General features: G+C 38.6%; 2 protein-coding genes, 1 long non-coding RNA gene and 1 pseudogene across 6 annotated transcripts; 3 read left to right on the top strand and 1 right to left on the bottom strand.

Moving 5' to 3' along the window:
- The first annotated feature begins 11,626 nt into the window (after positions 1 to 11,626).
- Positions 11,627 to 21,461, top strand: LOC147544426 (uncharacterized). The gene is made up of 3 exons (XM_086637101.1): positions 11,627 to 12,786; positions 13,118 to 15,575; positions 21,331 to 21,461. Exon 2 carries the CDS (start codon positions 13,139 to 13,141, stop codon positions 14,516 to 14,518), a length of 1,380 nt encoding a protein of 459 aa, XP_086493227.1. The 5' UTR covers positions 11,627 to 12,786; positions 13,118 to 13,138; the 3' UTR covers positions 14,519 to 15,575; positions 21,331 to 21,461.
- A 15,150-nt stretch (positions 21,462 to 36,611) lies between these two features.
- On the top strand, positions 36,612 to 37,650 carry LOC147544425 (uncharacterized). The gene is made up of 2 exons (XR_015223488.1): positions 36,612 to 36,933; positions 37,094 to 37,650. It is a non-coding gene; the product is annotated as an uncharacterized LOC147544425 (long non-coding RNA).
- Positions 37,651 to 45,227: 7,577 nt separating this feature from the next.
- Positions 45,228 to 48,850, bottom strand: LOC147544424 (transthyretin-like protein). 3 transcript variants are annotated; one of them, XM_086633866.1, is made up of 6 exons: positions 48,504 to 48,850; positions 48,329 to 48,420; positions 48,112 to 48,169; positions 46,944 to 47,045; positions 46,513 to 46,672; positions 45,228 to 45,995 (listed from the first exon to the last, which is right to left on the bottom strand). In XM_086633866.1, the coding sequence occupies exons 1-6, from the start codon at positions 48,639 to 48,641 to the stop codon at positions 45,538 to 45,540; spliced, it is 1,008 nt and encodes a 335-aa protein (XP_086489992.1). In that variant the 5' UTR covers positions 48,642 to 48,850; the 3' UTR covers positions 45,228 to 45,537. The 3 variants fall into 3 exon arrangements, with proteins under 3 accessions (XP_086489992.1, XP_086489993.1, XP_086489994.1); XM_086633867.1 differs by having other exon boundaries at positions 45,228 to 45,992; positions 48,504 to 48,780; XM_086633868.1 differs by having other exon boundaries at positions 45,228 to 45,956; positions 48,504 to 48,771.
- Positions 48,851 to 50,257: 1,407 nt separating this feature from the next.
- Positions 50,258 to 50,900, top strand: LOC147544423 (ubiquinol oxidase 1a, mitochondrial-like; annotated as a pseudogene). The gene is made up of 2 exons (XR_015239795.1): positions 50,258 to 50,582; positions 50,724 to 50,900. The product of XR_015239795.1 is annotated as a ubiquinol oxidase 1a, mitochondrial-like (transcript).
- The last annotated feature ends 6,203 nt before the right edge of the window (positions 50,901 to 57,103 follow it).

Genomic DNA, 57,103 nt, shown 5'->3' with positions numbered 1-57,103 from the left:
AGAGGCTTTTAAGGGGTTTGATTAAGTTTTTGGTTCTAAATTCTAGAGAGAGAAAGTTTTATATACTTTGAATGGAAGGAGAATTTGTTAGTTTTGATGTTTATGCAGGCAATGTGTTTGATAAAATGCTTGAAAGAGATGTTGTTGCTTGGAATGCTTGGTTATACAAGACTTAGGTTGGTTGAAATAGCTATAAAGTTGTTAGATGAAATGCCTGTGAGAAATATTTTTTTCTTGGACAATCATGATTGGTATTTATGTTCAGATTGAGAATTTCATGAAAGCTTTGGAAGTTATTCGAAGAAATGTAAAATGATGGTGCTAGAGCTTATAAAATGACTATTATGAATTTGTAGGGGTTTTAGTTAGTTTTTCGATACAACATTCTATTAGACAATATATAATAATTTGTAAAAATTTCATGTTAAATCAATTCAAAAACTAATTTGCAAACCATTTGCATGGCATTGCAAGGTGTTTGCAAGACTCTGCAAGGTGTTTGCAGTAGGCTCTGTGTTTGCAAGGCTCTGCAAGGTATTTGCAAAGCTTTGCAAGGCTCTGCAAGGTATTTGCAAAGCTTTGCAAGGCTCTGCAAGGTGTTCGCAAGGTTGTGCAAGGTATTTGCAAAAGTCATGCAAGGTGTTCGCAAGGCTCTGCAAAGTTTTTGCAAGGCTCTGCAAGGTGTTCGCAAGGCTCTGCAATTTGTTTGCAAGGCTATCCAAGGTGTTTGCAAAAACCATGCAAGGTGTTTGCAAGGCTCTGCAAGGTGTTTGCAAGGCAGTGCAAAGTGTTTGCAAGGCAGTGCAAGGTGTTTGCAAGGTATTTTCTTAGACTAGGGTTAGGTTGGTCTTTTTACTGAAATTAAAAATTACATAATTGCCATCAGGGAGGTGAAGCCTAAAAAGCTTTGATGAATCCTTTTTAACCAAAGTCATAATTTCTTAGGGAGTTTTGGACAAATTCCCCGAATCACAAATCCACCTCCCCCTAGGTTTTCTATTACCCCTTCTTGAGGGAATCACATTCCCGGGCCCACGCCATTCCCACAAGCCAAACAATGATATGGAATGTGATTCTCGAGAATCACATTCCATTCCCATGCTATTTTCGCGCGTCAAACATGGCCTAATTTCTGTATAAATAAGGCCGCAGCTTCGGGGATGAAAAAATTTCGGAATAAAATTTTTCTACAAAATGAGTCAACTCAGATTGATTTTTTTTATTTCTATTTGTTGCTATAAGGCTTCTAAATTTGGAGTAAAAAAATTTAATTTTCAGAAGATCCCATAAAAGAATTTAGAAAGAACTTTTATAAATTTAAACAAAATCTTTCTATAGATCTAAACTCAAAACTCCTTCCAAGTTTTTCTTCTTTTCTTCATCTTCTTATCCAAAACGTTGTTTTCTTCTAATCACTAAACCCTAAAACACATGGATAACAAACCTAATATGTTTAGAAGTGGTGAAAAATATGTTTTAGGATTCAAAAGTAACGGATTTCTAGGGTTTAGGTAGTGTTTACCTCTCTTGGGGAGAATTAATAGATGAGGAAACTTGCTTTGGGCGTCCCATGGAAGATGTATTAAGAGCTTCAAGAAATTTTGTTTGAAGATTTCTAGGGTTTAGAATGTTTTTTTCCTCTTTATCTCTCTAACTTTGTTTCTGATTTCAGGGTAATAGGAGTTGGAGATTTGGGGAAGATAAATAAGAGAAGTGATGAAGAAGGATGAACAAAAAGTTTGGCTAGAAGTTATGGAGGAGATGAGATAGATGAGTTTTTCTCTAAAGAAGAAGAAAAAAGAGGGGAAAAGACTTCAAGTAAAAAAAAAAAGACTAATTTTTTTACCTAAAGTTAATTTTGTAAATTGTAACTTTTTTCTTTATTCCCCATAGAGATATATTCCCTAGAGATTTTACAAAGAAACATGGACTTCCTAGAAAATTTATTCCCCAGAGATTTTTCTTTATACCCCAAAGGCGCGACATTATAGGAATTAGATCATTGAGTTATGTCTGACCAATGTAATCAATCAAACCCACGAGTTGTGGTGATTAGTAATGAAACAATTATTTCTTCGTGGAAGTAGGTCGTGATTATCCGACCGACCCACGTTATATTATCATGTCAACTATTTCAATTTATTTCTCCCATTATCACGTAATCGTGAATTTAACATGGTAGCTGACCAGGTAGTTCAATCCTGATTTAAGGTTCCGCAATTTTCCGACGATTTTTTTAGTCGTTCTGACTAAGTAATCGATAGATCACTTTGTCGATATTTTTTTTTTCCTTTTTCCAAGTTAACCTTGTGATATCACGAGCATAAGGTTTTTCTTGAACTACTATTATTAAACATTATACGTTTGAATTCTCTTTTCTCGTTCTATCATTGATCATCCCACTTTAAGCTGTCAGCCTTGCTTCCCTTATTACTTTTCCAATTCCAATTAAACTCGACTAGGCCTTATTTATTTTTCAATTTTTCTTTCAAAGCTGATTAGGGTTGCTTTGTTTCTTTCATGACCATAACCAATTTCGGAATAGACCTAGCACATGCCTAAACCTTACTCAATTCTGATTTGTTCTGATTTGTTCAATCGAAAACCATAGAAGACTTAGCAAAAAGGTTTGGTTGGTCCTACAACCGAAACCAAACATAGACTGATTTCCGGTCTGTTTGAGTTTTTTTTCTGACAACCGTCTACGTAAAGTCGAAATTTTTGACCAGTTTACCAATGCTAAATTCGAAGACAACAACAACAGTGGGATATTTCAAACAAAGAATCGATCGACATCTTGAAAGGGCTTTCAAAAAAATAATCAAAGATATAAGAACAAGAGCAATCCCCATTATAGCAGCGAATATAATCTCCCTGGATGGGCAAATACCTAAGGCCATGTTTGGCGCGCGAGAATCGAATGTTAACGTGATTCCTGTGAATCAGATTACTGTAGTTTGATGTTTGGTTCGACCAGGAATGAGAATTTGATTCCTGACATATTACTAATTAGGTGTTTGGTTCGTATAGAAACAGGAATGTAAATATTTGTAAAAGTTCACTTTTACCCTTACTTAAACTACATAAAATACACATCAACTTTTTTTTTTTTAGCATAAAATATACACATCAACTTTGTAATATATTAAAATCAGTATTATTTTTTCAAATTCGTAGATATGAAATAATAACACGATACATCAAAGGGTTAGAATTTAAAGATAATAAATAAATATCTTAATAAAAATTTATCTAAAATAAAATTTTGTTCGTAAACCTAAAATAGAAATTTACCTAAAATTAAATTTTGTTCATAAACATAAATAGTACTTATTAATACCAAATCCTACAAAAAAATAAAATTGGTAATTCAATATTCTGTTAAGGATATATTTGTCAATACATATTAATATATGTGATTCCGGGGGAATGAGAATCACAAACCCACCTCCCCCTGGGTTTGTTATTACTCCTTTTTGAGGGAATCACATTCCCGGGTCCACACCTTTCCCGCAAGTAAAACAATGATCTGAAATGAGATTCCCGGGAATCACTTTCCATTCCCACGCCATTCCCGCGCGCCAAACATGGCCTAACTGTCATAACTTTACTAGAAGCTCTTTCATACTTTTCCAGGTGTCAATGAACTAATCTGGGGAACGAAAATAGCAATATGACCTCCACCCTCACCATTATCAACCATATTGTTAAACCCTAACTCCGAAAAATCACTTTTCTGGAGGAGTCTTTGCCTACTCTTCTCGGCAAAATTATATTTGATCTGAAACTTTCAAACATTTCAAGGGGAAATCGATTAATTAATATAGAGAAGAAGATCATTGGGGGATTACGGTCAATAGAAAATGAAAGAGAAGTAGATAGTTGAAGTGAAAAAAGAAAAGGAATAATGAAGGGGGAGAAGTAAGTTTAGTTTTGATTGAGGAAGGAAGTAGATTTGATGAAACCTGATGAGTGAAGGGGGAAATAGATTTTAGTTTCCTAAATCTGAATAACAAGTTTTGTAGTTAGATACAGTGAGTGAAGATGAAGATTAAGAGTTAAAATCCAATCCAGTAAAGTTTTGGACTAAAATATAAATATGACCCTTAAATCAACATTAATCGACTAAGTCTTTATTCCCTAGAGAATTTTCTTTATGTCCCAAAGCCGCGGCCTTTATGTATTTAGATTATCTTTTATTTAGAAGTCCTATATTTGTAGGAAACCTCTGGTTTAATTTAAGGTGATTTTTCTCTATAATTCTCGACGAGTTAAGTAAGTTTAATTTAGTTATCTTACCATTTTTTGTAGTTCGCAATTTTTCTCTATAGTTTTTATAAAGTTTCAGTTTCCTCAATATTACGAGAGAATATTTTTCATCATATATATAAACTCCCGTTATGTCTCCATAATATCTATAATAAAAAAATGTGTCTAGCATTCCCTCACCCACCCTGCTACATCCCAGATAGTGGGTATTATCTATCTAACTAGGGTTCTCTAACTTCCCTCCATCCGTTACTAACTTGGCCTCACTCCTAGGTCCAATGGAGTTCCCACATGAAGTTCTTGGTTCGGGCATGAATGAATCTAAAATTAAGGTCATGTTTGACGTGCGGGAATGTCGTGGGAATAGAATGTGATTCCCGAAAATCACATTCCATATCATCGTTTGGCTTGCGAGGAAAGTGGTGAAATGTTGTAACTATATCCCAAAGATTAAGTAATTTGGACTTTGGTTCTGAATCTATTACCAGACATCATCCAAGCACATGTACTCTCATGCACATTTCACCCAACTGGATATTTCATCACTCTGTTTAAATCCTGGAATTCCGGTTGCCTACAAAGTTACCACCACCCCACATGTTCTAATTAACTCTTAACCAACCCAACCATCACTCACCCCTTTATGTCTCACCTTTTTCTTCACCCTAAATTTAGTAATTACTCTCATTTCCTAGAAACACCCAAATCCTTCCTCAATTCATGCCACTTCTGTCTCGCTATAAATAGTATGTGAAAGTGTTGCTTAGAAAACGGGTTGACCTGGAATATGGGTCGAGCCCAGCCAGCCCGGCTTCAAAATAGTTCCGGGCCTGGTTGACCTGGAATAATGTAAACCTTGGTTCCACTTGGGACCGGCCAGCTAAACATAAGGTTGGCTAGACCAGGTCGTCCACGGGTACTAGACTCAAATTTGGAAAAAAGAGTTAGAAACATAAAAGGTAATCGTTTAGCTTACTGGAAATTAATATGATGATGTAAGTTGGAAATTTTCCCAAACCAAAGACTAATATGATAACGGAACCAACATAATTTTGACAAATTAGCAAACGGATCATTTAAATTTTTTCTTAACTTTGTGTTTGGTACATGTCAAGGTGGATATCAACATTTTTATACAGTTTTGGTTATAAGTTTAATTTAGAGATTTAAAATATAAAATATTATACTTTTTCTTCAATTCTACTTTCGAATAACTGAAAAAAAAATTGAGACGGTTCAGGTGTTAGGAAAAAATAACCTAAATTAACTTGTTCAGGAATATGAAAATAAACGATGTGAAAGTAAAAGCAGATACACCAAGATTATTTAACGTGGCAAAAATCCTCCAGGATAGAAGGTAAAAAAACCAAGGGACCTAGTCCAGAAATCTTTCACTATAATGATAATAATGGGTTACACAATTCTTCCCTAAAGCAATAGGGGATTAATTAATTCTTCAAGATGTGTAGAAACACTCTTGGATAACAACTCTTCACCAAAACTATGGTGGATAAACTGAACAAAGAGACAAAAAAATAGAAATCTCTTACTCCCCCTCCCGACTTATGAAGAGGCCTACCACCCCCAAACCTGCAACACTGCTAAATAGCTCATGCTTGCCTTTGGGTAATGATTTTGTCATCATATCTGAACCATTGTCGTCAGTATGGATTTTCTCGATCTGCAACACCTTTTCCTCAAGAACATCTTGGATCCATTGGTATCTCACATTTATATGCTTAGACTTGGATTGGAAACTAGAATTCTTACAGAGGTGGATGACACTTTTGAAGGAGTTGAAGGAGATGTCCTTCGACCAAGGTGACAATGCGAACAATTTGTCGGATAGGATAATTGATGTGGAAGATCATCAAGTCCGATTGATTTAGGGATCGTAGAGTTGTAGCTAGAGACCAACTACGATCGTCGAATTACGAAGTAATTCGCGGCTAACTTCGATCGGATCCTACAACGGGTTACACATAAGAGTGACAAATTGATCTAGGATATGACTAGTGGGAGTGAGATATAATCATGGGAGTGTCCCATAAACATATCTCATAGGCCTAAAAAGGAATTAGGCAAAGATAGTACAAAAAGGCCAAAAACAGGGTTTTTGGGCCTAGACCGGTTCGGGTACTTCTAAGACTCGGATTGGGCTGAATTTTGGAGGGTTAGTTTCTGATATAATAAACATTATATCTGCCAATTTTCGTGGTGTTTGGGCACCTCCTCCTTAGGGAATTGAGAAAATACCAATAGTTGCTATTTTCGACTATTTCCCTAAATCTTATTCTAAAGGGTGTTTTAGGAAACCTAAAAGGAGGTGGATTCTTATTAGGGTTCTATATAAACACTCTTAGGGCAGAGAATAAGGTGTGGAATTTCTCTCTAAGCTTTCTTACTCTACCACATCAAGTAGAGAGGAGAAAGTGAGCTAATTCCCATTACTATCTATCTAGTCAAGAAGAAAGGAGTTCTTCTTCCAACCACCATTGGTGTGCTAGCTATACAACAAGGTGGGAGATCAAATTGATCGCTCGTGTCCCAAGTAGAGGAGCTACACTTGAAGCTCTTGGTCTTCTTCAATCAATTCAACTAGTTCGAGGGAAAAGCGATTAAGGTAATCTACTATCTCCATTAGATTAATTACTAGTTTTGCATGTGATCCTGGGAATACTAGTGTAGACATTAGATGTCATATTTCCGCTATAAACACTAGTAGAAGGGTGTAAATCCCTACAACTTTGACTGTCGCAATGAATAACATAATTATCCTGTTTCATACCAAGTTCTTTTAACAGCCTCTTCATCCGTAACATCTCCTTGTAACATTCTGTAATGGCAATATATTCTGCCTCTGTAGTAGATAAAGCTGAAGGATATATCCGTTCGGTCTAAAGGAGATGTCCTTCGAAGGAGTGTCCTTCGACGAAGGTGGCAATGCGATCAATTTGTCAGTTAGGATATAGATGACCATATGTGAAGATCATCCAGTCCGGTCCAATTAGGGGTCGTAATGCTTTGCTAGAAGCCAACTACGATCGTCGGATCAAGGAGTTGATTCGCGGCTAACATAGACCGGATCCTACAACGGGTTACACATAAGAGTGGTAACTTGATCAGAGAGACTTGACTAGACGGGAACAGGCTAAAGATGGATGGGATCCAACTGGAAAGGCCGAAAGGGTTCGAATGGAGATTCGAAACAAGATAGAAATAACCGGGCCTTAAAAGGGGTGCCTGGAGGAAGGCTCATTAGGCCGGCCATGTGATGGCCGACCAGAGTAAGTGGGCCGGCAATAGAAAGCCCATGGTGGGCTGTTCTGGCCGGCCACACTTAAGGGATTTGTCAAAATACCCCAAAAGCGTATTTTGGTAATTATCTTTTATGTGATCCAAAATAGAAAGACCTAATCTGAATGAGATTCTAATTAGGGTTTCTCTATATATAGGGTCAGTAGAGAACAGAAAAGGTGTGGATTTTTCTCTAGAAGAAAAATATACAACTCTCTATCTCTCTCAATATACAGCTAGTGGAGAGAGAGGAATATAGAGAAAAAGCTCCCGTTCTATCAATCTAGTCAAGAAGAAGAGTTCTTCTCAACCTTCTAGTAAGTCTTAGCAGTCTGAAAGGAAGGGAGATCAAGTCTATTCACTCAGTGTCCCAAGTAGAGGACCTACACTTGGAGCTCTCGATCTTCACACGCGATTGGAATGGTTCGAGGGAAAAACGCGTTAAGGTATTTATCCCTCTTCTAGTTCATTGATTAGTTTATGCATATGATCCTGGGCAATCTAGTGTTAACATATGATGTTTGAGATTCCTCTTAGAACACTAGATAGTGTATAGGATACACACAAAACCCTTCAGTGACATCACGAGCCGGTTGCATAAACTATCTCTGACTAGTCGAATTAGATTCGAACTTGATTGATTAGATGATTTTATGTTCAAATAGGGATTTAGACATGAAATTGATTAGTTTAAATTAGATTTAGACGTAATCGGATAGAAACTGAAAGTGTTTCAATGGGAGAACTTTAAAATTTCGAATTTTTGAAAAGAGTTTTCAAATGGAAGTTTTAAAGTAGATGGTTTTTTGAAAAGAGTTTTCAAAACCTGCTGTTTTTTGGATGAATTTCATCAAAAACAGCAGCTAAAGTTGGAAGAAATCGAAAAATTGGAAGGGAGAAGGTGTTGTCCAGGCGCCGGACTGACCAGGACGCGTCTGGCCAGTCGCAGATGCCCCGGACGCGTCCCAGTCCTTCCCGGACTGGGAATCCGAGACCGTCTAGGACAGACGCGTCCGAGCTCCTCTCGGACTGGGATCCCGAGAGATCCGCGTCTAGCACGCTGGGCCGCGTCACTTGGACGCGACCAGAGTAGTCCGGACGCATCTCGGATTGAGAATCCGGACGCGACTAGGACTGTCCCATCCAGACGCGTCTAGGACGCGTCTGGAGAAGCCAGAAGCCATCTCAGACTGAGAGTCCGAGATGCATATACTTGGACAGAGCGTCTAGGACGCGTCTGTGGGCTTGGGAAGCGTCTGGCCTAGGGCCAGGACGTGTCCACCCGAGGGACTTGGCACGTTCTGGTACGTGCCAATCCAGGTCTGACCTTGGCTCGGACCTTGACCGTGACTTGACTTGGTCTAGTCAAAGGGTTCCTTGACCAAGTTTGACTTAAGTCTTTAGAGTTTGACTCGGGTCTTCTGGGCCTTGACTTAAGTGGGAGGTTTCGATTTTTCTTCTTCCGACTTTGACTATAATTTTTTCCGAAAGCGACCCGGGCCAACCAAAAGCCTAAAATGGAGTCTTTCCAAAACGATTTCAAAATCTTTGAGGATAAAACCGAGACGAGCCATTAGTCAGAATTTTGAGAAAATTAGACTTATGGTACGTTAGACATAGAGATGTTGGTAGTATCTCCCGAATAGCTATCTAGAACATAGCAAACCTAGATTCGACCTAAGGAAGCGAATCTCATACATACTTGGGTGTTTTATGAGTGTAATATTATTATGTATGTATGAATGTGAATGCGGGTTCTAGTATGGCCATAGAATTGTTCTATTTTTATTTTTAAGCACGGATGGGTGCCCGATGTAATTAATTTAATTTCAAGTTTTATACGATCTGCGAGTCGTTGAGTCTTGTAATTAGAGTTAAGGGTCCAATAGAGTCCATTGAAGAGCCAAAGGATGAGATCGTGGTTCGAGTGGGAGAATTCAATGGATGTTCGAGGATGGAGATCCAGGCGAACAGAGGCAAAACAAGCAAAAACCTAAGAAGATTAGATCTTTTAGGTTAGGGGCCATACTAGGATCATGTCTGCTTGATTTATTTTCTCGCGTGCATTTACTTATTTACGTTTTATGTGGTGTATGATTATGTTAGAGTTCACAGTAATGCATGCAAACAAAAACGTAAAAGTCCCCTAAAAGAATTTTGAGTAATGCCTACCCAGATTAAGACACCTGTTGAGCCCTTGTTCATCGATGGTGGGTCATGCCAAAGCAGGGTGCCATCTTTTACCTCGGGACAATACGTGTAGACCTATGAAGAGGTCTACATGTCTAAATGGTTATTCTCAACGAGTCAGCAAAAGGGTTTTGGATTTCGAGACAAAAGGATGAATTGAACACATAAGTGTTATTCATCAACCAAGAGTCATAGGAGTACGATCAGTAAGGAGTTACTCACCCAAGAGGGTGGAGTTAAGGGCAGTGCCAAAGTACGCTTAACTCCACAGGAATGGGATCTTGGAATCATATTATTCAAAGGGGGACGGTTTTCACTGAATAATATGGCAAAAACTGTTTTTGCGCAAACATTGAATGTAGTACTTAGCAAAATCCTTAATTTTGTTTATGTAGAGTAGAGATGGCATATAGTATTAGTTCACGTTTAGATAGAGATTTATACGACTTTCTAGATTGGGAGGAAGATCAGAGAAGAGTTCTCGATGCTTCGAATAAAGAAAGCGTAATAGAGATACCTGAAAGGGAAGTGGAAGTCGGTGCCTATGTTATAGAGGTCAATTTGGCAGATATGGCTGACTCTCCTTCATGGGTATTTGATACCGGATGTGGAGCACATATAATTTCAGAATTAGATGAGCTCAAGGAGGTCAGGTATCTGACAAAAAGCGAGATGGTTCTACGAGTCGCAAATAAGGCAAGAGTTGCTACTGTGGCTGTAGGAACCTATGAGCTTAGTCTAGAGACTGGATTGATAGTAGTGCTGCATAATTGCTATTATGTACCCACTATTTCAAGGAACATCATCTCTGTGTCGGTACTAGACAAAGAGGGATATCATGCTATAATAAAGGACAAGTGTTATTCTTTATACAAAGATGAGATGTTCTATACCAGTGCTAAACTACGCAATGGTCTTTATGTTGTGAACATAGAAGGCGAAATCCTGATCATAGACACTGATAGGACATGAAAATGTCCCATCTAAGTCGTTTAATTTAGTCGAGTTAGTTCGTTTCGGGTCTTTATTATAATAAAATGCTTGATTTTCTTGATTAGGTGTGTTTTGTGGAGTTAGCTGTGAAAAACGGTTAAAAACGAGGAAAAGATGCATAAAGGGTATTTTGGTCATTTGAGGTCAATGACATTCTGGTAATTTGGTTAAGGTCAGTGCGTGGTTGAAAAGTAGAGGTCGAGACGAGTCCGTAGGAGAAAACGGAAGTTAAATCGGAGTCCGGATGAGCGAACTAGGCAAAGTCAAAGATGGAGTCAAATCAGGTTGACTAGCGGGACAATGTCGGGCACAAATTTGGCGCGCGGTACACCCACAGACACTTGGCGAAGGAAGGAAGCCGGTGTATCCAAATCCCGTGTTCTCGCTCAACATCGAAGTGAACTCTATAGGAGTGATCCGGTATAACACGTTGCAGCTAAGTTTAGTGGTCCCGTTCCCACGTTCTAATCTAGACCGTTCCCTTCCGCATTTACAAAATCTAACGGCTGCTGTGTGTCCCGTCTTTTTCTTGTCCTGTGTTTTCCGTAGCATTTTAATTGGGAAGTCCCCACACGCGTGGCGCCACATAAACCATCCAGATCCTTGCATGTGAAGATCCAACGGTGGTTGTTTCGTCCCAACTTCTTATCTTATAACCGGTTGCACATTAGCTTCCGTATTAACACCCAACCGGACAGGCGACGCGTGGCTCTGTCTTTTCTACTTTAATACCCCCGAAATTACCTAATAGCCACCTGGTTGTCCTTTTAACCCATTAAATCCCAAAAGTAACCCTTCCTTTTAATTCTTTTTACCATTTAACCCAACCAAAACCCTACCCCATCTATAAATAGCACCTTTCTCCTCCATTAAAACCGAGACTTCAACAACCCTCTCAAATGGCTTCCTTATCTAATTTCTAAGCCACTTCTCTTTCTATCTTCTAACCCTAATCCCCCATCCTTTCTTCTACTTCCTCTTACCTAATCTTTCTTCTCTACTCCTAAATCCATTTCTTTTCCATTCTTTTTCCATCTTCTTCTCTACTACTATTCTTTCTACCATTAATAGTCATCTCCTTCTTCCTTCCATATTCTTCTATCATCTTTACCCTCTTCATCTCTTCTTTCCAACTTTCTAGATCTAATTTCTTCCTTCTTTTCCTTCTTTTTCTTATTTGGGTGGCAATAAAATAGCTATTACTTGGATTTCTTGGAGTAACATTCTTGAGCATAAATGGAGCAAATCTTGGACAAATTGGAGATACATGGGGATATGGAATTTGAGCATTCTTGGTGATTTCTTTCCATTAATTTCTTAGTATTTTCATTTATTTTACAATGTCAATGAATGTTATTCTAGATTCCATGTATAGTTAATTTAGCAATCTAAGGTTGTGAATGAAACCCATTTTGGATCTTTATAATACTTGTTCTTGATTAATTAAATCCTTTGATGTGCTTCAATGCCTATTGATTGTCATTTCATGTTGATTCTATAACCTTATTATCATTCATGTATTATAATTAGATATTTCATGCTTTTATTGATTTATTAGATGAGATATGCCTTTTAGATCTTGAATGATAGTGTAGGAAATTAGTTTTATATGGTAGTCAATCATACATTCTTAATTATAAAATTGTTTTATCTAGAATATCATCCGGAATCCAAATAGTTCATTATATTGGATCCCGAGTAAATACAAAAGAGATTTAAGTAATTAAGTGCTTGTTTTATAAAGTGAAATTATGTGGTGGATTTTATAACCTTAGATATCTTCTTACCTCTCTCTTAGTTAGTTTATTTAGTTTTATTTGTTTCTTTATTTTACAAATCAATCATCAAATTTTATGAAATGGGGTGTGTGAGTGTGTTAGTCTAAGTTAGCTATTGACATTTTAATTATTGGGCTAAACTCGTCGTCAATATCTAAAGTTACCTACCTATCTCTTGGGACGATACTCGATCTTATTTTCAATACTATAACTTGACCCCGTATACTTGCGGGAATAGACCTATTTTTAGGCCCATCAAGTTTTTGGCGCCGCTGCCGGGGATAGGTTTAGTAGTTAGGATATTGTTTGCTTGTTTATTTCTTTAGTTTAGTGTTATTTGTTAACTTAGACGTTTTTCTTTCTTTATTTTCGTAGTTTTTTATCTTTTCTTTTATTTTAGGTACCACTTTAAGAGAAAAGCCAAAAAACGGGAACATAGGAGCGAAGGGGAACAAAAGAATCAGAAAGGAATCGGAAGGAATAACGAAACGAGAGGAGCATCCGCTAGTATCGTATTCTATCTCTTTCTTTCTTACTTGTGTGTGATTGGTTGGATGAGTTTTGATTTGCATTGATAGCTTGTTTGTTAGTTCCTTGAGCATTGTGAGATCATGGCCCGTTCTTATAATGGTTGGCCATTTGATGATGATGATGAGCTTATTTCGAGGATTCCCCGCACTAACCGACCTGATATGACCTTAGGTGAATACCAAAGGATGTGTAGGGATGCTTCGATTAGTGAGGGGAATAGACCATTTGAGCCTGACCGATCTCGTATGACCCTAGGAGAATACCGATGGATGTGTAGAGATGGTCAAATTAGTGATGGATATGGTCCGACACTAAATATGTATGAGAGACCTTACAGTCCACACTATTCTGAGACCAATGATTTTAGAGGCAGGTATGATCCTAGTATGTACGGTGGGAGTTATTATCAAGAGTCTTCATTTAATTACACTTGTGAGCCTTATCATGAAGAGACTCTTGAAGATAGATCTCAATTAGAGTTTGCGAGTCGTCTGACTGAAATGATGTTACAACATGAAGAGACACAGATTCAAATGCAACAAGAGTTACAACAGAGGTTTGAGTCTCTAAATCATCAGTTTGAGTCTCTAAATCATCAAGTACAGATGATTACATCACAGTTATTAGCCGGCGAGGAAGGGGTTTTACCACCCCAAACTCAAGAGGGTACTAGGTCCGATGGCGAGGGTAATACGTCATACCCTAGTACTAAGTTAAATGTCGACGAATCAACTGAGAGGACCCAAGAGCTTGAACAAACTGATAACCTTGTTGTCTCGTTTCCTCAACATGTGTCATCTCATCATGATAGGACTACATTAGACGTTGATGTTCATGGTTGCTCTACGAACAATTTTGAGAATGACACGATTCCGAACTATCCAATTTTTGACACTTGTAAGGAGTCAGTCTTAGATGCAATGCTAGGAAGGCCTGATATTATAACTGACTACGAGGCCCCAGATGTCTTTGAGGATATTGATGACGTAGTAGTTAGAGACATGTTGGATAGTTTGTCAGACTATTTACCTAAGGAAACCATGGACCTTGACTTGGTCCCCGAGCATACTGCCTTACCCTTAGAGTCTAGTTCGACTTTCCACATGATCTCAAACTCGGTTGTTGATCCCTTTTGGGACATTTCAGACGTCTTTCCAAAGACGTCTATGGACATAGTGGATATTCTGTCCACTAAGCTTCCAGATGATTTTTTGCCTTCGACTGATATTTTGACTCTTCACATGTATGTCGATCCTTTTGATGATTTCTTTGTTGTCGTTCCTTCTATTTATACCTACTTAGTGGACTGTGCACCCACTAAGTTTGGGGATGGCTTGTTTTCTTTTATCGTCTCATGTGCACTTCGTATTCTTTATCTTTTTTTGAGACGATTAGCACCTGTATATAGCTTTCTTTGGGTTGACCCCCAAATTTTTCGTCTTTTGCTTTATGATCGTTAGGCCGATTAATGGGTCTTGATGTTTGTGGGTATCATCTCTGGAAACCCTCCACGAGACATAACTCGTGTTCTTGTGTGAAATCAAGAGAACTAAAGGCTAATTGCATAGCTCAATGCAATCGTGTATACCCGCGTTAGTGGTAGGTTTTATATGGTCATATGTTTTATGTGCTTCATTCTCATGATATTTGTTGATATTTTAGGAGCATTTCTTATATGTTTTACTTCCGAGGCGTGGTTTGTTCCAAGTTTGGGGATGGCGCGAGCTTGGCATCAACTTGGAACCTCTTTATACATGAGCCTTGGTAGTATCATCTTTTATCTCCTTCGGTTATGGTAATATCTCTTCACTCTCTCTTTAGATTGATGTGTCTCTTTATCTTTTGGTAAGTATATGCTTAGAACATTCAGGACAATGTTAGTTTTAAGTTTGGGGATGTGGGGATTTGACCAAAACCATTGCATGACCATGGGTTTCAAAGACAAAAGGGTTCAAATTAGCCAAAATTTGAAAATTTTGAAAATTTTGAGTAGATTTGCATGTGATTCTAGTGATAGTTTTAAGAATTTTGATGCATATGTGTCGAGTTGACGAGTTTTGTGATTGCTAATGGCCTTTGCATGAAAGTCGAGTCTTTTAGTGTTTGTGTCGTGCCATGTGAGTTACATCTTAGTGAAGAAGAAACATTTCTAAGAGACCTAAAGTAGTCATTAGTGGAGACTTAACCCATGTGAGAGCTCAAAGCCTAAATTGCCATTCGAGTGTACTCTTCTGCGCTAACTCCGAGTAGAATGAAGAGCTACTCAACCTCGTAACTTATAAAAGAGCTCATTTGATCTCGTGTGCTCAATTGCCTTAGCCACTAGGAGTGACATTAGGATAGCGAATTAACCTTGCCCTTGTAGTCCATGAAACCCAATGAGAATGTCAACTAGAGGAAAGCGGATACTCCATCACCATCCATCATCTTATATCCCGAGAATGAAGACATGAGATAAAAGAATGAAGAATATCAAAAGCAAGTATGAAATGAAAAGTTGATTGCAAGAATAGAGTTGTGTGTGTTGTATTTTGTTTTAGTTGTTTGTATTTGTGTTATGAAAAGAAAAGAAGAAAAAACAATGAAAAAAAAAAAATGAAAAATGAAAAATGAAAAAAAAGTGATATAAAAAGAAAGAAAAAAAAAAGAGTGAATAAAGTGATTTTTGTGCATGTTTGAGCATGTGTTAGCTCTTTTGTGTGAGTGATGTGATTGTATATATGTGTTGGTGTTTTTGTTCATGAATAAGTATTCGAAGCAAGAAACAAATGTGGAAATGTTTAAGAGGTTCTATCATGAGGAGGTCGACATTCTCGAGAATCCACCACCATCACATCATCTATTGTATCCGCTAACCTTTAGAAGACATTTTTAGAAGGTAGAATGGGTGAGAAGGGCGAGTGAGCTTCCCCACTCTATTAGTGGCTAATTCCTTTTCGAAGATCATTCGTTCCAAAATGTTGTCCTCACCCCTTTTTATGTGTTGAGTCCTATTTAAGTGATCACACTCACACATACGAGCGAACCATTCTTGAGTGATTTTATTTTTGGAGTGTATGTCCGTGAGGCCGAAGTTGAGGCGAAATGTACTAACTTGGGAATCAATGTTTTGTGACTTCGGAACATAGATGTGCTCATTATGGTATGACACTTGCATTATTAGGGTAAGATCATTAGTGAAGGGGCCTTTAGCTTTTACAAGAGCTTATTTACTTGATTCATTATGTGTTGACATGCTTAAACCCTTTACTATATCAATCATGCTTATCTACGATTTGGATTTTGGACCCTTGTGTATTTGAAACCATGATGTTTGTGGGTGTCATCTATGGAAACCCTCACGAGACCACACTCGTCCACAAGGGCAACCTAGGGGTTTAACGGCTTGTTGCATATGCTAAATGCAACCGGGATTCCTCCGAAAGTGAGTTAGGTTTTTCTTTTATTTTGTTTTGCTCGAGGACTAGCAAAATCTAAGTTTGGGGATGTTTGATGGGTCATGAAAATGTCCCATTGGAGTCGTTTAATTTAGTCGAGTTAGTTCGTTTCGGGTCTTTATTATAATAAAATGGTTGATTTTCTTGATTAGGTGTGTTTTGTGGAGTTAGATGTGAAAAACGGTTAAAAACGAGGAAAAGACGCATGAAGGGTATTTTGGTCATTTGGAGGCAAGGACATTCTGGTAATTTGGCCAAGGTCAGTGCGTGGTTGAAAAGTAGAGGTCGAGACGAGTCCGTAGGAGAAAACGGAAGTCAAATCGGAGTCCGGATGGAGGAATAAATCAAGGTCAAAGTTGGGTCAAACACTGTTGACCAGGTGGGATATATTCGGGCAAGTTTCTGGCCCGCGGTATGCTTAGGGACACGTGTCGTAGTTCGGAGGCCGGAGCATCTAAATCGCGTTTCGCGCTAAGCAGCGAAGTGGGACCATTGTGAATCATCCAGTGTAGCGCGTCTCAGCGAGCTTCGGTAGTCCCGCGCCAATGTTTTAATCGCAGCCGTTCCCTGCCGCGTCATCAAGATCCAACGGTTACTGAGATTCTGCTCCATTTCTTATGATCCCGTGCAACCGAAGTCACTTAGTTCCCATGATCCCGAGCCCACGTTTTAATCGTGACCGTTGCCTTCCGTGTTTTGTAGATCGCACGGCTGCTGTGAGTCCCAGCCTTTATTGCTATTCCCGTGTCACCCGAAGCGGTTTATTAAGGTGCTCCCGGCCACGCGTCCCTTCCCGAACAGTCTAGATCCGCGCCTCCTCAGATCTAACGGTCACTGATTGCTGCCGCACCTAAATTGCTCGCCCGAGAAGCACATTAACTTCCGGATTTCAAAACCCTAACCATAGCCGCCAGCCTATTTGAATTATTTTAGGGTTTTTTGCACTTTAACCCATTAATTCCCAAAATGACCCTCCTTTTACCTTCTTTTTACCATTTAACCCAACTAAAACCAAAACCCACCTATAAATAAATCCCTTTCTCCTTCATTAAACCCTAGACTTGCAAACCCTCTCATACTCCTTCTTCTTATCTACCTCTTCTACCATTAATAAACCTCTTCTTACTCAATCCCTCTTCTATGAAATCCATCTTTTTCTATCTTCTTCTCTACCACTATTCTTTCTTCCATTAATAGTCTTCTTCTTCTCCCTTCCATATTCTTCTATCATCTTTACCCTCTTCATCTCTTCTTTTCAACTTTCTAGATCTAATTTCTTCTTTCCCTTTCTTTTTCTTATTTGGGTTGCAATAAAATAGCTATTACTTGGATTTCTTGGAGTAACATTCTTGAGCATAAATGGAGCAAATCTTGGACAAATTGGAGATACATGGGGATATGGAATTTGAGCATTCTTGGTGATTTCTTTCCATTAATTTCTTAGTATTTTCATTTATTTTACAATGTCAATGAATGGTATTCTAGATTCCATGTATAGTTAATTTAGCAATCTAAGGTTGTGAATGAAACCCATATTTGGGCTATTTTGAGACATGTTATAAATCAATGAATCCTTGTATTGAGCTTCAATGCCTATTGATTGTCATTTCATGTTGATGCTATAACCTTATTGTCATTCATGTATTATAATTAGATATTTCATGCTTTTATTGATTTATTAGATGAGATATGCCTTTTAGATCTTGAATGATAGTGTAGGAAATTAGTCTTATATGATAGTCAATCATACATTCTTGATTTTGAATCGTGTTATTAAAGAATATATTCCGAAATCTAAATAGTTTATTATGTTAGATTTTGAGTTATACATGAGAAAAGGGATTTGTTAATTAATGCATGTTTTAAGTAGTCCATTTATGTGTCATTTTGGATCTTTATAATACTTGTTCTCGATTAATTAAATCCTTTGATGTGCTTTAATGTCTATTAATTGTTTATCTATATGGATTGGATTCTCTTTCTATTACTCATGCCTCATAATTAGATATTTCATACTTTCGTTAAGTTGTTAGATGGAGTATGCTTTTTAGATGATGAATAATAGTTAAGTGATCCGAATCTCTATAAGGAAGACAATTAGAATTAGTAATTATAAATCGTTTTATCTAGAATATCATCCGGAATCCAAATAGTTCATTATATTGGATCCCGAGTAAATACAAAAGAGATTTAAGTAATTAAGTGTTTGTTTTATAAAGTGAAATTATGTGGTGGATTTTATAACCTTAGATATCTTCTCCCTCTCTTAGATAGTTTAGTTACTTTTATTTATTTTTTTTATTTCTTTACAAATCAATCATCAAATTTATGTGTGTGTGTGTGTGTGTTAGTCTAAGTTAGCTTTTGACATTTGGATTATTGGGCTAGACTCGCCGTTAATATCTGAAGTTACCTACCTATCCCTTGGGACGATACTCGATCTTATTAGAAATACTATAACTTGACCCCGTATACTTGCGGGAATAGACCTAGTTTTAGGCCCATCAAGTTTTTGGCCCTAGGAGAATACCGACGGATGTGTAGAGATGGTCGAATTAGTGATGGATATGGTCCGACAGTAAATATGTATGAGAGACCTTATAGTCCACACTATTCTGAGACCAATGATTTTAGAGGCAGGTATGATCCTAGTATGTACAGTGGGAGTTATTATCAAGAGTCTTCATCTCGTTACACTTGTGAGCCTTATCATGAAGAGACTCTTGAAGATAGTTCTCAATTAGAGTTTATGAGTCGTCTGACTGAAATGATGTTACAACTTAAAGAGACACAAGACCGATTTGAACATATGCAAACTCAAATGCAGCAAGAGTTACAACAAACGCAGACTCAACTGCAACAAGAGTTACATCAGAGGTTTGAGTCTCTAAATCATCAATTAGAATCTCTAAATCATCCATTAGAGATGATGATGTCACAGTTGTTAGCCGACGAGGAAGGGGTTTTACCACCCCAAACTCAAGAGGGTACTAGGTCCGATGGCGAGGGTAATACGTCATACCCTAGTACTAAGTTAAATGTTGACGAATCAACTGAGAGGACCCAAGAGCTTGAACAAACTGATAACCTTGTTGTCTCGTTTCCTCAACATGTGTCATCTCATCATGATAGGACTACATTAGACGTTGATGTTCATGGTTGCTCTACGAACAATTTTGAGAATGACACGATTCCGAACTATCAAATTTTTGACACTTGTAAGGAGTCAGTCTTAGATGCAATGCTAGGAAGGCCTGATATTATAACTGACTGCGAGGCCCCAGATGTCTTTGAGGATATTGATGACGTAGTAGTTAGTGACATGTTGGATAGTTTGTTAGACTATTTACCTAAGGAAACTATGGACCTTGACTTGGTCCCTGAGCATACTGCCTTACCCTTAGAGTCTAGTTCGACTTTCCACATGATCTCAAACTCGGTTGTTGATCCCTTTTGGGACATTTCAGACCTCTTTCCTAGAGTGTCTATGGAGATAGTGGATATTCTGTCCACTAAGCTTCCAGATAATTTTTTGCCTTCGACTGATATTTTGACTCTTCACATGTATGTCGATCCTTTTGATGATTTCTTTGTTGTCGTTCCTTCTATTTATACCTACTTAGTGGATTGTGCACCCACTAAGTTTGGGGATGGCTTATTTTCTTCAATCGTCTTACTTGCACTTTATGGTTTTTACATAGTTGTGAGACGATTACCATTTGTGTATAGCTTTCTTTGGGTTGACCCCCAAATTTTTCGTCTTTTGCTTTATGATCGTTAGGCCGATTAATGGGTCTTGATGTTTGTGGGTATCATCTCTGGAAACCCTCCACGAGACATAACTCGTGTTCTTGTGTGAAATCAAGAGAACTAAAGGCTAATTGCATAGCTCAATGCAATCGTGTATACCCACGTTAGTGGTAGATTTGTATGTGGTCATGTCTTTTATGTGATTCATTCTTATGATATTTGTTGATATTTTAGGAGCAATTCTTATATGTTTTACTTCTAAGGCGTGGTTTGTTCCAAGTTTGGGGATGGCGCGAGCTTGGCATCAACTTGGAACCTCTTTATACATGAGCCTTGGTAGTATCATCTTTTATCTCCTTCGGTTATGGTAATATCTCTCCACTCTTCTCTTTAGATTGACGTGCCTCTTTATCTTTTGGTGAGTGTATGCTTAGAACATTGAGGACAATGCTAGTTTTAAGTTTGGGGATGCGGGATATGACCATAACCAATGCATGACCATGGGTTCAAAGACAAAAGGGTTCAAATTAGCCAAAATTTGAAAATTTTGAACATTTTGAGTAGATTTGCATGTGATTCTAGTGATAGTTTTAAGAATTTTGATGCATATGTGTCGAGTTGATGAGTTTTGTGATTGCTAATGGCCTTTGCATGAAAGTCGAGTCTTTTAGTGTTTGTGTTGTGCCATGTGAGTTACATCTTAGTGAAGAAGAAACATTTCTAAGAGACCTAAAGTAGTCATTAGTGGAGACTTAACCCATGTGAGAGCTCAAAGCCTAACTTGCCATTCGAGTGTACTCTTCCGCGCTAACTCCGAGTAGAATGAAGAGCTACTCAACCTCGTAAGTTGTAAAAGAGCTCATTTGATCTCGTGTGCTCAATTTCCTTAGCCACTAGGAGTGACATTAGGATAGCGAATTAACCTTGCCCTTGTAGTCCCTGAAACCCAATGGGAATGCCAACTAGAGGAAAGCGGATACTCCATCACCATCCATCATCTTATATCCCGAGAATGAAGACATGAGATAAAAGAATGAAGAATGTCAAAAGCAAGTATTGAAATGAAAAGTTGATTGCAAGAATAGAGTTGTGTGTGTTGTATTTTGTTTTAGTTGATTGTATTTGTGTTATGAGAAAAAAAAAAAAAAAAAAAAAAAAGTGATATGAAGAAAAAAAAAGGAAGAAAGAAAAATAGTGAAATAAAGTGATTTTTGTGCATGTTAGAGCATGTGTTAGCTCTTTTATGTGAGTGATGTGATTGTATATATGTGTTGGTGTTTTTGTTCATGAATAAGTATTCGAAGCAAGAAACAAATGTTGAGATGCTTAAGAGGTTCTACCATAATGAAGAGGTCGAAATTCTCGGGAATCCACTACCATCACATCATCTATTGTATCCGCTAACCTTTAGAAGACATTTTTAAAAGGTAGAATGGGTGAGAAGGGCGAGTGAGCTTCCCCACTCTATATAGTGGCTAATTCCTTTTCGAAGATCATTCGTTCCATAATGTTGTCGTCACCCCTTTTTATGTGTTGAGTCTATAGTCGTGATCACACTCACACATACGAGCGAACCATTCTTGAGTGATTTCATTTTTGGAGTGTATGTCCGTGAGGCCGAAGTCGAGGCGAAATGTACAAACTTGGGAATCAAGGTTTTGTGACTTCGAAACATAGATGTGCTTATTATGGTATGACACTTGCATTTTAGGGTAAGATCATTAGTGAAGGGGTCTTTAGCTTTCACATGAACTTGTTTACTTGATTCATTATGCTTTGACATGCTTAAACCCTTTACTATATCAATCATGCTTATCTACGATTTGGATTTTGGACCCTTGTGTATTTGAAACCATGATGTTTGTGGGTGTCATCTATGGAAACCCTCACGAGACCACACTCGTCCACTAGGGTAACCTAGGGGTTTAACGGCTTGTTGCATACGCTAAATGCAACCGGGATGCCTCCGAAAGTGAGTTAGGTTTTCTTTTATTTTGTTTTGCTCGAGGACTAGCAAAATCTTAGTTTGGGGATGTTTGATAGGTCATGAAAATGTCCCATCTAAGTCGTTTAATTTAGTCGAGTTAGTTCGTTTCGGGTCTTTATTATAATAAAATGCTTGATTTTCTTGATTAGGTGTGTTTTGTGGAGTTAGCTGTGAAAAACGGTTAAAAACGAGGAAAAGATGCATAAAGGGTATTTTGGTCATTTGAGGTCAATGACATTCTGGTAATTTGGTTAAGGTCAGTGCGTGGTTGAAAAGTAGAGGTCGAGACGAGTCCGTAGGAGAAAACGGAAGTTAAATCGGAGTCCGGATGAGCGAACTAGGCAAAGTCAAAAATGGAGTCAAATCAGGTTGACTAGCGGGACAATGTCGGGCACAAATTTGGCGCGCGGTACACCCACAGACACGTGGCGAAGGAAGGAAGCCGGTGTATCCAAATCCCGTGTTCTCGCTCAACATCGAAGTGAACTCTATAGGAGTGATCCGGTATAACACGTTGCAGCTAAGTTCAGTGGTCCCGTTCCCACATTCTAATCTAGACCGTTCCCTTCCGCATTTACAAAATCTAACGGCTGCTGTGTGTCCCGTCTTTTTCTTGTCCTGTGTTTTCCGTAGCATTTTAATTGGGTAGTCCCCACACGCGTGGCGCCACATAAACCATCCAGATCCTTGCATGTGAAGATCCAACGGTGGCTGTTTCGTCCCAACTTCTTATCTTATAACCGGTTGCACATTAGCTTCCGTATTAACACCCAACCGGACAGGCGACGCGTGGCTCTGTCTTTTCTACTTTAATACCCCCGAAATTACCTAATAGCCACCTGGTTGTCCTTTTAACCCATTAAATCCCAAAAGTAACCCTTCCTTTTAATTCTTTTTACCATTTAACCCAACCAAAACCCTAACCCATCTATAAATAGCACCTTTCTCCTCCATTAAAACCGAGACTTCAACAACCCTCTCAAATGGCTTCCTTATCTAATTTCTAAGCCACTTCTCTTTCTATCTTCTAACCATAATCCCCCATCCTTTCTTCTACTTCCTCTTACCTAATCTTTCTTCTCTACTCCTAAATCCATTTCTTTTCCATTCTTTTTCCATCTTCTTCTCTACTACTATTCTTTCTACCATTAATAGTCATCTCCTTCTTCCTTCCATATTCTTCTATCATCTTTACCCTCTTCATCTCTTCTTTCCAACTTTCTAGATCTAATTTCTTCCTTCTTTTCCTTCTTTTTCTTATTTGGGTGGCAATAAAATAGCTATTACTTGGATTTCTTGGAGTAACATTCTTGAGCATAAATGGAGCAAATCTTGGACAAATTGGAGATACATGGGGATATGGAATTTTTGCATTCTTGGTGATTTCTTTCCATTAATTTCTTAGTATTTTCATTTATTTTACAATGTCAATGAATGTTATTCTAGATTCCATGTATAGTTAATTTAGCAATCTAAGGTTGTGAATGAAACCCATTTTGGATCTTTATAATACTTGTTCTTGATTAATTAAATCCTTTGATGTGCTTCAATGCCTATTGATTGTCATTTCATGTTGATTCTATAACCTTATTATCATTCATGTATTATAATTTGATATTTCATGCGTTTATTGATTTATTAGATGAGATATGCCTTTTAGATCTTGAATGATAGTGTAGGAAATTAGTTTTATATGGTAGTCAATCATACATTCTTAATTATAAAATTGTTTTATCTAGAATATCATCCGGAATCCAAATAGTTCATTATATTGGATCCCGAGTAAATACAAAAGAGATTTAAGTAATTAAGTGCTTGTTTTATAAAGTGAAATTATGTGGTGGATTTTATAACCTTAGATATCTTCTTACCTCTCTCTTAGTTAGTTTATTTAGTTTTATTTGTTTCTTTATTTTACAAATCAATCATCAAATTTTATGAAATGGGGTGTGTGAGTTAGTCTAAGTTAGCTATTGACATTTTAATTATTGGGCTAAACTCGTCGTCAATATCTAAAGTTACCTACCTATCTCTTGGGACGATACTCGATCTTATTTTCAATACTATAACTTGACCCCGTATACTTGCGGGGATAGACCTATTTTTAGGCCCATCAGACACGAAACGGCTTCGTACTCACGATTCTAACCAAGGCTATCTCTGGCATTATCGTTTGGGTCACATTAACATGAAATGCATGCAGAAGCTTCATACAGATGGACTTCTGGGATCGTGTGATTTAGAATCATACGATACATGTGAGCCATGCTTAGTGGCAAAATGACACGATTGTCCTTCAAGGGGAAAGGTGATCGGGTGAGTGAACCATTAGGACTGGTACATACAGATGTATGCGGACCTATGAGTACACTTGCGAGAGGTAACTAGGGCTACTTCATAACGTTCACAGATGACTTCACTAGATATGGTTACATATATCTTATGAAGCATAAGTCAGAATCGTTTGAAATGTTCAAACAATTCCAGAACGAAGTAGAGAATCAACTTGGCAAGAAAATAAAAGCCATTCGATCGGATCGAGGTGGTGAGTATTTGAGTCAAGAGTTTGAGGATCATCTTAGGAATTGCGGAATAGTATCCCAACTCACTCCTCCAAGAACACCTCAGATGAACGGTGTGTCCGAAAGGAGAAATCGAACATTGATGGACATGGTTCGATCGATGATGAACTTAGCCGATCTTCCTAACACTTTCTGGGGGTATGCTCTAGAAACGGCCGCTTTCACACTAAACCGAGCTCCGTCAAAAGCTGTAGAAAAGACGCCATATGAGTTATGGACTGGAAAGGTTCCAAAGTTGTCTTTTCTCAAAGTCTGGGGTTGAGATGTTTATGTAAAACGTTTGCAAGGAGATAAACTAGCACCAAGATCAGACAAGTGTCTCTTTGTTGGTTATCCAAAAGAGACAAATGGGTATTACTTCTACAACCCATCAGAGAACAAAGTGTTTGTTGCTCGTGATGGTGTCTTCCTTCAAAAGGAGTTTCTTTCCAAGAAGACAAGTGGGAGAAATATAGAGATCGAAGAGGTTCGATCTGAGCAACAAACTGACACCGTTGTACCGATGTCAGAACTCGCGATTCCTAACTATCCTGAGCTGATAGAAAAGGGAACAGAGGAAGAGATGGTAGATCTCAGAGATCCTCCCGCGCAGAGCGAATGTGATTCGCAGGAGAACCCTCAAGGAGTTGGGAGTGTCTCACCTGTTGTTCAAGCCTCGCGTAGGTCCACAAGGCTGATTGAGTTATCTCAACGACAAGAGATCTTGTTGATAGAAGATAATGAACCCAACACCTACAAAGAAGCTATGACGAGCCCAGACTCCGAAAAATGGCTGGGAGCCATGAAATCCGAAATGGAATCCATGTCTGAGAATCAAGTTTGGAACTTGGTTGATTTGCCCGATGAAGTAGAACCCATCGGATGCAAATGGATTTTCAAGATGAAAACAGACAGGGATGGAAACGTGAGCGTTTTCAAAGCTAGACTCGTGGCAAAAGGTTACAGATAAGTCCAAGGGATAGACTACGAAGAAACCTTTTCCCCTGTCGCGATGCTTAAGTCCATTAGGATTATTCTAGCAATTGCAACTCATTACGATTATGAGATATGGCAAATGGATGTCAAAACCGCCTTCCTGAACGGTAAACTAGAAGAGGATGTGTACATGACACAACCTGAGGGTTTTGAGGATTCCAAGAATGCTGGAAAAGTTTGCAAGCTTCAAAGGTCCATCTACGGGTTGAAGCAAGCAAGTCGGAGCTAGAATCTTCGATTCGACGAGAAAATCAAAGAGTTTGGTTTTTTGAAGAACGAAGAAGAATCTTGTGTATACAAGAAGGTTAGTGGGAGCAACTTAGTTTTCTTCGTCCTGTATGTTGATGACATACTGATCGTTGGAAACAACATTCCTATGCTTAACTCCGTGAAAGAGTGGCTTAGGAAGTGTTTTTCAATGAAAGACCTAGGAGATGCAGAATATATATTGGGCATCAAGATCTATATAGATAGATCAAGGAAGATGATTGGACTCAATCAAGAGACTTATATCGATAAGGTTCTTGGGAGATTCAAGATGGAAGACTCTAAAAGAGGATTCCTACCCATGACACATAGCACGACGCGAAGCAAGACTCAGTGTCCCCGAGATCCTGATGAGCTAGCATACATGAAGAAGGTGCCTTATGCTTCGGCAATAGGATCAATCATGTACGCCATGGTCTGCACTCGCCCAGACGTCTCATATGCTCTGAGCATGTGTAGTCGTTACCAATCTAATCCAGGTGAGAAACACTGGACCGCAGCCAAAAAGATCCTGAAGTAGTTGAGAATGACAAAGGATCACTTCTTGGTTTATGGCGGGAAAGATGAACTAATCGTGGAAGGCCATGTGGATGTGAGCTTCCAAACGGACAGAGATGATTTCCTATCGCAGTCGGGTTACGTCTTTTGTCTAAATGGAGGAGCAGTAAGCTGGAAAAGCTCAAAGCAGACTACTGTAGCAGACTCTACCACAGAAGCAGAATACCTTGCCGCTTCGGAAGCAGCCAAGGAAGGAGTTTGGATAAAGAAGTTTATCTCCGAACTTGGTGTCGTTCCTAGCATAGAAAATGGGGTTACTATATATTGTGACAACAATGGAGCTATTGCCCAGGCTAAGGAACCAAGAGCACACCAGAAATCCAAACATATCCTAAGGAAGTACCACGTGATTAGGGAAATCACTGAGCGAAAAGATGTGGTCATTTGCAAAGTCGATACGGACGACAATGTTGTCGATCCGTTAACTAAACCACTGCCTCAGCCCAAGTATGAGAGTCATAGAAGGGGCATAGGTATAAAGCGCATCAATGAATGGCTTTAGGTTGTAATTGGATTAATGAAAGGAGTTTCATGTAAACAATAGCTACATTCAATAAAAGAAATAAATATGTTCTTTCTGTCATTAAATAATGATTTAGTGTTTAATTGACAGTCCAAAAATAATGAGGCATTCCAAGTAGGTTTATCAGATACGTGATCTGGTAAATGGAACCCTACTAAGTGAACATGGAATAGATTCATTATTAAGTCCCTAGTCCAGGGCATTGCATGGACAACAATGACTCATGAAGACTAGCATGGGAATTGACTGATAGCGAAGTTCCATGGGCTATAGGAATATGGTATTTAAGTAAATTACATGGGTGTATGATTGAGGAATATACAATGGATAACCCAAACATGAGAGTTCTTCAAGGAGTTGAAAAACGTCACGAACACTCATAGGCAAGATTGGAGAGATTCCTTAAACATGAGTACTCCACTCATCTTATGTAAGGAATGTCGAACTTTGGTACCGTCAAACGCCGCGCCGTAAAAGGAGGTTATAAAGGCAGAGTACTGGGGGAGACAGGATAGACATGAAGTTAAGTGGGAGTACAAGGCTGGATGATGTCCTCCTATTAAGTTAGGATAAGTATCTCCGGGCCACTTGAGGAGAAGCAACTGGAAAATGTGTGGCCACACTCAAATGGATTAATGGTTAATCATTTGTATTGACAGTTGTTCTCCAGATTAAGAAAGTCTGAAGGGTATGACGTATCAGATGAGATTCGAAGAGACATGAGAATCGAGCATTGCACTTGTTCTAAGTATAAGTGGGAGACTGAAGGATATATCCGTTCGGTCTGAAGGAGATGTCCTTCCGAAGGAGTGTCATTCGATCAAGGTGGCAATGCGATCAATTTGTCAGTTAGGATAACGATGGCCATACGTGAAAATCATCCAGTCTGGTCCAATTAGGGGTCGTGATGCTTTGCTAGAAGCCAACTACGATCGTCGGATCAAGGGGTTGATTCGCGGCTAACATAGACCGGATCCTACAACGGGTTACACATAAGAGTGGTAACTTGATCGGAGAGACTTGACTAGACGGGAACAGGCTAAAGATGGATGGGATCCAACTGGAAAGGCCGAAAGGGTTCGAATGAAGATTCGGAACAAGATAGAAAGAACCGGGCCTTAAAAGGGGTGCCTGGAGGAAGGCTCATTAGGCCGGCCATGTGATGGCCGACCAGAGTAAGTGGGCCGGCCATAGAAAGCCCATGGTGGGTTGTTCTGGTCGGCCACACTTAAGGGATTTGTCAAAATACCCCAAAAGGGTATTTTGGTAATTATCTTTTCTGTGATCCAAAATAGAAAGACCTAATCTAAATGAGATTCTAATTAGGGTTTCTCTATATATAGGGTCAGTAGAGAACAGAAAAGGTGTGGATTTTTCTCTAGAAGAAAAATATACAGCTCTCTCTCTCTCTCTCAATGTACAACTAGTGGAGAGAGAGGAGTATAGAGAAAAAGCTCTCGTTCTATCAATTTAGTCAAGAAGAAGTGTTCTTCTCAACCTTCTAGTAAGTCCTAGCAGTCTGAAAGAAAGGGAAATCAAGTCTATTCACTCGGTGTCTCAAGTAGAGGAGCTACACTTGGAGCTCTCGATCTTCACACGCGATTGGAATGGTTCGAGGGAAAAATGCGTTAAGGTATTTATCCTTCTTCTAGTTCATTGATTAGTTTATGCATATGATCCTGGGCAATCTAGTGTTAACATATGATGTTTGAGATTCCGCTTAGAACACTAGATAGTGTATAGGATACACACAAAACCCTTCAAAAGCTACACACTTTTGTAGTTTAGATTGCCATGACACTGCTCCCCCTGAAAATGTAAATAGGTAGCCTGATGTGGACCTTTTGGAGTCTACATCTGCTGCCATGTCTGCATCTATGTAACCGACTAATACTGACTTATCATTACCAAAACATATACGAGCTTTAGACGTACCTCTAAGATACTTCAGAATCCACTTCACTGCTAACCGGATTGGCAAGAAATCTGCTTACTACTCCAGCTGCATATGCAATGTCCGGTCTTGTACACACCATTACATACATCATGCTTCCTACAGCTGAAGCATAAGGAATTTTCTCCATTTCTTCTTTCTCACATCTAGTTGATGGACACTGATCATGAGTCAACTTGAAGTGACTATCTAATGGACAACTTACTGGTTTTGTCTTGTCGATATTGAACATTTCTAGAACCTTCTCAATGTATCTTTCTTGTGATAACCAAAGTTTTCCAACTTTTTCATTACAAGAGATATGCATGCCAATCATTTGTTTTGCTGGACCTAAGTCTTTCATATCGAAATACTTGTTTAATTCTTTCTTTAACCTGCTGATTTTGTTAGCATCCTGACCAACAATTAACATATCATCAACATAAAACAGAAGTATAATCAAATCTCCATCAGGAAATTTATGAACGAAAACACAATGATCTGAAGTCGTCATGTCATACCCTTGATCCTTCTTGAACGATTCGAACTATTTGTACCACTGTCTTGGTGCTTGTTTCAGCACACATAAACTTTTCTCTAACTTACAGACCAAATGTTCCTTACCTTTAACTTCAAACTATGTTGGTTGTTCCAAATACACATCTTCCTCCAAGTCACATGAAGGAAAACGGTCTTGACATCTAGTTGCTCAATTTCTAGGTTCATACTTGCAGCTAATCCCAATAATAACCGTATAGAGGACATCTTCACCACCGGAGAGAAAATCTCATCAAAATCAATACCCTTCTTTTGCCCAAATCCTTTCACCACTAGACGTGCCTTGTACCATGGTTGTGAATTTCTTTCTTCGGTGTCGATTTTGAACACCCATTTATTTTTGTTATGCCAAATAGGGTTAATATTATCAATACGAGTAATCCAAGACAAGCAATAGGAATAGTAAAGAACAATCAAGAACAAAACACAGAGATTTACGTGGTTCGATTGGTGAGACCTACTCCACGACGATAACGACGCGATGATTCCCACTATGATAAGCAAACAAGTTTACAAAAGAGATTTGTGATATTGGGCTACTGATATCTCCTTAGGGTTTAGTTTATATAGCCACTAAACCCTAATCCCGCCGCCTCATCAACTCTCTACAACCGACATTATACACGGATAATACTAATCACCGACATAAGCCTAGCTTCCGCATCCCACCTCTGTCTCGGAGTCCAGCTCTGCCTCACAGTCATGCTTCGCCTTCCAACCCTGTCTCAGTAATCAGCTCCGCTAAGGGGTCCAAAATTCGGCGCCTTGTAAACGGGTTGGGAGCCAATCCATATTCGAGTCACTTCTAACAATTCTCCACCTTGACTTTAATATGCTCTTCTTGACTTAGATCTGCTACCATTATAGCTCAGTGCCTCTGAGCCATCGTCGCTCCAACCCTAGTAAGGCTAACATCTGGAGATCCCAATCAAATCTAAGCAATGCTTAAACTTGAAAGTTGTAATTGCCTTGGTCAGCATATCCGCTGGATTTTCTACCGTAGAAACCTTCTTCATTGTGATCTTCCCTTGTTCAACCACGTCCTTGATAAAGTGATACCTGACGTCTATGTGTTTAGTTCTCTCGTGATACATTTGATTTTTGGTCAAATGAATAGCACTCTGGTTGTCGCAGTAGACCTCTGTCACCTCCTGCTTCAGGCCCAAATCCCGAACTAAACCACTCAGCCATATTGCCTCCTTCACCGCCTCTGTTGCTGCCATGTACTCTGCTTCCGCTGTAGACAGAGCTAATACCGACTGTAGCACTGCTCTCCAACTAATAGCACTCCCGCAGAGTGTGAACGTGTAGCCCGTTAACGACCTCTTCCTATCAAGATCCCCCGAAAAAACTGAATCTACAAATCCAACTACCGAACCGGAATTGTCAGCCCTTCTGTCTTAAACCAGACCAAGCTCCGCAGTTCCTCCCAGATACCGCAGTATCCATTTCACAGCCTGCCAATGACCTCTCCCTAGTCTGCCCATGTATCTGCTTACTACACTAACAACATGTGAAATATCAGGCCTTGTGCACACCATAGCATACATAATGCTACCTACTGCATTTGCATAAGGCACGCGAGACATGTACTCCGTCTCGTCATCAGTTGTCGGTGACAGTTCACCCGAAAGCTTGAAGTGTGCTGCCAATGGAGTACCGACAGGTTTTGCCTCAGTCATACCAAAACGTTCCAACACCTTCTCGATATACGTTTTCTGAGACAAGAACAGTTTCCTAGCAGATTTGTCTCTCCGTATCTCCATACCCAATATCTTCCTTGAGGCACCCAAGTCTTTTATCTCAAACTCACCCTTTAACTGATCCTTTAACATGTGGATTTCCGACATATCCTTGGAAGCTATCAGCATGTCATCCACATACAGGAGTAGATACACAGAAGAACCATCCGATAGTTTCATGTGGTACACACAACTATCATACCTGCTTCTGTCATAGCCGTTTTTTACCATAAACGTGTCAAAACACTTATACCACTGCCTAGGAGACTGTTTCAGTCCATACAAAGACTTCTTCAGCAAACAGACCTGGTCTTCTCTCCCGAGAATCTCAAACCCCTCTGGCTGACGCATATAGATTTGTTCCTCCAGCTCTCCATGTAAGAACGCAGTCTTAGCATCAAGCTGCTCCAATTCCATATCATACAAAGCAACCATAGCAAGTATCACTCTAATAGAGCTATGTTTAATAACAGGAGAAAATACCTCATTGAAGTCTATCCCTTCTCGTTGTGTAAACCCCTTAGCTACTAACCGTGCTTTGTAACGTGCGTCTTCCACCCCTGGGATTCCTTTCTTCTTCTTGAAAACCCATTTGCTACCAACAATCTTCTACCCTTAGGCTGTTCGGCTAATTCCCAAACCTGGTTCTTCCGAAGAGACTCAATCTCATCATTCATGGCAAGAGACCACTGCCTTGATTCATCACTCCTCATAGCTTCTTCGTAGGTGCATGGTTCACCTCCATCTATGCTTTCCCCCACACTAAGTGCAAATGCAACCATATCTACCATCCCATACCTTTCCGGTGCCCAGATGTCTCTCCTTCCCCTATTCCACGCAACACTGTAATGAACCAGCTCTGGTTCATCTTCCTCAGCTTGCTCATCTACCGGAGGTCGAACCTCTTCCGGAGTGTCTATCTCAAACTCCACTTACTCCTATGATCTTCCTGCTCCACCTGTTTACCAACACCCTCCCGAGTATCTACAGACGTTACCTTCTGAGTTACCATGGCTAACTCATCAAAAGTAACATCTCTACTTATGAGAAACTTCTTCGATTTTCCATCCGGATTCCACAACCGATAACCCTTAACTCTAGGCTCATACCCAAGAAATACACATTTCTTAGCCCTCGGGTCAAGTTTACCTTCTTTAACATGTGCATAAGTCGGACAACTAAATATCCTCAAGTTCTCATAATTACCAAGATAACCAGTCCATACCTCATTAGGAGTTTTACACTTAATAGATGTACAGGGTGAAATATTTACCAGATACGCTGTCGTGTTCAATGCTTCAGCCAAGAACACCTTCGGCAACCCTTCATTCGAAAGCATACAACGAGGTCGTTCCAATAGAGTTCTGTTCATATGTTCCGCCACCCCATTCTGCTGTGGGGTCTTTCTGACGGCATGGTGTCTTATTACCCCTTCGTCTACACAGAACTTATTAAACTCGTTTCCTCAAAATTCCATGTCATTGTCAGTCTTCAAGCGTTTGATCGATTTTCCAGTCTGCTTCTCGATCAAGGTCTTCCACTGCTTGAACTTGACGAATGCTTCATCTTTGCGTTTCAGTATGTAGACTTATACTTTCCTAGAAAAATCATCAAGGTTAACATGTATCTACCCTCACTATGTGAGCTGACCCCGAGAGGGACCCCAAAGATCTGAATGGATGTAATCCATAGTTCCTTTGGTATTATGAACCGTTGTACTGAACTTTACCCGACACTGCTTCCCAAAGACGTAATGTTCACAGAATTCTAGTTTTCCAACCTTCTGCCCACATAGTAAACCCTGTTTGCTCAGTATAGCCATCACTCTTTCACTCATATGCCCTAACCGCATATGCCATAGCTTGGTAGTCTCAACTTCCTTCTCTGATGATGATACCGCTTCAGATCCGGTAACAGTGTTACCCTGTAGCACATATAGACTATTCTTTTTCAACCTCTTCATAACTGTAAGACTCCCGTTAGAATTCCGAAGAACACCACCTTCACCTATATATTTGCAACCATTATTATCCAGAGTTCCCAAAGAGATTAGATTCCTCTTCAAATCTGGAACATGTCTGATGTTTGTTATAGTGCTCACAACACCATCGTGCATCTTGATCTAATTCCAACCACCTTAGAAGGAGCATCGTTTCCCATTAACACCTTATCGCTATTAATGACTGTGTAAGTGGAAAACCATTCCTTATGAGGACATACATGGAATGTACAACCAGTATCCAAAATCCACCTATCATCAGCGAAGCAGGAATTGATCACCAGAACCATAACTTCATCACATTCTTCAATGATTTCCAAGGCACTACCATCATCTTCTTCGATGACTGCTGCCTCACCTGGCTTCTTCCTAAGCTCAGGACAATTCTTCTTGAAGTGTCCCTCCTTCTTACAATTAAAGCATCTGTACTTCTTAGGTTTCGAATTAGACCGTGAACGGCTCTTCCCATCGACCACATGCTGCGACCTTCCCCTTACAACCAAACCATCTCCTGAGTTTTTTTCTTCCATTGACCAACTCCTTCGAGTTCAATGCTGCTTTAACATCCTCAAAGGTTGTAGTTGTTTTACCAGACATAAAAGAATCAACAAAGCTTTCATATGATGGTGGCAGGGATGCAAGCAATAGTACTGCCTTATCTTCTTCTTCGAACTTGACATCTATATTTGCCAAATCTAAGAATACTCGGTTGAGTTCATCCATATGGTCTTTCAACGATTCCCGTTCTAACATCTGTAAATTAAATAATTTCTTCTTTAGATACAAACGATTAGTTAGCAATTTCGTCATATACCTCGTCTAGAGCTTACTCCATAGCCCATCGGCTGTAGTTTCCGTCGCTACTTCCCGCAAGACCTCATTGCTCAAATAGAGTAAAATCTGACCATGAGCTCTCTTTATGAGATCGTCCTTCTCTGCTTCTGAAAGTGATTCAGCGAGTGCAGCCTTCCCATTCAACGTCTTCAGCAGACCCTGTTGAACTAATACTGCTCGCATCTTAATTTTCTAGAGATTAAAATTGTTACTTCCATCGAACTTCTCAATCTCGTATTTCGCCATCACAGAAACCTCAAAACCTGGCTCTGCTACCAGTTTGTTATGAAACTGGGGTTTAATGTGATCAATACAAGTAATAAAAAAAAAAACAATAAGAAATAAAGAACAATCAAGAACATAACACATAGATTTATGTGGTTCGGTTGATGAGACCTACTCCACGGCGACAATGACGCGATGATTTCCACTATGATAAGCAAACAAGTTACACAAGAGATTCGTGAGATTGTGCTGCTGATATCTCCTAGGATTTTAGTTTATATAGACACTAAAACCCTAATCCCACTGCCTCACCGACTCTATCTTTCTAAATCCGAAATACACATGGATACACTAACACTAATAACCGACTTAAGCACTGCTCAACATTCTTAGTAATCAACTCCGTTAACGGGTCCGAAATTCGGCGACGAAACCGAAGGTTTCGACAGGCAATTACTATTACCTTGTAAACGGGTTGGCGGGTCGTAAACCGGGTTCGATATCAAAACCCATATTCCAGTCACTTTCAACACTACCCATGTATCGAAGTAATGGGGTTTTCAATAGAAAATTTGTCAAACATTTTATATATTTTTTTAAAAAGTTCAACAACTTGAGTTATGGTATGGTTACAACGAAATTTACAATAATATAAAACATTAAGGGTTAATTCCGTTTTGGCCCCCGATTTGTGACCAACTGGCCGTTTTGGCCCCCAATTGTGTCCGGCAGTTCGTTTTGGCCCCAATTTCCTGTTTGGCCCCAACATATTTTTGTAAGCTTCTCCATTCTACCCTTATGGCAATTTTGTAAATTAAATGTATTTTCTTTCTCTTTGTCCACCTCACTAAGCAATTGCCACGTCATATTCGTCCACATAAGGTCGCCGGAAAATGTCGTCGGAAAATGTCGCCGGCGACATCATTTCCGGCGACCACCATTTTTTTTTTTTTAACTTCTTCTTCTCCAACCATCTCCTTCCTTCTTCTTCTCTCTCTCTCCTTCCTCTTCTCTCTCTCTCCTTCTTCTTCTCTCTCTCTTCCCCTCTTCTCTCTCTCTCCCCCTCTTCTTTCTCTGTTAGGTTTCCGGCGAAGGGAAACCCTTCGCCGGAAACCGTCTGGATCTGGGGAAAACCCCAGATCCAGACACCTCTTCGTCTGGAAATTTCCAGACGGTTTCCGGCGAAGGGTTTCCCTTCGCCGGAAACCTAACAGAGAGAGAAGAGGGGGAGAGAGAGAGAAGAGGGGAAGAGAGAGAGAAGAAGAAGGAGAGAGAGAAGAAGAAGGAGAGAGGGAAGAAGAAGGAGAGAGAGAGAGAAGAGGAAGGAGAGAGAGAGAGAAGAAGAAGGAAGGAGATGGTTGGAGAAGAAGAAGTTAAAAAAAAAAAAAAAATGGTGGTCGCCGGAAATGATGTCGCCAGCGACATTTTCCGACGACCTTATGTGGACGAATATGACGTGGCAATTACTTAGTGAGGTGGACAAAGAGAAAGAAAATACATTTAATTTACAAAATTGCCATAAGGGTAGAATGGAGAAGCTTACAAAAATATGTTGGGGCCAAACAGGAAATTGGGGCCAAAACGAACTGCCGGACACAATTGGGGGCCAAAACGACCAGTTGGTCATAAATCGGGGGCCAAAACGGAATTAACCCAAACATTAATTAATATGTCTATAAGGCTTAAATCAAGTATTAAAGAAGACCTGCGGCCTAAGTCATTTCGCAAAAAATAAATAAATAAAACAAAGCATCATTTTTAAAATAAAGTATGAGATCATGAGAATGTACATCTAGTTTAGTTACATTTTTTCTAATCTGAATATAACCTATTAGGCTATTATTGGTAGGAAGGCAATGTAGAACAATATTACTACCTTCTATAAATATGTTAATATTTTATTTTTAAAATCAATATTACGATGTCGACAAATGAATGTTGACTTGTGAATCGTTTTTTAATAGTATGTATTTTAGTCTTTTTTATATAGAAGAAAACTATGGTGTCCATAATATGAACAGAATAAAATCGTAAACAATTTCAACATTGTCATGCAGGGACACTAAAATACTTTATTTTTCTAACTCACACGTAATTACAACATGCATTAATTGAATGTGCACATATAGAAACGTATTATTTTTGAAGTGTATATATATATCATGTACCACACATAATAAGGAATACGCACCGAAGATGAGTTGACCCAATAATGGAAGGTAAACCCTTTCTTATAAATAGTTCAAGAACCAAAGAGAATAAACTACTACAAACAAGCTTCTGAGAAAGATTTACTCAATAAGTTCAATATTGCAAAGAAAATGAGGTACGAGTTTGTAAACGAGCTAGAAGTTGAGTCTGCTTCTGCAGACGATGTCTGGGCAATCTATAGCTCTCTCATACTAGCTAAGCTTTACGTCGAACAAGTTCCTAGTGTGGAGAGTAAAGTTGTGTTGGAAGGTGATGGTGGCGTTGGTACTGTGTTTCATGTTCACTTTCATTCTGGTACGTACTGATAATATATTTTCAAAATTGTAAGGCACTTTTGCGGTAATATTTTCATTAACACTATAAAGAAAAAAGTACCACTAGATATAACAAAATTTTCATCAAACTTGAATTCAATCATTCCACTTTGTTAATTTCATATATTTACATGTAATAGGATTTGGACTCCCTCGAACTTACAAGGAGAAAGTCGTCACAAACGACAACTATAAACGTTTGAAGGAAGTATTGCAAATGGAAGGAGGGCACATGGATATGGGCTTCACATTTTACATGAAAAGCTTCCAAATTATAGAGAAAACATGCAACTCATGCATCATTCGGACAATCACCAAATATGAAATCAAGGATGAATATGCAAACAATGTTTCGACTTCAACTATGTTAGCTAGTTTTGATTCATTGGTTACTTTGGCCAGAGTTGTCTCAGCATATGTCCTAAAACACAAAAACTAGAAGCAGTCTAGCTAATGTGATAGGTAATAATAAGCTGGTTTGACTGTAAGTTTATGCTTGGAAATAATAACTTTGAACCACAGCTTGGTTTGAGAAGTTGATGTGGATAAGTGGATTTGCATAATATGTAGGATTGTCAACTTTTTTTTTGTTGTTGAAAGATTGATTGTCAACTTGATAGTTAATAACCTCAACAAAAAAAAAACTTGTTAGTTAATAAAATAAATAATCATTTATTAATAAAAGGATCATACTACATAATGGTAGGACGAGCACCTATGTTTCTTCTTGTTGAATCAACTTCTAAATTAGCTCCTTAACAAAAAAAAAAAAAGAAAAGAAAAATTAGCGCTTCATACGAGTTATTTTTATTTTGGTCCTCTAAAGAAGGCCAATTCTCTAAAATGTCCTTCTAAAGATGATCAATTTCTTAATTAGGGCTTTAGAGTCTATTTGTGTCATATTTTGTGATGATGTGAATTTCGGATTACGAATTTGCAGTTTCTTATCTTTTTTTGTTAGATGTTGTATTTTGTCAAGAGAAAAATGTTCCAGGGACTTCCTCTTCATTTCTTTCTTCTTCCCCCACCATAGGCCTGTAAATTGTGGTCCGAAAATCCGAATCCGATCCGCATTCGTACTCAAATAATGCGACGATTCAGATATGGAATTCGGATATCGCATATTTTTTCGGATATAATTCAATAATCATCAATCACATAGCCTTGGGTGGGCATATGAGAAGATGCAGAAACCACCAATAATATGATTAATGGATGAGGGAGAGAGAGAGAGGGAGAGAAGGTCTGTAGAGGCATTTTTTGATCGATAAAATAAAGAAGCTAATAGTATAATATGTAAGCTGATTTCAAACCAAACAAACAACTAACAATCTGAAACACTAAATAAGGACTTCTCCGCTGGTAGGACCTTGAAAACCCTAGTTAGATTTTTCTTCAACCACTATGGTTGGGGCATGAGCAGGAGGTTGCGCCACTACTTGAAGTGGGGCTATGCCCAATGAAACAGGAGATGGTGCGGGCGATGATGATGATGAAGCAGCATCACAATAACCACGTAAAATGTCACCCTCTTCAGCAGAAAAACCAAGTGAAGTAAGCATAGTAGGCCAACATTCCCTTGTTATAATACGTATGGCTCTGCAACAAGGAAACCCTAGATATGCTTCTCCATCAACCAAAAACAATATTATCTGGTTCGTACACGATCTTAACTCAATAAGCGAATTCCAACATTCACTTAGTAGTACTCCATCACCACCACCACTCTTGCCGTTGAGGCGGGTTTCAAGGTCTTGGCCTGATTGAGTAACTGTAATACTAGTACTAGTGGAAACTAAATCTCTTGCCACTACTACTTTTGTAGTACCAGCTACCATGAGAGCTGAAACTACAAAAGAAAAAGAAGCATTTTGTTGTTGTTGAGTGCCATTGACTTTTGCTTTTAGATAGAAACTAAGTTGAGAAGGAAATGTAGGAGGTTGGAAATATATAGAGTGGGGAATTGTATTACTATTATACTGTGAATTATGAAATTGATTGTCAAATTAAATTACAAACTTTAACGTCCCAGATACAAATCGATTCTGTGGCTGCCGTTGTGAAGTTGTATGGTCTTATGAGAGAGAGAGAGAGAGAGAGAGAGAGAGAGAGAGAGTATGTGGTGGCTTTGTAAAAGATATTGGTGACCTTAGAAGTTAGAACTTCTTATATGCCAGTCCTTATTAACAACAATTGGAACTTGGTAATTCTGTTATATTTGTGAGGTGGCCATTTGTTTGGTACAAGCAAAAAAGGGTGATTTTCCAATAGCCTCTCTAATGTTATTGACGCCCCTTCTTTTACAATCTAACTCTAAAAGTAGTCCTGAGAGGGGCGTTAATAACACTTCGATTGGGAGCCTTTTTTTTTTGGTTGAAATTCGATGCTATATATAAATTATAATAAGATATCTTTACAGTACTTTTTAATAAGAAAATAAAGCACTTGCTTTCATATCTTTTCTCTTTTCTTCCTTCTCGCCCACTTCGCCAGTAAATCTGCCTGAGAGTTCAGCGTCCTTTTAATATATTGGAAGAAAATACCGTCAAAACTTCCCATCATATCACGAATTTTATGGACATGTATCTTTGATTGTCATTTGATCGTATGCTTTCGATCTTTGATGTGCTTTATGAGATTATAGTTGTCACTTTCGATGATAATGTGCTTGTAAACTCTAAATTTTGCCCATTCCATGCCCTTGCAAATAGCGATCGCTTCACTTTCTTCACTATTTCGAGCCCTGGTGTAAGCAGTCGCAGCTTCGATGAACTTTGCTTTGTTATTGTGTACTATTAAACCCGTGCCTATAAAGGCATCAATCGTCGTAAAAGAGGCGTCGACATTTATTTTGAGGTACGGTTCTTTTGGGGGGACCATTGTTCAGTATCCGTCTTATTTTCCGTGATATTTTCATTCATATTGTCCGGGAAGTTTTGTATAGAGTTGATAATGATATGTGTCTCGGCTTTGGTTCCCTGAAAACAGCTGTTGCATCTTGTTTTTCAGATAATCCATAGAATAGTAGCAAAGTGTGTTTTGTTATGTGTATTGCATCTATGAGGAGAGTTTTTTCAAGAGAAAATCCAATCTTTAATAGATTCTATATTTTCTGATATGATATTAAAATGGAACCAGATATTTTTGGCAACCGGACAATGAAGAAGTGCGTGCTCAATAGTCTCTATATCAGTGCATATGTGACAGTTCATGTTATTTCCTATGTATTTTCCTATTCTGCCTTTTACCGGGAGCGCCTTGTTGCATATTTTCCATAGAAATAGTTTGATTCTGGGAATAACGGGAAGATCCCAAGGGAATTTCCAGAGAAGTTGATCGGGATTCGGGTCTAGGTTTTCCCTTTTCAAGTGATTGTATAACGATTTGACCGTGAAATTTCCGGATTCCGTTAAAGCCCATTTCAGTTCGTCGTTACCTTCCTGTCTGATTGGAATCGCCTTTATCAAGTTTCGGGTATTTTCATCAAAGATGTCAAGGAAAACATTTTCATTTCATTCGTTATTGTCAATAAGTTGTGATACTTTCGTAAGGTTTGAGTTTTGTTGGTTTCTAATTGGGAGGTCTGTATTCGGGATCCATATATCATTCCATATATTGATATTCTCACCATTTTGTACTTCCCATATGCTCAAATTGTTTATTTGATTCAGTGCTTTGCACATATTCTTCCAAATCCACGAGTGGTGTTGCTTTACTGGTCCTGGATTCTCTGAATTAAGGTAGTATTTTACTTTCAGGAATTTTACCCAAGCTGCTTTCGGATTGGTCTTTATTCTCCAAGCTTGTTTACTTAACAGAGCCTTGTTATCAATGTCGGGGCTGTGTATGCCCAGACCTCCCATATCTTTTGGAAGGCAGATCGACTTCCAGGATTTGGTGCATATTCCTTTTAACTTACCCCACCAGAAAGACTTTTGAAGAGTCATAATGCGTTTGGTAATGCCCTTTGGGATGGCGAAGCATTGGGGGAGGAACGCATTGTTCCATCTCGAAAGTTTTTGATTTATTCTATCCACCAGATCGTTAAAGACTCTAGTTTTATTTGGACCAATGAAAAATTGAGCGCCTAGGTATTTTTCTGATGTGGAAGCGTATTTGACCTTAAGAGATCTCATGCTCATGCGCTTGAATTTCGGGTGAGAGTTTTTAGAGTAAAATATTTTCGACTTCGAGTAATTGATCATTTGTCTAGAGGCCTTTCCGAAAGTATTAAGGATGTATTTAAGATGTGCAATGTTTTCAAGTGAGTTCTGACAAAAAATGATACAGTCGTCAGCAAACAGAAGGTGATTAATTTCAAAATTGTTTCCGTTACTCGGGAATCCTCGGAATTTTCCGTTCCCTATCTCTGAATTTATAAGTCTGCTCAGACCTTCCATTGCAAGAGTAAAAAGGAACGGGGAAAGAGGGTCACCTTGTCTAATTCCACGAGACGGGAAGAAAGTCTTGCTGGGGTGCCCATTAACTAATACTGCCATTGAGGAAGTCGATATACAGTTGTGAATCATGGTGATCCAATGTTCTGAGTAGCCCAGCTTTCTCAGAATATTAGTGATGAACGACCATTCTATTCTGTCGAAAGCTTTAGACATGTCTAATTTGAGCCCAAAAAAGCTTTCACCACCTTTCATCTTTTTGTAGGAGTGGATAATCTCTTGTCCTATAATGTTATCTGTAATTTGTCTACCCGGAACATATGCCGCCTGGAAAGGGGATATAATATCTTCCAAAGTTTGTTTAAACTTGTCCGCTAAGATTTTCGTGATGATCTTATAAGTGGTGTTAAGCAGACTAATCGGACGGTAGTCAGCAGGGGTAGTCGGAGTGGGAGTTTTAGGTATAAGACAAATATGGATATGGTTTGTATCACTAGGGAGTTCTGCTGAAGCAAAAAAAATTTCAACCAAAAGATATATGTTCATACCTACTGTGTCCCAGTTAGATTGAAAGAAGAAGTGAGGGTAACCGTCGGGCCCAGGTGCTGCTTCTTTCTTCAACCATCTAATAGCGTTGTCTATTTCTTCGTGTATCGGTTTCTTGGTGAGCATATTGTTTTGATCTTGAGTAATAGTCGGAAGAAAGAGCTGAAAGAGTTCCGTATTAATAGGAGGATTTGTGGTGGTGCTGATGTTGAGCAAGTGATTTGAGAAAGTGTTTTGAATGTCACTTATATTTTCTAGCCATTCGTCTTTTTCGTTTTTGATGGCAAGAATTAAAAATTCCTGCCAACCCGTTTTATTTTTATTTTTTGAAAACCAAGCGAAACTTTTTTTTCATTCATAAGTGATAAAATCACATTGTTTACATGGATGAAATTGTTATTTCTCTCTTCCAACTTCATGAGAGTTGCATACCTTTAAATACAAAGTGCCTCTTGAATAAGAGCGAAATTGGACTAGACTCCGACTCAATAAAAGACCCTAACGGTCGAAAGATGAAAGGATACTATAGATCAAGGATGAAAAGACCCTAAAGGTCAACAAAATATCACATAATACAAAAAGAAAATACTAAAAAATACATCTCCATCGTTTTCGCCGGAAAACCGCCATAGTCGCCGGAAAACCGCTGTCATCACCGGAAAACCGCCAACACCATAGAAAAAATCGTCGTCATCACAAAGTACACCACCACCACCACCTTCCCCATTAAACACATCCATCTTCTTCATTACTTCACACCACCGCCACCACACCACCACTGAATCATAGAGCCCGCCACCACCACCACCACTTAACACACCACTAGATCGGTTTCATAATCATGTTTAGGCATGAAAGCTTGACGAAGAGCATCATCTATTATTGCCAAATCTAAATCTAGGGTTTTCGGATCAAAATCGGATCAGTTCTTTTACCCCATTAAAAACATAAAGTTTGACTAAACAAACTTAGGGTTTCATCATTTCATGGAATTGAATCTGGGGTTTTGTGATAAATCTAGGGTTTCTTGATCAAATGTGATTTGGAGATCTAGAAATGAAAGGTAAAGGGAATGGAATCTAGGGTTTTTCCTGATACTAAGGGAGATCACAAACAAAGTGTAATCAACACCCATGAAAAGTAACCATTTCCTTCCATTGTTGGTGATAAGAGAAATTGACATAGAAGAAGATACAGATAAACATAAAAATAAGAAGACATAGAAGAGGAAACTCCGGCGAAGGGACGCGCTTCGCTGGAAAACTAGAACTAGACAAAAATTTTCAAAAGTTTATTACGTTATGAAAGATAAACCAAATCACGTCAATGACCACAAAGAGCATCGTCACAGAAAGACTATTCTCATGGTCAAAATTCAATGACATCATCACAATCATAGGGAAACTACTTTTTTTTTTTGGTTGAAAATAGGGAAGCTACTTGGGCGTCTAAGGATTCTTTTTATGAGAATATGCTATTGCCAAACTTTATTAGCAAACATTCATATTGCCAAATTTGGGCGTCTGAGGATGACATGCGGTTTGATTATCTTCATATTTTCCTTTCGTAAAGTGCGTTCAATTTGGAGGAATAAATTTGTATTTTAGAAGAGGGATTGTAAGACCCTAAAAGTCACAAAATTAAAAGACCAAGAAGATCATAAATAAGAAGACCCTAAAGGTCATAAAACTTTAGTATACCTAGATACATCTAAAACTCTAACTTAATAATTCTTGTGAATAAAAAGTGGAGATAATTTTTTGAAATGAAATTGGTCTCCTATATTTATCCTGAAATCTCCAAGATAACGGACCGTTTTTTTGATAATATCACTGTTTGCTTCACCTTTGTAAGAGGAGGTTTGGAGTTTTTATGGTAATTTTCATAAGGTATATATTATTTCCCAAATGGGCCTCTAGTCTATGACTAGCTTCCCGCTTTAGTCCCTTAGTTTATCGAAAATACCTAGATGACCTCCTTTTCCACTGGACTTTCCAGAAATTGCCTCTTTTTTTATTCTTTCAAATCAACTCTCTCTCTCTCTCTCTCTCCCTCTCTCTCTCTCTCTCTCTCATCATCTATGTCTTCTTTTTCCCGATATCCACAATTGCAACTCTTATTTTCAAGAAAGAGTTTAAGGTTTTTCAACAAAAAAAAAAAAAAAGAAAGAGTTTAAGGTGGCGAGAGAGGGTCTAAGGCTTAACTTTGAATCTCAAATAAAAGCCTGTTTGACCTTCCTCATTCGCGCTCTTTGCGCGCATAGTCTTTCATGGTGGTCGAACATCTTCCTCACCGATCTTTTTTCTCACTCTCCATGAATCACTTTCTCTCTCTCTTTTCCTATCAAAACCCTAGTTATTTTCCCTAACATCTCTCTCTCTCTCACCGGGTTTTCGTCATGGCTGCTTTAGGAAGAAGATTTGACCCTTTCTTCTCATCAATGTAGATATCCTCAAATACACAAAGTTTGGATTACGTACGTTTGTAATAACCCCCTTGGGTCCCTTCAAGCTTCGACTTACGAGTCTGAAATTCCTGTAGCGCAGAAAAAGGTTTTGGAATCATTTAAAGGAGAACTTGAGATAGAATCTCATGTGATTAGTTTTGTAACGGGGAAGATCGCTAGGTTTGCTAATGCCTTTGTTGTTATGGCCATGAAACAAACCCCGTCAAATAAATTAAATCTAATAAAAATAGACACCAAAAGTGGGTCTTTTTTTGATACCTCAAACTTTCAATGAAGTTGAAAGGAAGAGATTCAAAGAGAGGAGGTTTGACACATAAACGTTGTTCTTGTAGAGAAGATGATTTGGGTTCAATTTTTTCTTTTGTTATCGGTTTCTGCTCAATATTCGTTAAAAAGAGAGAGAGAGAGAGAGAGAGACTTGATGTGAAAATATAAAAAAGAAAATGAATCATCTGGGTATTTTCGATAAACTAGAGAACTATACCCGAAGCTGTTCATAAATTAAGGGGCCATCCGGAAAATTACCCTATTTAATTTCGCCTTACAGGAAGTACTCTGTCAAGGATATTTGGTGGAGCTTACCCATCGCTAGATTGGAAACACGAAGTTTCATAACTGATAGGCCAAAGAACTCTGTCTGAGGCTATGCACGAACAAAGGTTTAAAAGAGTTTAAAGACATCGTAGGGTGGGGTTAGATAGTGGTTCGTGCTCTAACTCCCAAGGGGTTGACGACTCTCCCGTCTATCTTGGCTGATCTGACCATCTGACTTGTTATACTAGAGGGAAGAAAATGGAAGAAAGTAAAAAAACCTTGGATGAGTACCGATGAATATCCTAATGGAAATTGGCTTCAGATTAGATGGAACTGAAACAAATTGACTCATATTAAGATGTTACAGCACTACAATTGGATGTGGCATGTCTGGAAGTGTGCATCCTCCAACAGATAAGCTGGAACTTCAGCTTCTAATCCAAATACATAAATAGTGTCTCCCACTACAAGCAATGTCTGATTACTAATATCACAAAAGCAAAATAACACAGTAAGAACTGCAACTTAACTGTCACAGAAAATATTTACATTTTGTGAAGATTCACAATCGAAAAGATAAGAACAAATCCAGGTAGAGAAAATGCCATCTCAGCCACCAACTTGTCAGAAGTAACACCTTCTAACTCCCCCGATAGGTACTAAATGCAAATGGTGAAAGCAACAAAGGGACATGAAAGTGTTGTGATTTCTGATTCTCTTTGATCTCAAACACGATAGCCACGTGTGGAAAAAATCCACCAGGGATGTATTTTCCGGTATTAAAACTGATCCTGTACATACCAGGTTCGACATTGTCCACAATGCTCATCAGATGGCCACTTCGACCATCATTGTCAGTGATTGAAGAACCTTGAAACACCCAACCCTCTGAATCAGGGTCACCGAATAATGGACGGGGCCTAATACCATTCCACATCTCCAACTTTACCTCAATACCAGCAGCTGGAGAACCTCGAGAAACATCCAAGACATGGGTAGTGATCGGTGGTCGGGTCCTGGCTGAAGTTTGGGATGCTTTACTAGTAGGGGCTTCAGTAGCTGCAGTAAGATGGGATCCAATTATGCTGACACGATCTTCTACAGTTAAAGCATAAATTTCGTCAAAGTTTAATTGAATTTAGAAACATATCAAAAGCTAAATTAGAGATAGAGTCACTAGACTAGAAGTACTTGAATAATGTCAAACCACAAAAGGTAAGATTTCTGTAAGTGACAAACTGTGTTGTCGGATGTGATGCCTTGGCTGTACTAGGCTCTTATTTAGATTACGCTACACCCCCCTTCCACCCCCCGCCCGGTTTAACAACTTTGGCGCGACCATTGCAAATTTTAGTGATTTAAATAACAATTTTCTGTAGTATACTAATATACCATTTATCTGCTGATTTATTGAATAATGCATTATGTGTACTGTAAACCAAATAGGACCATTGTTTAAAATTAGATGTAATATTATTAACTATAAGACATTGGGAAGAAAACGACAAGAAACAATGGTAATAACCGATATATTCTAGTACTTACAAGGACATACATGATTAAACTCAATCTTGCATCATTAAAATCAGGAAAGCTTGATTGATAGAAAGCATACCTCCTGCTTTGGTCATAAGGTTGCCAAGGGGTTGACTAATGCTTGAAGAAGCAATTTCAGTTTTAGCTGCATAAAGCTTGGCAAGACGAAGCTCAGTTATCTTCATCTGTTCTCCTGCCGCTGTCTCGAACTCGACAATAGGCCTGTTCAGGTAGCGCTTCTGTGGTAAAATTGACAAGATATACATATTCTTACAAAATTGAATTACGGAAAAATTTAGAATATTTGCTAGATGATATATTCTATAAAGTCATATGCTTGTGTCAGGTTATAAAACTTGATATTATGTTATCTATCTCATTCCAAATGATGGATGGATGATATAACCAGTCTATTTCGTTCCATGCTTCTTGATTATGTGCTAATAAAACAAGAATCACCTGATTTTCAATAGATTCTACAGTCACCTGTGAACAAAATCCACACCTTACCTTCAATTCAGCAAGTATTTCTGGAGTAGTCCTTCCCGAAGCACAAATAAGAAAAACAAATCCAAACTTTTCCCTATACCGCAGATTCCAGTCAAGAAGTTCCTGCAAAGGCAAGACTACCTCATACACTTACAGAAGTTCACATGGATAAATTGTAGCCAAAGTGAAATTATATAAAAGTAAAAAAATTCGTTCTTAAATCTTAATAATATCTCACTAGAGCTGTAGAGATTGAGGAAAAAGATAATCCAAGTATCGATGCCACTCAGTTGATAAAGAATGAGGAAAAAGTTCACAAGCGCAAGTCACTAGCATACGGTTGAGATTTTGAGCGAAAACTCAACCTCCGTTCTATATATTATCGTGCTCCTCTAATCAAGCTCTTGAATTTAGAGATAAAGATGGCTCAAATCCAACTCCGACTGAATAAAATAGTGATGTTCGAATAATTGAGCTTAACATGAGTAAATCGTTAAGAATATTAAGCTCACTTCATTGGAACTAAACTTATAGTACAAAGATTGATCCGACCAGAGCCTTATTTTGCATACAAATGGAAATTCGGAGAGCTTGAACTATTCCACTTATGCTCTTATAATAACAAGAAAACCACATCAGTTCGGCTCTTATATCTGGCAACCGTATCAGCATGTTAATAAAGAAATGAAATTGAAGAACCTCAAAACCGACTCCTATTATAGTCGAACTGCACCATTTTCAAAGTCGTGAGACTTCAGGCCTCTATTTTTTTTTTTATAGGGTAACAACATTTCTATAATGAAATTCCGTTTCACAAGCCACACATTGTTGTGCTAACTTTATTGTCCCCGATCAGAGAGTTTAAACCGGGAAGAATCTGAAGAAGCAATTACTCCACAAGTTTAGACCATCAAACATTCGCACACGGACAATTTCTTGTCCGAATGAAACACCCTGTCATTTCCTCTACCGGCTTTCTATAGTCCAAATAAGAGAATACAACGATCAATAAAACGTTTATACAGTAGTACACTGATTTAGTTCACTAAGTCCACTAAGATTAACCCCATATTTTTCATATCGAACCCATTAAAGACCAGTTACCAAATTCTATAACTACATATTCAATTTGCCCAAATTGTAAACAAAAATTCAAATAAAACTTCCAGATAATTTTTTGGATCCAAACCTGTAAGGTAGAGTCAGTAGCAGTTGCTAAAGCAGTTGACTGTTCTCCTTTGCTCCACCTAAGAAATATAGAACCCTATTTTTATCAGTCTGGGATCAAAAACTAGAGATGAAAAACAGCAGATGTATGAAATTATCTAAATACCCAGCTCAATTATATCAAAGATCCAATTCAAAGCAATCAGGAAAGATAATTGTTCTCAGAAGAAAAACTCAACTGTTCACTGGTTTCACTTCTTAGATTCTTAGAAGAAGTGTCTCCGATTTGGGGATGAGCTGCAAATGCTTCAAGCCATCCATTAACATCAACCTGTAAAATTATACTCAAAGTTAACTTCTTTGAAGTCGAGATCTAGAGAGAGAGAGAGAGAGAGATCTAGAGAGAGAGATCACCTTGTTGAACCAAATATTTCGAGCAGATTGAACAATTAACTCATAGTTGGGGAAAGGAGCTTCCCCAATCATTTCTTTAGCGAATTTGCTGCTTCCGCAACATGCTAAAAGATCCTTCTCCGAAAATGCTGATTCCATCGTGTCTTCACTCCCAGAAATTCCAGACGAAATACCCACGATTGAAGAACCTGTAATTCACGGGAATTGTGTCAAATTACCCAGGTTTTGAAACTTTCTTGGTGAAATGTGACGCCCAAAGCCCCAATCATTATTGATCAGGGAGAATTATATCTTGGATAATGCCTTTACTGAAACCCCCACTTTAGTTAGTAATTACTGAAACCCCCAACTCCATTTAATTTAGGGTTAATTCCGTTTTGGCCCCCATATTGTGACCAACTCACCGTTTTGGCCCCCAATTGTGTCCGGCAGTTCGTTTTGGCCCCAATTTCCTATTTGGCCCCACCATATTTTTGTAAGCTTCTCCATTATACCCTTATGGCAAATTCGTAATTTAAATGTGTTTTCTTTCTCTTTGTCCACCTCACCAAGCAATTTCCACGTCACATTTGTCCACATAAGGTCGCCGGAAAATGTCGCCGGCGACATCATTTCCGGCGACCACCATTTTTTTTTTTTTTTTTTTTTTAACTTCTTCTTCTCCAACCATCTCCTTCTTCTTCTCCAACCATCTCCTTCCTTCTTCTTCTCTCTCTCTCTCCTTCTTCTTCTATCTCCTTCTTCTTCTCTCTCTCCTTCTTCTTCTCTCTCTCCTTCTTCTTCTCTCTCTCTTCCCCTCTTCTCTCTCTCTCCCTCTTCTCTCTCTGTTAGGTTTCCGGCGAAGGGAAACCCTTCGCCGGAAACCGTCTGGATCTGGGGAAAACCCCAGATCCAGACACCTCTTCGTCTGGAATTTCCAGACGAAGAGGGGTTCCTCTTCGTCTGGAAATTCCAGACGAAGAGGGGTTCCTCTTCGTCTGGAAAATCCAGACGAAGAGGGGTTCCTCTTCGTCTGGAAAATCCAGACGAAGAGGGGTCCTCTTCGTCTGGAAATTCCAGACGAAGAGGGGTTCCTCTTCGTCTGGAAATTTCCAGACGAAGAGGTGTCTGGATCTGGGGTTTTCCCCAGATCCAGACGGTTTCCGGCGAAGGGTTTCCCTTCGCCGGAAACCTAACAGAGAGAGAAGAGGGGGAGAGAGAGAGAAGAGGGGAAGAGAGAGAGAAGAAGGAGAGAGAGAAGAAGAAGGAGAAAGAGAGAGAAGAAGAAGGAAGGAGATGGTTGGAGAAGAAGAAGGAGATGGTTGGAGAAGAAGAAGTTAAAAAAAAAAAATGGTGGTCGCCGGAAATGATGTCGCCGGCGACATTTTCCGGCGACATATTCCGGCGATCTTATGTGGACAAATGTGACGTGGAAATTGCTTGGTGAGGTGGACAAAGAGAAAGAAAACACATTTAAATTACGAATTTGCCATAAGGGTATAATGGAGAAGCTTACAAAAATATGGTGGGGCCAAATAGGAAATTGGGGCCAAAACGAACTGCCGGACACAATTGGGGGCCAAAACGGTGAGTTGGTCACAATATGGGGGCCAAAACGGAATTAACCCTTTAATTTAACCGTATTGTGAAATGACTAAAACACCATTTACTAAAACCGGACCAAAAAAAGTTCAAGAAAATGGGGCGCCGGATACTAAAAAAAGGGGCGCATGTATCACCGAATTGTCTTCTCCATCACTGCCTCACGTACATGAATGCATCTAATGACATTCATGGAAGTAGCAAAACCTAAATGGTATGAAAGGGCAATGGTTATAGCAGTTCAAGGATTATTCTTCAATGCTTATTTCCTTTCTTACTTGGTTTCACCAAAACTTTCACATAGAATTGGAAGAAGAAGCAATTCATTCCTATACTGAGTTCTTGAAAGAACTGGATAAAGTTAATATTGAGAATGTCAAAGCATCTGCTATTGCTATTGATTATTGGAGACTACCTGCTGATTCTACACTTCGAGATGTCGTTATGGTTGTTAGAGCCGATGAAGCTCATCATCGTGATGTTAATCACTTCGCTTCGGTGCGTAAACCCTTCTCCATTTTCACTCTTCATTGAATTGTCTTTACTTTACTTTTCTTTTACTACCAGATTCTTCGTCATAGGTAGTGTTTGTGGAGTTCGACGAAGTCATACTAAATCTAGAGTTTATTGAATTTGTAGGACATACATGTTCAATGGCATGAGTTGAAGGAAGAAGCTGCACCTATTGGCTATCACTAAACTTCTATGTTACAGAATAGTAGTATATAATAAAACTTCTACTTCTGCTGTTACTTCTACTACACTTACTCCCTCAATAACTCTTGCTTTTTGTCTACTTCGTTTCTTGAGATTGAGAACCCAATAACAATATCTCTTGTATATATGAAAGTAATTTAAATACAATGAAGTTTCTTTCATCAATTCATAGTGTCAAAACAATCGTCAAGTTCGAGCAGCACTACTGGGTACTTCCAAAGAGTTAATTGGTTCTGAATAAACCCATGAGAGCTTAAAAGTTCTCTTTCATTTTTGTTCCAAAGTACAGAACAAACTTGTGAGCCAGTATCAACTGAATTCAAACAAATTTGTGGGGGGTTTCAGTAATTACTAATTAAAGTGGGGGGTTTCAGTAAAGTCATTATCAGAAGTGGGGGTAAAACGTAAGAGGGCAAGAAAGTAATATTGAAAATATCAAAGTTAAATCAAACGGAGTTGGGGAGTTTCAGTAATTACTAATTAAAGTGGGGGGTTTCAGTAAAGCCATTATCAAAGTTTGGGGGTTTTAGTAATTCTCCCTATTGATTACCGCTTTAGACACCTCGCACATGAGTGGAGAGGACCTAGACATTATATTCTTAGTTGCTAGATACCCATTCTCCCATGTGGGACTATTCTCACACGCCCCCTCACGTGTAGCTTTCTTTGAGCCTAGCACGTGTTTTTTTTTCTTTCGGGTGACGTGGAGCACGTGTGGCTTTTAAACCTATCACGTGTGGGCTTAGCTCTGATACTATGTTAAGTTTGTGGTCATCCAACTCAAAACCAATTGGCAATGAGTGGAGAGGACCTAGACATTATATTATTGGTTGCTAGATACCCATTCTCCCATGTGGGACTATTCTCATAAGGGTCCACGAACCTCCAAAAGGCCTTGACAGTAATCAAATTTGAGCTTACACCTATAACTCGGGCTCCGAATACTTTCGCGAGCGATGTGGGACTATCACAATCCCCCACCCTCAGTGAAGAGGCGTCCTCGCCTCTAATACCACTTGTGACGCCTAACCCCTCGCAGTTATCAATATTATCCCCGCTTTAGATACCTCACACATGTACGGGGTTTTGTTCTTAAAGAAGACTCCATGAACCCACTAAAAGGCCTCGACACTTACCAAGTTTGAGCGTATGCATATAGCCCAGACTCTGGACGCTCTCGTGAACGATGTAATAGTCCCACCTAATGGGGTTGATGTCATAAAATTGAGTTTTTGAACATAAACTCCAAAAATATGAAAGTCTCAGGTTCGATTCTGAACTCGGATTGTTAAACGTATAAATAATAGTCTTTTATTTGTAGTTTAACTTCGACGGTTATCGTGTTATCACATCTTGATAATGTATCAATGCCTTGTAATGACTAATGTAGAACATAGTCCATTTAAAAAAAAACCTAAATCTCAATTTGAACATTCAGATACGATGATATCTCTAAATTCTAACATGTTAGATATCAATGATGCTCTGCCATGTTCGAATCCTCCATGATTCAGTGTTATTATAAGATTTTTAGATATTATTGTTAAGTCTTTCGCAGAATCAAAGGACCCTCTAAAGATCGGAGTATAGAGATCGATAACATTTTAAAAACAGTACTCATGAAAATTAATAACATATTAAATTAAATTATTTGAATCCAATCACTAAAGCAAACATAAGATTTAATAATCTAAATAAGTCTGCGAAACCGAGTGTTCTTGCAGGTAGTAAAGAAAATAGAAAAACTTGATAAACTAATGAACTTTTGCTTCAAGCCCTACCAGTCTGCTAAAGCTTCAAGAAGCACTTCTATAACTTGTGTCGACCGGTTCGTCTTCCTGTCCACCAAAACAAACAAACAAACAAGCACGGTTTAGTAGATATACAATTGAATAAATCCACTCCCAAACCACCACTAATTAAGGATTCACACAGCCTATTAATTCACATAGAACAAAAACAACTCAAAATGAATAAAATAGTAGAGATTGTTATTCATAGGTTTATGCACTATGATTGTCATATTCTCCGCTTTATATTCCTAGAGGGTTGTACATTTGGGGACGATGTACACCCATTAAGGGAGATTTGCTGTTTGGACCCCCTTTCATAAGATCGACTTGCTGTTTGGACTCCCTTTTTCCAGAGTTGCAATTTGGACTCCCTTTTTCAAAAAAATAGTTAAATATAACAGTACAACAAAATTTTTGAGATAAAAATACTATTTTACCCTAAGCAAATGACAAATACAATTTTACCCTCAACCTAACCTAACCCAACCTATTTCTTAACCCTAATGTTAACTAAACCTGAGAAGTCAACCCGCCACCTGACCCTAGCAGCAAAACCAATCGATAAAAAAGAAAATCCAACATCGTCTTCTTCTACTTTCTCTCTCGATACCTTACCCTAGATTTGGTTCCATGGAGTTTCAAGAGAGTCCAAATTGAGGTAACCACAAGGTTTCTCTGTGTGATTTCCTCACTAATAGATTTTTAGAGAGTAAAATAAGAGAAGAAGTGATTGTGATTTTCTAGAGAGAGAGAGAGATAGAAAGTTCAAATGGGTTCTTCTTCATGTAGTATTGCAGTTGAGGGAATAAATTTGATTATATGGTTAAATTAGATCTACCCATATATTAAATCAGATCTAATAAAGGTTAAGTAAGAACAGAAAGTAAACAATTACATAAAAGAGATGTATAAAAATGATACCTTTGTGATTTTTAGTAGTAGGCAAGAACAGAATATTTCTCTCTTTAGTTTCTCACTCTATCCTGTACTGGACTGGAGGATGATTGAATTGAAGGAGGGGATGATATATATATATATATATAGAGAGAGAGAGAGAGAGAGAGAGAGAGAGGTTTTTTGTTACAGATTTGGGTGTTAATCAAAATTTAATTGAAGTTGTAAATCAAAATTGGGGAATAAATTTGAATGTGATAAACGGATATCTAGTCTCTTCGGATTTATTGATAGTTCTTGGTTTTCTTGTTGATTTTGATCTTGGATAAGTAATTGAAATATTCTTGATTGAATTTGGAGTTAAGGGAGATAAGTCAGGTGGTGCTGAAACATTTGAAATTCTGCTTGATGTTCTTCTAATTAGAAGATTTGGTGATTCAGGTCTTCTTTCCTTTGTTTGTTCCCGGCGATTTCTAGTTTTCTCCATTAATGCCAGTGACTCAATAATCTCTAGAGGCTTTTGTTGGTTTTGTCTGCACAGTACACGTGGGGAAATGGCGATTTCTAGTTTTCTCCATTAATTCCGGTGACTGGTTTTGTTGGTCTTCTTTACCGTACACGTGCTCATTTAAATAAACTAGGGGGTCTTAATTGCAATATCAATTATACAAGGCCAATTTTGGAATTATCTAAAATGTAACTTCTTAGACGGAATATTCCTTTAAGATTCTGCTAAAAGGGAGTCCAAAATGCAACTCTGGAAAAAGGGAGTCCAAACAGCAAGTCGATTTTATGAAAGGGGGTCCAAACACCAAATCTCCCACCCATTAATAAGTTCATATGTGACTGCATGCAATAAGATAAAGATCAATACATATACTATACTTTCCAAATGAATCAAACAAGTATAAGGAGATATGAATTACCATTTCTTGTGGAGGTGTCAGGATCATATTTTCTTTTGTAACAATACCACCCACTTGACTCTCTTGGATAGTTGTTAAATCATATACCGGATCAAGAATCGGATCACGAGTCACATTACAAATCGGACTAGATGTAGGCATTTTAGAATTAGTGCACTAACAAAGAAAACAACGAAGTAGTTAACTTACACGTTTCTTCGATTTGTAGTTTTTCCTCTTGAATCTGTTTCCTCGAGGACGTCCCTTTGCCTTGCATGATACCGGATCCAGAATATCTTGTCGTGCATTTTCTGCACAGTCAACGGTATAACCAGAACCACTGCTCACTTTATCTTAAAACTCTGTTGTTGGCTTAAACTTTAGGATATAATCGTTCAACTGCTCGGTAATTCTTTCATTTTCAGTTGCAACAGAAGCTACTTCGGTGAAGGATTGGTACAATTTTCGTATCTTTTTTCTTCAGGTGTTGTATCCCATCGACCGTAGTTCACATTAACCTTTGTGTATGATTTCGTTACATCTTTCCTCCATCTCCTCAGAATGTACTAATATGGAATGACATTAATTTTGTTCTTGCATAATACTGTTATTGCATGTCGACACAAAATTCCTTTAAATTCAAACAACAAACAATTGCAATGAATATCACATTCTTGAACATCTAACATGACTTTATACGAATAAGTTTTCGAGTCTTTACCAAATTCTTTTTCCTCTGAAATAGTATCTTCGTACACATTGTCATACTCTCTACAATTTGTCGTATCACAAGCCATTTTTTTCAGTTCTTCTTGAAAATCTCCAAATTTTTTTAGTGTGTATTTATCTCTCATTTTCTTTTCTATTTAAAATGGACTCACACATGGCATTTCTAAATTATAGCACCTAAAATCTTCTTTTGCCTTTTTTTCAACTTTATCCCTTAAAGCTATATTGTATTGTTCAACAAAAAGTTTTAAGGTAGTTTTCAGACCAACGTATCCATCGAAAAAGGCATTTACGCCTTCACTACGTTGAGTACTAGATATTCCCACCCAAAAATGATTTTTCATAAAAATTGGTACCCATCGTCTTCACTCTTGGTACATGTAGGTTAACCATGTATTTTCTTGCAAGTCATACTTTTGTATAGTAAGCATCCCATCATACTCAAACTCTTCTTGTTGGGATTTACACCCTTCTACTAATCTTTATAGCGGATAAAGACATCATATGTCTAACATTAGTATCCCCAGGATCACTTGCATAAACCAATAATGTTAAGTAAATAAAACTAGTTCGATGATTACCTTAATCGCTAGTTTTTCCCTCGAACCTTTCCAATCGCTTTTGTGAAGACCAAGAGCTTCAAACGCAGCTCCTCTACTTAGGACACGAGCAATCAACTTGATCTCCTACCTTGTTGTTAGCTAGCACACCAATGGTGGTTGGATAAAAGAACTACTTCTTCTTTAACTAGATAGATAGTTGGGAATTAGCTCACTTTCTCCTCTCTACTTGATGTGGTAGAGTAAGAAAGCTTAGAGAAATTCCAAACCATATTCTCTGCCCTAAGAGTATTTCTATAGAATCCTAATAAGAATCCACCTCCAATTAGGTTTCCTAAAAGACCCTTTAGAATAAGATTTAAGGAAATTGCCGAAAATAGCAACTAGTTGATATTTTCTCAATTCCTTGAGGAGGTGACGTCCAAACCCAGCCAAAATTGGCAGATTTTATGTTCATAACATAAAGAAACGTACCTCCGAAAATCAGCCCAATCCATCCGAGCCCTAAAAGTGCCCGAACCGGATTAGGCCCAAAACCCCGTTTTTGGGCTTTTTGTACTATCTTTGCCTAATTTCTCTTTAGGCCTATAAGATATTTTTATGGGACACTCCCATGGTTATATCTCACTCCCACTAGTCATATCCTAGATCAAATTGGCACTCTTATGTGTAACCCGTTGTAGGTTCCGATAGAAGTTAGCCGCGAATTACTTCGTAATTCGACGTTCGTGGTTGGTTTCTAGCTTAAACTCCACGACCCCTAAATCAACCTGAATTGATGATCTTCTCCATCAATTGTCCTAGCCGAAAATTTTTTCGCATTGCAATCTTGGTCGAAGGACATCTACCTTCAGACTCCCACTTGGACTTAGAAGAAGTGCAATGCTCGATTCCCGTGTAGATTAGTATCCCATCTGATACGTCACGTCATTCAGACTTTCTTGATATCTGAGTACAACTGTAAAAGACAAACGATTAATTCCTAATCCGTTTGAGCACGGCCACGCATTTTTCGGTTACTACTCATCAAGTGGCCTTGAGACACTTTTACCTAATGTGATTAGGATGACACAATCCATTCTTGCACTCCCACTTAACTTTATGTCTATCCTGTACTTCCCAGTATCCGCCTTTATAACATCCTTTTACGGCGCGGCGTTTAACGGAACTAAAGTCGAACATTCCTTACATAAGATGAGTGGAGCACTCATGTTTTGAGGAATATCTCCAATCTTGTCTTTATGAGAAGTATTGACGTTCATCACGAGTGATGTACTTCTCATTTGAGGGTTATCCAGTGTATAAACCTTTTACACACCCACGTAGTCAAATAAAATATACTATTCCTATAGCCCATGAAACTGCGCTATCCCATCGACCTTACGTGCTAGTCTTCATTATTCGTTGTTGTCCATGTAACG

This window comes from Eschscholzia californica, unplaced genomic scaffold (assembly GCF_041429995.1).
Source record: "Eschscholzia californica isolate CP2 unplaced genomic scaffold, dmEscCali1.0.p SCAF_4, whole genome shotgun sequence".
Taxonomy (NCBI): domain Eukaryota; kingdom Viridiplantae; phylum Streptophyta; class Magnoliopsida; order Ranunculales; family Papaveraceae; genus Eschscholzia; species Eschscholzia californica.
This window is presented reverse-complemented; position numbering and strand designations above follow the sequence as displayed.

Excerpts from the sequence above, each read along its gene's own strand:
- LOC147544424 (XM_086633866.1), bottom strand. The coding sequence starts at position 48,641 with ATGGAATCAGCATTTTCGGAGAAGGATCTTTTAGCATGTTGCGGAAGC. Across the intron at positions 48,421-48,503 it reads GAAATATTTGGTTCAACAAG|GTTGATGTTAATGGATGGCT; the intron begins GTGATCTCTCTC and ends ATAATTTTACAG. Across the intron at positions 47,046-48,111 it reads CTACTGACTCTACCTTACAG|GAACTTCTTGACTGGAATCT; the intron begins GTTTGGATCCAA and ends TTGCCTTTGCAG.
- LOC147544426 (XM_086637101.1), top strand. The coding sequence starts at position 13,139 with ATGGCCCGTTCTTATAATGGTTGGCCATTTGATGATGATGATGAGCTT.